This window comes from Pimephales promelas, chromosome 22 (assembly GCF_988280905.1).
Source record: "Pimephales promelas chromosome 22, fPimPro1.hap1.1, whole genome shotgun sequence".
NCBI classification, from domain to species: domain Eukaryota; kingdom Metazoa; phylum Chordata; class Actinopteri; order Cypriniformes; family Leuciscidae; genus Pimephales; species Pimephales promelas.
In genome coordinates, this window is record NC_142790.1 from 8,386,556 (window position 1) to 8,458,644 (window position 72,089).

At 40.5% G+C, this 72,089-nt stretch overlaps 3 protein-coding genes and 1 long non-coding RNA gene across 5 annotated transcripts; 2 read left to right on the top strand and 2 right to left on the bottom strand.

The window, feature by feature from the left end:
* Window positions 1-6,924: 6,924 nt before the first annotated feature.
* Window positions 6,925-8,294, bottom strand: LOC120476122 (uncharacterized). Its single transcript, XM_039667081.2, has 5 exons — window positions 8,258-8,294; window positions 7,674-8,158; window positions 7,466-7,542; window positions 7,102-7,279; window positions 6,925-7,005 (listed from the first exon to the last, which is right to left on the bottom strand). The coding sequence occupies exons 2-5, from the start codon at window positions 8,079-8,081 to the stop codon at window positions 6,925-6,927; spliced, it is 744 nt and encodes a 247-aa protein (XP_039523015.2). The 5' UTR covers window positions 8,082-8,158; window positions 8,258-8,294.
* Window positions 8,295-9,805: 1,511 nt separating this feature from the next.
* LOC148969526 (uncharacterized) lies at window positions 9,806-11,236 on the top strand. Of its 2 annotated transcripts, XR_016149329.1 has the most exons (4): window positions 9,806-9,985; window positions 10,586-10,656; window positions 10,891-10,942; window positions 11,185-11,236. It is a non-coding gene; the product is annotated as an uncharacterized LOC148969526 (long non-coding RNA). The 2 variants fall into 2 exon arrangements; XR_016149328.1 differs by lacking the exon at window positions 10,891-10,942 and having other exon boundaries at window positions 11,185-11,227.
* Window positions 11,237-15,623: 4,387 nt separating this feature from the next.
* Window positions 15,624-18,167, bottom strand: LOC148969527 (uncharacterized). The gene is made up of 2 exons (XM_089125414.1): window positions 18,069-18,167; window positions 15,624-16,373 (listed from the first exon to the last, which is right to left on the bottom strand). Exons 1-2 carry the CDS (start codon window positions 18,165-18,167, stop codon window positions 15,624-15,626), a joined length of 849 nt encoding a protein of 282 aa, XP_088981540.1.
* A 2,984-nt stretch (window positions 18,168-21,151) lies between these two features.
* On the top strand, window positions 21,152-36,576 carry LOC120486138 (uncharacterized). Its single transcript, XM_089125450.1, is given in 15 exon segments — window positions 21,152-21,311; window positions 23,190-23,305; window positions 23,812-23,968; window positions 24,154-24,346; window positions 24,521-24,622; window positions 25,745-25,846; window positions 26,356-26,457; window positions 26,950-27,216; window positions 28,033-28,155; window positions 29,000-31,208; window positions 31,403-31,444; window positions 31,529-31,568; window positions 31,570-31,633; window positions 33,022-33,135; window positions 36,360-36,576. Coding segments are annotated over 14 exon segments (3,690 nt in total). The 5' UTR covers window positions 21,152-21,311; window positions 23,190-23,196; the 3' UTR covers window positions 36,426-36,576.
* Window positions 36,577-72,089: the final 35,513 nt, after the last annotated feature.

A 72,089-nucleotide genomic window follows, 5' to 3' on the forward strand; every position in this document is an offset into this window, starting at 1 on the left:
GATTTATCTCCCTAGAGAAAGGAAGTGTCCTGTATTTCGCGGTAGGGTGGGTATTGACATTGTTGAGTGGGTGGAAGAGGTGGAGGTTTGTGCACGTACTAGACATTTGGGTGCACTTGACAAAGCTTACTTTATGTTTGATCATCTGGATGGGGAGGCTAAAGATGAGATTCGCTATAGACCAAAGGCAGATCGGGAAAACCCGGAAAGGATTGCAGATATTCTCAAAGAACTTTATGGGTGTTCCCAGTCTTATGTTGCCTTACAAGAAAGTTTCTTTTCTAGAAAACAATTAGATGGTGAATCCTTGCAAGAATACTCTCATGCTCTCTTTTCTCTGATGGAAAAAGTTAAACAGGTCTCCCTTGACTCAGTACCCCAGTTTGACATGCTGCTCCGTGACCAGTTTGCAGAGCACGTTATTGACTCGGACCTTCGCAGGGAATTGAAGAGACTTGTCCGTCAGACCCCAGGGATGTCCATGCTGGAAGTGCATGCTGCTGCCATCCGGTGGGAGTGTGAGGGCAGGCCCAGTGACTTCAATAGGGGTAGGAGTCATTCAGTTCCCTCTCTTTGCGCTATGCAGTACTCCAAAACTCAGCCAGGCCGAGCCCCATCGCCCGTCAGTATAGCAAGTTCAGAAATGGCAGAGCTGCGGTCCATGCTGCTGAAGCAAAAGGAACAGATCAATCACTTAACTAGTGCCTTAACTACTTTACAGGGAGTAGCTCGCCCAGTCTATCCCAGTCGCCCCTCTCAAGTTAGTCGGCCTTCAACTGTCATTTGTAGGCGATGCTTAAATCCTGGTCACTATGCCCGAGAGTGTAATAATGAGAGAGTAGTAGCTCCTAATGACACCCCCAGGCCCAAGCTCAGGCGAATGCTTCAGTTTCTCAGTCGGAAAACTAGCTCCCTTCAGCGTGCAGAGCCACACGCTGGGAGGAGATGGTAGCGGCTCTCAGAATCAGGACACTTTTATTCACCCTGTAACCTCCCTGGTCAGCTGTCTTTTAGACACAGGGTCCATGGTATCTACCTTAGTGGAGAGTTTCTTTGTGCAACATTTCAAGGATAAACTTCAAACAGTGTAAATGGTTGCAGCTTCGGGCTGCAAATGGTCTAGACATACCCAATGTTGGGTATGCTGAGTTAACAGTTGAAGTATTAGGGAAGGTAATCCCCCAAAGAGGTTGGCTAGTGGTCAAAGATCCCCCAGGTCAGCTCTCCCCTCCTCTTGTGCCGGGCGTCCTCGGGATTAATGTTATTCGGGAATGTTATACTGAACTGTTTGGCCAACATGGTTCTTCTTTGTTTGATCTCCCACCGGTAGTTCATGCTTCCCTCCCATGGCGGCACGCCTTGCAGCATTGTCATCGGGTCCAGCTCAACTCTCGCCCACCCAAAACGGGTGTAGCCAAAGTTAGAGGTAGAAGACCCATCCATATACCAGGGGGCACTGTAAAATTGGTGGCAGCCACCTGCTCCCCTCAATTTTGTGATGCTCCTGCTGTCCTTTTGGAATCGGCTAGCGGCTCTTTACCAAGTGGGCTCCTAGTTTTGCCTGCGCTAGTGCAAGTAGAACAAGGTACAGCCTTTATCCCGGTAGTTAATGTAGGGTTTACACGTGCTACAATATACTCCCGCCAGTCGCTAGGGTTGCTTGTTCACGCTACCATTGAGGGCCTTCCTGTGGGCATTTCTGAAGACCAACCAGAGACGGAGGCTGTTGTGGCTGGCATGCAGGTTCCCAATGGGGAAGTCAGGCCTAAGTCAGTGAGGGAGCAGATCAGGCCCTGGATTTATCAGGGCTAGTGGAGGCTGAGCAAGAACAGATAAGGGCATTCTTGTTAAAACATGAGTCAGTGTTTTCAGCTTTTGAGGGGCACCTTGGTTGTACTAACCTTATCTCTCATGATATTCCTCTGCTAGACGACCAACCAGTTAGGCAACGTTACAGGCGTCTCCCCCCTTTTGATTATGACGCTGTTAAGGCTAGGGCTGCAACTAACGACTATTTTAATAGTCGACTAGTCACCGACTATTGAAACGATTAGTCGACTAATCGGATAATTATTACATTTTTCTAAAATTTAGCATGAATTGCTTTAATTCTGTGGGAAATGATAGTAAACACAAGAAAGAAGGGGGTACTTCAATGAAAAATGCATATTTTATTGAACTTTGCTGCTTATAGGCCGATTCATACTAAAAGTAAATAAAAAATGCCCTGTCTAAAACCCATTAGGCAGAGTGCTTGGTCAGTATAGACTTTAAATATATAAATAGAGAAACTCTATCATTTTTATAAAGGCCAGGCACATTTGTTTTACAAGAAAAAATAAATTAATATCAAGTAAAAATTTTCTTCCTGTAGCTAAACCAGGGGCAGGCACTTCAGCAGCAATATAAAACAGTAAACAAAAATATTAAGTGCATTTTGTGAGATACATTCAGTGGTCAATCTGTTGCAAAATAACTTTACTACTCGTGATCCAAAACAAAACGTATTGACTTCCATGTTATTTGCCCTATTTTCCGCACTTTAAGGCGCACCTTCAATGAATGACCTATTTTAGAACATTTTTCATATATAGGGTGCACCGGATTAGCCTGGCTGCGCCCGCCTACGCACTTCCGCTCAATTTCATTTTCCTTAAGTACTGCGTCTGGTACTGCTCCATATCCTTAGGTTTCCAGAAACCATTTTTTTGTAGGACCAATCAGCGAATAGCGGGAGTGGCTTAGAACGATGACGTTGATGTTGCGCGTGAGTTTGAGTTAAGTATCAGTAATGGCAGCAGAGGAAGAAGTGAGGAAAGCTATTCGGTCTGTTGTTGTAAAACTGCCGAATATACAAAATTTAAAGCCGGAGCAAGAACAATGTTTGGTACATTTTGTTGGTGGCCATGATGTTGTGGCCCTCCTCCCCACGGGATTTGGGAAAAGTTTGATTTTCCAGCTCACTCCGCTTGTGGTGGGTGAACTAGCTAAGGCTAAAGATAGGGATGCAAAGCCGATAGTTGTTATCGTATCCCCTCTCCTTGCACTAATGGAAGACCAAGTTAAGGAATCTGAAAAATTAGGACTTCGTGCTGCGCAGCTAGGCGTGCACGATGAGCGTGACATTTTGGACGGACGCTTTAGCCTGGTTTTCGGAAGCCCCGAGTCCTGGCTGCTAAACAACAAATGGCGTCAAATGCTAGCCTCGACAATATACCAGGACAACCTCGTTGGCCTCGTTATGGATGAGGTTCACGTTACATACAAATGGTAAGTTAACACTTAATATGTTTAAAAAACTTAAGGGCTGTTTTTGCTTAATCGATAGTTTAGCTAATGTTGTTGTTTGTATTTCTTGAATATGATACAAGATTCATGATAAATATTGTACTCTCTATTACGTTAACCTCAGGGGCGAGGCTTCCAAAGGCGAATCGGCATTTAGAGAAAGTTTTGCCAAGCTCGGAGAGCTGAGATCTGTCATCAAGGAGGGTGAGTTAAATGCACTCTATTATGTTTTGCTTCTACCTATGTTATTGTTGAAATATATCTTTTGTAGGCTATTATAACGTTAATATTCAGTGTATGTATAATATCTCATTTCAAGCATTATTTGATTTCCCAGTGATGAAACAGGACTGAGTGATTACATTGATTTATTGCATTACTGTACGAATTAATGTTCATTAAGTCTTCCCTGCAATAGCCTTTAACACAAACACTATAAACATTATTTGTTACCTTATACAATTGACCAAGTGGGTTTATCTAGTATCTTTTTACATTATCCCAGGTACACCTGTTTTGGCTCTGACTGCCTCTGCTGACATCAAGTCCAGAAACAGAGTCATCCGATTACTCCATATGGACAATGCCGTACAAATCATTGCTAGTCCTAACAAGAAAAACATCCGTCTTGGATTGTGTAAGGTGCCCAGCCATAACTTGAACTGCATAGACTGGATAGTTAAACATGTAAAAAACAATGGCTCAAACATGCAACCTTTATTAATTTACTGTCAAACACTTAAATCAGTGGGAAGAGTATTCTCATACTTAAAGGCTGAACTGCAAGAACATGCCTGGGAAGACTGTGATCCATCCTGTAGAAGTGAAAACCTCCTCATTGGCATGTTCCACAGCAAAACACTACCCCAAAACAAGGAGAGAGTGTTGGCTTCACTGAGGGGAGAAGGGAAGTGCCGGGTAGTTGTTGCAACTACAGCTTTGGGGATGGGTTTGAATTTTCCTAATGTTTCACATGTGGTGATGTATGGCTCCAGGGGACCTTGAGGCAATTATACAACAGGTTGGAAGGGCTGGAAGAAATGGCCAGCTATCACATGCCATCCTCTACAACACCGGACAGTATTTCAAGGTGGATGAAGAGGTAAAACAACTGCTTAGTCTTGGAAAAGACACATGTTTTAGGAAATGTCTCTATGCACATTTTGAAGCAGAACCCAGCCATGTTGAGCCGCGCCATCTCTGTTGTACAAACTGTCAGAATGTTTGCTCTTGTTTGTCTGGAACATGTACAGAACCAACTCCTAATTATGAACTGACTGAAGATGAACCAATCATTCCGAGATGTAGGCATGTAGATGCAAAAGAAAAATCTTTGATTGAAGAATTGCTCAAGGAATACAGTGGTAGTTTAATTAATTCCTCTAATTGACTGTACACCTCACATGAAGCATGCACTGGATTCAGTCAACAACTGGTGGATGCAGTTTTGGACCATTGTCAACACATATTTGATCTGACATACATTACTGCTAACCTTCCCGTGTTTAGATTAGACCATGCAAGAGAGATTTTAATTATCATTAATGATGTTTTTGGTGATATGTGGATCTGCAAGGTGATTCAGGGAGATACTTAACTGATCCAGACCTTTATTTCAGTAACTACTTTGATGATGATGCTGTTGTTGAAGATGTACACAGGAGTCATGTCAGTAGCTCGGATTCTGAACAGTAAATTTGATTCTTGTGATGAGAAAGATCATGGTTGTGTTGGTGTAACATGTTTTAATAATTATCTTTTGTATTAAGTTTTTGTAGATAAATTTAAAAAATAAAAATCTTGAAATTCATACTTTGAAGTCCATCATTTTAGGGTTTTTTAATGTCTCATGTCTTACTATTCCAAAAAAAGGTCAATGTAATAAGTAAAATTTTACTATTTTGAAATACACAATTAACTACAGTAATTAAGAAGCAAGACATAATTTAAAAAATATGTTGTTTATTTAACATCTGCCAAAAAAAAATAATATTGAATTTAAAGTATTTACACTACAATTAAACAACGTCAATATAAATAGGGAGACTTAATGTATAGATGTTATTTACATATTTACTCCCTTTCTGTACCTAACACAAACTAAACACGTACATCAAATTTCAAAATAAACATTCTATGACAGCTTCAAAGCTGGACCATTATAAACCACTCAAGTAACTGTTTAAAGTGGCACAGACCTCCAGTCTTTCAGCCTGGCACGCATCCATTGCCATAAGTCCTTGTAATTGAGTTTGGACAGAATGTTTCTGTTAAAGTTAGGGAATGCAGAGAAATGTCTTCCCGGTTGGTGTTTGAAAACTTTGGTCTTCTTCAATACTTCTAGTACAGTTAGAATGTAGCTTTTGAGATCAGCTGCATGGTGGATGCCACTTGGCTGGGTTAGCTGGAGCTCTCTGTCTGCTGTGTCCATTAGGTTTTTTAATACACCAGCAGATCTGCTGACCCTATCAGCTGTTTGCTCTGTAAGGTTAGTGCCTTTGTTCCTCAAAAAAGATTTAAGAAAGTTGTTGAGGTGCTCGAGGTGCAGATCAAGTGGTATATTTTTTCCTTTACCACCGCTGTTGTTCCAGAATCGGTTCCAGGTTAGATCATGTGCAACCCGAGGGGACAGTGTTGCATTGACTTGTACTGTTAGAAGAAAAGTGCTGTATGCATATTGAGTGTGCCCGTAAGCCTTGTAAATCAGTAGTGCCACCTTGTACAGCCTCAACATGCGCTCCCCATCTCCCTCTTTCACTGCATCCAACATATCAAAAAGCAGAAATCCAAAGCTAAGCCTAGCCTCAGTATGCTCTTTTTTGTAGTCCCTCAAACAAAAAGACGCAGGGTCAACAACTGGCGTAGAAGCCACCACAAGACTGTGGACTTTCTTCTCGTGGGTCTCTCTGGCTTTTTTATAAATGAACACTTTGGTGCAACCAGGCTCACGACAATTGAGCATCTCCTTCTCAGCGTGTTGTGCTCTAGCCGCTTCAGTAATGGATGTAGCCTTGATGGATGTGGTCTGGTGGTATTATCCCTTCAGGGGTGGCTGTGCCAAAAAAACAAACAAACAAACAATTAAATTATATCTGCACAAAAAAAAAATAATATAATTTGACTCCTTAATTTTATTCTTTTTAACGCAATACAGTAAACAAACCTGTGACATCATCCAAATGGAAATGTTCCATTGCTGCCGCAAGGAAAAGTGCTGTTGTGTCAATTTGCACAAACTGTTTATATGCGTTGTATGCAGAATGTGGTCCTTTTTTCGCATTGCTGCATCTGTAAATCACATAGAAATTATTGATATGGCGAATGAAACATGTCCTCAAAAGAGAAAATTCATGGTTCCTAAATTGCTAACAGCGTGTTTTATTATTAGGAATAATAAACCCATTTTCCCTTAAACGACCATCGGAAAGCAGCCGAATTCATGGTGGCTGTCCTTTTCCAGAAAATAGAACACAGTTCATACATCGCCGCCAAATTCATGGTTGGCAAAGATCATCTTTATGGTAGAGGTCCTTTGGAAACATGTAGAGAGAAATGAATTTTTGAATAAGATACACAGTAATGACTGAAAATATTACCATAATATGAAGACACTTCTTTTTCTTTTTTTGCTAAATTTTACCTCAAGAGATTCATGTTTGCTAGTATTGTGCCATGGTCTTTCGCAGATGCTTCGTTAAAGAAGATCTGATGATATATCTGTAATGCATAACATAATTCAACTATGAACCAGTCCTTATACAAATCACAATACTGTATGAGGGTGCATATAGTCAATTATTAAAGTATACTGACCTCAAACAGATTTCTAATCGCATGCCAGTCTTCAAATTTGAAAACGAGGCCTTCCAGGCGGTCCTCCTCTGTCTCCCCATCAGCAAACGCCAGCTGGATATTACGGCAATTGCCCTCCGTGAGCCTGTCACCACCGACCAAAATCTTCTCAAAGCCATCAGGACATCTTGGCACATACCTAAAAAGAAGTTACATTAGAATAACAATTTTAAACACTAACATCAAATACTCTTATATGGATTTTGACTAGTTACAAACGAAAAGGATATTTTTCACTAATGCTTTACGTCAATGGACAAGTCCAATACATGTATAGATAACTATCCTAGGACACCAAAAGAAATTATTAATCTTGCATATTTACTCCCTTTGAAGGTGCTGGAGCACATCCACCAAGTCTGAAGTTTTTGTTTCATCCTTGAATAGAAGTCCAAGGGGGTACTACAAAGAGTAATATGAAAAATAATTGTTTATGTGTGAGAAGTTAATTTTTTTTTTTAATTTTTACTTTTTTTGTAATGTGAAATTATAACAAAAATAAATTATTTCATATCTAAGGACAATAAACCTACATGAGTGGATGGCTGGGCCATTTCTTCGGAGAACTGGTGGAGGATGTAGTGAACAACCACACTGGAAAGGGTCTTGAATGAATCCAAATAAGTTGTCAGGATTCGGCTACCCAAAACAACGAATTCCCGACGCATACTGGCTTGTGTGTTTGGTCCAGGAAGTGAATTTCCGAGATCATATTCCATCAAAGAATTAGCTGGTTTCAGCTTGTCGAGGTGTAGTGAAGTAACTCTGTTGATGACACACATGTGGTTGATCCAGTGTATTGACCTATTGGTTTGGCTGGTAGACTGATGATGTGTCTGAATGAAAAAGTCAAGGTTATCAAATATGATTGAGTAGGTTTGAGGTGCTGATGACGTTGTAAGTGCTGAGGCAGACAATGGAGTAACACCCAAATCTGCCATGTCTTGGTCTGACAGTCTACTGAATGTGAAGACATCAACAGCTTCCCCCTCATTGGTTGGTTGATCACCGGTCTCTGCTGTGTTGAAAAAATGAATCAAGTTAGTTATAATATTAGCAATTAAAAATGCATATTTTACAGAAAAAAATAACTAAAGGTTACATTAAATAGACTCACCTGATAAGGACAGTTCTTCAAGGCTTCGTTGAATTGTCTTATCCCAGCAAACATGCCAATGCGGGCCCACTGTGGGTAAGTGTGGGTTTTCTGTGGGACAGTGTGGGCAAGGGCAAACCCTTTGGGGCCCCATCTGGGCTTGCTGAGGGCAAGCCCACAGTGGGCTTTCCCACAGAAACCCCTCAAGGGCCCCTAGTGGGTTAGCCCATGTGGGGCCCATAGCAGTTTTGCCCATTTGGGCCCCCATGAGGGTTTACTGTGGGCAACCCACTGTGGGTTTGCCCAAAGAAAACCCACAAGGGCCCCCAGTGGGTTGGCCCATGCGGGGCCCATAGCAGATTTGTCCATTTGGGCCCCCATGAGGGTTTACTGTGGGCAACCCACTGTGGGTTTGCCCACAGAAAACCCACAAGGGCCCCCAGTGGGTTAGCCCATGCGGGGCCCATATCAGATTTGTCCATTTGGGCCCCCATGAGGGTTTACTGTGGGCAACCCACTGTGGGCTTGCCCACAGAAAACCCACAAGGGCCCCCAGTGGGTTAGCCCATGCGGGGCCCATAGCAGATTTGTCCATTTGGGCCCCCATGAGGGTTTACTGTGGGCAACCCACTGTGGGCTTGCCCACAGAAAACCCACAAGGGCCCCCAGTGGGTTAGCCCATGCGGGGCCCATAGCAGATTTGTCCATTTGCGCCCCCATGAGGGTTTTCTGTGGGCAACCCACTGTGGGTTTGCCCACAGAAAACCCACACAGGCCCCCAGTGGGTTAGCCCATACGGGGCCCATAGCTGTTTTTCACTATGGGGCCCCCATGAGGGTTTACTGTGGGCAACCCACTGTGGGTTTGCCCACAGAAAACCCACATGGGGCCCCAGGCAGTTAGCCCATGCAAAGTTAAGTTGTTTAACAGTCAAAAGTTTTAACATTAGAAGGTTTAATATTAGAAGCTTAATCAAACTATTTAACGATCCTGTGAAATGTCAGTCCATAATTAACTAAAACTGCATATAATGGATTATGAGCATGTGCATTTAAAAACAAATTTTTGACTTATAAAAAATTATAAAAAAATATAGATGTAACTATATATTGTAATGCGGTAGGTCTTAATGAGTCTTTATAAATATATTTATAGAATTGTAATATTGCTCATAAATAAGTAGAAATGGTGCTATAATTCATTATAAGTATGGACTGCACAGAAAGTGTTACCACATTTATTAAATAAAATTAACTTATTTGTCACAATAAAAACAATACAATGGTTTACATATATGTTTTGGTATTCATCAGTGATGGATATTTATCATAATATTATATTATTTATACTATTGATATATAACATATATTATTGATACTAATAAATAGGCCTACATCACTGATGTAACGACTGAGCCCAATCAGACACAAACGAAACTGCGACGTCACTGGACGTAATTTCATTACCAACTTTCATTTATATAAAGCATTTTAGTGCTTTCATATTCTAATGAAAAAAATAATATTACATTGGTCATAGAAATACATGTTATAATTCTAGATGTTTAAATGCTGCGTGCCTTTTGAATTGATATGATTTCAACGCGCGTGCGCGTGCCAGTCGCATTCAAAGTTGTCCGATTCAAAGACAGGAGCGCACGCGAGCAGATGGGAACCATGGAAACGAGGAAACCTCTTCAACTGACAAACAGCAAAAAATAGCGTCTCTCTGTTTTTCCACTGCTTTCAGGTAAGTTTAGTTAACAAAATCACACAAATAATACATACAAACGTTCCTGACACCTTTCTTACGTATAATTGATACGCTTCTGTTGAATATTTTACTTTGTAGAAAAGGTTTTGAGTATTCGAAAAAGTCCGTTAGCATCTCAACTGTTTTCAGAATAGGTAACGTTAAAGTTAAGTTAACGTTAGCTCTTGTTTTGCATAAGTTTGGGGTTTTAACCACATCTTTGTGTTGATAACAGTTTTTGATAGTTTTGTTTTGCTGGTAATTTGTCAATGGGTTATTGGAAATTAGCTAATTGCTAGCTAGCCTGAAAGAATTCACACTGTAACGTACTGTTGATCAGTGACGTCACTTACAAAGATTGATAATAAAAGTGATTTCAGAAGGGACAGAAAAAAACCTCCACAACAAAGGAGGAATTATTGTTTCATGATAATAATTTCATATGCATTTCTTGCACAATATATTACGTTAAGATTTTATATATATTCTTTTTCTCTTTTCTGCATTGCATCTCTAGCTTGATTCCTTGTAATAAACCCTTTCTATTGCAAATCCTATGTATGTTGGCTCTGTGACACATTGCATGTTATTTTCTAGTCTAGAAAATCATCATGATGTCCTGCTACAGCCCTGTCCCAAGACAACCTCCACGGCTATGAACTCGACTAGTAAGCAAAACTTCAATCATACTGTTCAAAAGTTTGGGGTCTGTAGGATTTATGCTTTTTAATGAAGTCTCACGCTCATTAACCCCAGTTTTTTTTTTCCAGTGATATTGTCCTTGAGAAGCCTGTAGGCTAAATAATAGCTGGCAAAATAATATGTTATAATGGTCATAAGTTATAATAATTAATTTAACTATTATGATAACAGGATATCATGGTCATTGGTATATTCTCTAGGTGTGTTTTTAATTATGTTGGCCAATGAGACACCATACTGTCCAGCGCTAAGGTATTTATTTATTTTCATGTATTTTTGTTTAATGATAAATACTAAAGTTCTTTTAACTTTTAAATGCTGAATTCAGGGGGTCAACAACTTTAGGCACGCAAGTTATTTTTCACTGATATCTGGCCAGTTTACTCATGGCTCATATTCTTAGCCTTTAAATGTTTGAATTTAAATCCACAATGCAATATCAGGGGGTAAAGATATCATTAGAGTTTCTAAAGTTACTATGCTCTTGTTACCAGATGAGATATCATTTGACCCTGTGATTCTTCAGGACCAGATCTTCTTGATGCCATCCACACCCAGTACATGACAAAGGTGAGTTTCACAATAGCTGCCACTACCACAAACCAAGAGACCGAACACAACAGGCCTTCATCCATAAGAACTCACCCATACGTTGGGATAGTAACCAAAACCCGGTATTAAACATTAAACGGCCCCTGGGGCCAAATTAAAGGACAACTCCAGTCAATTTTAACATTGAGCTAATTTTTTTTTGTACATTTGGAGTGCTGTCAGTACAGACAAAAATCGGTGTTGCCTACACTGTGTTATCATCTTTTTAAAATTCGCACCCTGCTGACTACAATGGGGCATGGTCTAAACCTGCTTTTAGCCTCTTAACATCCTTGATTTGTCATTACGAGTGTACAGCCATGTGAGTGGTGTTATTAAGAGTGACCACGGTCAATCTGACTGCAGTAGATATGAAAGATATTAATAAAAATGATGTTAATTCAGCCAGCGCACATACCTCTATTTGCTTCCTGTTTTCTGTCGATGCCCACAGTAGTCGATTGTCGATCTCACACGCGAGTTCATTTATATCGTCTCAAACCTACCACTGTGTGGTGTTCTGAGAATATCAGCTCAAATGGATAGTTCATCCGAATCAGATGTTGAACACAGAGAGGTTTGAGATGATATTCACTTATGATCGCGCGCGTGAACTCGACAATCGACTACTGTGGGCTTCGCCCGAAAACAGGAAACAAATAGAGGTATGTGCGCTGGCTGAATTAACATCATTTTTATTAATATCTTTCATATCTGGGTGATTCTTCAATTGGGGGCTATTTTGCCATCTTAGATTTTGATTAATGAAATTTGGTTAAATTTTGTTAGAATTATGTCAAGACAATGTTTACATGTTTTGATGTAAAGATATAATAATGGCCGCAACTGAGCTTAAATATTATTTGAGTATTTTATATCTATTTGTCAACTGGCACTTCAAAATGTCATTCCCATCACAACATCAAAAAGTCTTATAACGCACAGAATGTATCAAGGAGATCATTTAAACTCATTTATCTTGCAAATAGTTTTAACCTTTAACAATGCGTATAAAAAACAAAATGTTTCCACTCAGCGAATTACGGATATTTTCTTGTTCTTACCATAAAAAAGTATTTTTCTGTGTTCGTCAAAGCACACTTTTGTTTAATTTCTGGAAAATTAATTTTAGATGTTTTTTCTTTGAATAGGTGAATGAGTATTTTATTAGGCTTTTCATGTAGCACCTCAGGATTGAACATAAAACATTTTTAAAGGTACATTTGCTGTAAATTAAGCAATGTGGCGGTAATGACATACTGTTCTGGTAATGACATAGTGTTTTGGTAATGACATAAATGAAAAGTGCACTGATACGTAAAGCAAATTTAAAGGCTTAAAATAATGACTTTTGGTGAGTGTTGTTAAAAGAAATCACCCTGGTTGCGTATGCAACCCACCGTTCCCTGAAGGAGGGAACGGAGGACGTTGTCGACTGTTGACTGAATGGGGATCGCGCCAGAGAGCCTATGTTCTTCGAGTACTATTGAACGAGCCAATGTAATTGGCGTGCGTGATTTGCATCACACACTCCCGTCACTGTAGGGACCGCAACGTATGGACCCAGCCTAACACAGGTTCCACACTGCTTATGAGTGGTAGGCCTAACACCGTCGAGCTGGTACTGTGTAGTGGAAAAATGCCTTAAAGTGTGAGATTACTTTAAGCTTTCCTGTTTCTTTTCTTCTTTTGTATCTTTCTTTTTCTCTGTAAACATACTGCTGATATTTTACAGGATCTCCCTTCAATTTTTTTCTATAATCTCTAGACCTTTCTGTTGATTTCTTGGAAGCCATTCTGGTTAAAAAAATTAGAAAAAATTGTTTTATGAAGTAAGACCTATCACTTAAGTTTCACTGTAAAACCACAGTATTATGCTTCTTTAACTTAATTAATAAACACACAATATGATATAGATAGTGACACGGAACATGTCATTACCACCATCACTTGTCATTACCATCACAACAAGTTGTGTGTTGGTAATGACGTGTTGCGGTAATGATATTTTTAATTTGTTTCAGGAAAAAAAGATGCTAGGTCATGGTTTTGCTAACATTACTCAACAGCTAGTACAAAAAACTTTAAATACACATAAATCACGTGAATGTATATATAAATGTATCAAAATATTGCTGCTACAACATTTATGGTAATGACGCTGAATAAGTCTACTCCATGATCAGAAAGAATTCAAGATTAAATAACTTACTTTTTCAGACATCAAATTTCACTGTTCTTTCATGGCTGACATGTGCTCCACTTCTAGTCTTCATTTCCATGGTTACGGCATAAACAAGTCTCACCCTCAGAAATATCCTTGTTGTAATTATAGACTGTTGCGGTAATGACAGTATTGTTGTGGACAATACTAAATTGTTAAAAATATTCACAAATTGCACAGATATTAACCCGAATTATGCATCAAGTGCCTTTTAAAGTTACTGTTTAAACATATATTGTAATTGTTTAATGAACTGATTACATTTTATCACATTTTCAGAGCAGACAAGTTTTGAAGTCTGGGTTGGGGACAAGGCCTGAATAGCCAAATATTAGTGATGAAAATAATTTTAAAAATGGAAATCATACTGATTTTTGTGTATAACATTTTTTCGTGGTACAACAAATATAATTTTAAATAACTAAACTGTTTATTTTATAATATTGTATTTTTAACATGAATGTATAACCTGGGGACATAAAAGTTCCCCTAATTGAAGAATCACCCATCTATTAACCGTGGTCACTCTTAATAACACCACTCACATAGCTGTGCACTTGTAATGACAAATCATTACGAGTACAAAAAAAATAATTACAAGCTTTTTTTAAGGAACACCGCAGTATCGATAAGCCCAGGTGTTATCAGTTCTGTCTTGCAAATTCTGTGAGGATTAGGAGGGGTATTTTAAACAGTCTTCATACAACATGTTTTTCAGGCTGGTGGTTGTTTGTAATTTTAAATTTAAATTTTAATAAGTAGGGAGAAAATAAAAACCTTTATTAAACATTTATTAAACGCATGTTAATGTTTTCTAAATGATTAGTTAATCATTAACTAAACAATTGTAAATTATTTATAACTGAATCTACAAAACATACAATAATTAACATCACTTATAAACATTTATGAAACGCATAATCATGTTTCATAAAAAATAAGTTAATCATTTACTAATCACTTGTAAATGACTTGTAACAGAATTAACAAAACATACATAAAATGTTAGTATATCAATTGCTAATCATTTATGAATGTTTTGTAAAAGCTTAGTTCATCATTAACCAACCAAAATGACTTACAACTAAATGTTATTATAAACCGCAGCTCTCTCATTGACCTATTCAGTCATTCTCTTAGTTGAGCATTTATAAATAGCACCTGGAACAATCAGAAGATGTTTCCTCATTCAAAGTGCAGGTTGAAAACTTTCTTAGGTTGAAATGGCTCAACAGTACAACCCTTATTTTGTTTTTAACATTTGTATTTCAATTGATCCTTTCTCACTTAGATGCTGTGACAAAAAGCAGTCAAGCCACTGCATGTGATGTGGAAGCCTCTATGAAGACATGGCTCCGTAATCCCTGGGACAGAGATGGGGACGGCAAGGAAGGGCCAGAACTGCAGAAATACCTACTGTTGCCCCTGAGGGTGTAATATGGGTGTACCTACTCTGTGTGCTCAAACTTTGCAACTGCACCCACAGTGTGCCCACATCCAGCCTGCTATAATTTGTGTGGGCCAGCCCAAAGTCAGCCCACACTTTGGGCTGGCCCACGGTAAGTAGAGTGGGCCCCGATTGGAGCCAGTTGTGGGCCCACAGCAAACCCTTATAGGGGCCCATTTAGGGCCATTGCAGGCAGCCCACTGTGGGCCCACAACTGGCCCCAATGGGGGCCCACTCTACTTACCGTGGGCCTGCCCATAGTCAGCCCACACTTTTGGGCTGTCCCACTGGGGCCCCACCTGGGTCCCGAAGTGTGGGGCCCACACGTGCCCCGCATTTCACGCCGGTCTCTGGGCCCACAGTGGGCTGCCCACAATGGCTCCACATGGGCCCCTATAAGGGTTTGTCGTGGGCCCACAACTGGCCCCAATGGGGTCCACTCTACTTACTGTGGGCCTGCCCACAGTCAGCCCACACTTGTGGGCTGTCCCACTAGGGCCCCACCTGGGTCCCGAAGTGTGGGGCCCACACGTGCCCCGCATTTCACGCCGGTATCTGGGCCCACAGTGGGCTGCCCGCAATGGCCCCACATCGGCCCCTATAAGGGTTGACCATGGGCCCACAACTGGCCCCAATGGGGTCCACTCTACTTACTGTGGGCCTGCCCACAGTCAGCCCACATTTGTGGGCTGTCCCACTGGGGCCCCACCTGGGTCCCGAAGTGTGGGGCCCACACGTGCCCCGCATTTCACGCCGGTATCTGGGCCCACAGTGGGCTGCCCGCAAGGGCCCCATTCGGGCCCCAAAGAAGCTTGTTTGCTGGGATCTTGCTCATCTGTGCTTTTTTGATTCAGAAATGATTCCAAGTCCCCTTTTAAGGACATCAATGGAAGATTACAGTACTGGGCCATTTCTTTTTGTTTGCCAACTGCATTTAAATGTGTTGTGGAGATGCCCATTTTTGCAAGTCTTTGAAAAACTGCCTTTTTGGCCCCTCCATACAATAAAACTGAATTAATGTAATATGACAGAGCTGACAAATTGGGTTGTCTTCCTCTCAAAGCTATTGAGGCTGCAGCACAAGTGTGTGGGAGAGAGTTTTTGGTGATTTTAGAAATAATGCTGAACAGGAAAGGGGTCAGCCGCTTCAGGTCAGCATGTAACTCCATAAATGAAAATGATTGTAGGTCTTGAGCACTTGATCTCCACAGCATAAATTGGTTGTGTTGGTTACAAAGGGTCACACAGTCAGACTCCACTATATCCAACACACTGGCTTGTAAATGGTTCATCACCTCACTATTTTTTGACATAAGATTGGCAGCTCTAGCAAAATTTCTTTTTGCCAAATTCTCAACAATGCCAGCTATGTCAGATTGGCATGTCAGTGTTTTTTTCTCGAACTCGTATTTGATCACAACCTGAAATAACAACAAAAGGGTAATCAAACATTAATATTTAATCTGAAAATCTTACTTTCAACTTATGATTATACATATAGTATTAGGTCTATGGATATGCTAATTGGAGGGGGATGGGTTATACAACAGTTAGCTTTACAGGCTCTTTCCCCTCTAATACCAAAATAATAAACAAGGGCATAGGCACGCAAAGTCACACGTAAATAAGACATTAAACATGCGTGTGTCTAAAGGATAGCCTATCTTACAGAGTATAGTAGGACCAGGCAATCTCATAGTGACACTACAGACAGATACGATAGTAATGCAACATTCATTTGCTTAAATTAACGCTAGCTGTCTTTTACTGAGGGTGCAGTTCGCAGACTCCTAGTTAGACGACGTTTTGACATATACTAACTTCAATAATTATAAAAAAAAATCACATATATGCTTATATCAGTTAATATCACAAAAGACAAAACAGCATAACATAGACTTCCATATAAACAACATCGGGTTTAGTTTCCCTACCTCGGTCACACTGTTTCTCAATGGCATTTCAGTAGATTTTCTGGACTTTTTCACGGCCCTTGGAGTTTTAGAGGGTGTGGGCTCCCTATCTCTCTTGTCAGAGGAACTTGCATCTCCCCCCTGGCATGTCTCCGTCGTCTCCTCGTTCTTCCACCGTTTAAATGTTTCAGTATCGCGCAGTAGCCTGGTGATCAATGTACTACATTTGCGGCAGATCCGAAACGACCGCAGCGGCGTATTTTGAATGGTTAGACTCAGCTTCGACAATTGAATTAAGACATCCCTGTCCTTAGAGTCAAATAGACATTTAGAATGAATAATAGTTCCTTGAACTCTTAAATTAGAGTGACAAAACCTGCAGCACTCATTGACAGACATCTTTTTCTAAACATTATCCTCTGATCATTCCGAGTCTGACTTGTGATTTCCGGCCGGTTTCGGCGCATAACATACGTCACGACCAGACGTTAGCGATTGGCTATGGCAGATCCTGAGTGACTTTGGGCAGATCCAATAATTTTGAACTTTAACAGAGAACCCGCCTACAAGGAAGTAAACGATTCTCTATTGAGAGATGCCAGACTCTCTGTACAAATGAAATGTATGTACGAGAGTCTGGTAGAACCAGGCTAGCACCGGATTATGAGGCGCATAAGATACTGCAGTCACACGTTTGACTGGGTTTGCGACTTTGCGTTATGCATCAACTAGATGTGCTAAAGGGAATGTAGTGCGCGGCGCCGGAGCTGGTGAGGCGTTTATTAGCTAGTGTGAGCGCGCTGGGGCGTGCACGTAACTTTCGCAGCCTGGTCTCATAGCGGCGGCTCGTCAGCAACAGCTGGCTGTTATGAATGAGAGTGAGACGACCCGGTTACTATGAACGGGGAGCGCTTTATGAACGTTCTATGACACGCAAGTAGCGCCGGGGGCAGTGTGTCTGTTAAGAGTGAGCGCTTGTGAGCGGGAGACACACATAACCTGATTTATACGAGGTTGAACTGGCCGTGTGACAAAGCAGACATAAGATGGACACGAGCGCGAGTTCGCGAGCGAATTTAATAACGCGGGGCGTTGTTAACTAATTGTTCCACATATAAGGATTATAAGGCACATTGTCGTTTTTTAAAGAGATTGAAGGCTTTTAAATTCGCCTTATATTGCGGAAAATACAGTAAATCTTACCGAGTCAAACTCCGTTTTATTCAACTGTCCGACGTGCTTTCCTTTTAAATGTTCGCGCATCACCGAGGTGCTGCCGTGATAGCAAGGACTGCTTTTCATGATACAGGCAACCTTTTTATTCACCGTATCCAGGCTAAAATGCTCTCAAACTTTAGATGTTTTGGTATGTGCAGCTGCTGCGTTGGACACTGCCATTTCTGTATGTTATCGCTCAGCAGAGAAGTGAGTGTGCTCGGTCGAAAAAAAAAACTTGTCTGGCGACAATTCGACAATGAAATTCATTGTCGACAATTTCTATTATCGATTTTTGTCGACAACGTCGACGAATCGTTGCAGCCCTAGTTAAGGCCCACCTGCGACTGTTACTTGCCAGGTCGAGAAAGTAGTAGCCCCTTCCATTGTGATTGTGCGGAAGAAATGTGGTGGCCTACGTATGTGTGTGGTATACAGACAGCTCAAAAGTAGGACCAGAAAGGATGCCTTCCCTCTCCCCCACATCGAGGAGTCTTTGGATGCTTTATCAGGGGCTCAGTGGTTCTCCACGCTGGACTTGGCTAGCGGTTATAACCAGGTACCTGTGACCGAACAAGATTGTCCAAAGACTGCCTTTTGCACGCCTTTTGGGTTATTTGAATTTAACCGTATGGCCTTTGGACTGTGTAACGCCCCAAGCACTTTTCAACGACTGATGGAGAGAATGTTTGGAGCGCAGCATTGCCAGTCCCTTTTACTTTACTGGCGCCGTTTGATTCATAAACAATATTTATATTTAATATTTATATTTAAACAATATGAATGTAAGCCAGAGGAGAACTGGCCCCCGACTGAGCCTGGGTTCTCCCAAGGTTTTTTCTCCATCCAATCTGATGGAGTTTGGTTCCTTGCCACTGTCGCCTTGCTTTTGGCTTGCTTTGAGCTTGCTCAGTTGGGGTTATTTAGTGTTTAGCAATGTTGTTGATCTGTGTTGTGCTACTTTCATGTTATCACTGTGAAGCTGCTTTGATACAATCTGTATTGTGAAAAGCGCTATATAAATAAATGTGACTTGACTTGACTTGACTTTATCTGGACGACATAATTGTTTTTTCTTCTAGTGTTGAAGATCATATAAACCGTCTGGATCTAGTGTTGAGCCGTTTAAGGAAAAAAGGTCTGAAAGCAAAGCTGGAGAAGTGCTGTTTTTTCAAGAAAGAAGTCCAATATCTGGGCCATCTTGTCTCCCGTGAAGGTGTATCCACTGACCCAGCCAAGGTGTCCGCAGTGGCTAAGTGGCCTCGTCCCACCACCATGTCTGAATTGAGATCTTTCCTTGGTTTCGCGGGTTATTACAGGCGATTTGTGGAGGGCTTTTCTAAGCTGGCAGCTCCTTTAAACCGCCTGGGGGCAGAGCTTGATGGAGTGTGGACAGACGTCTGCGAGAACAGCTTCCAGGCCTTGAAGCAGAGGTTGGTGAGTGCCCCCACTTTGGCGTTTGCTGATTTTAACTTACCATTTATTCTAGAGGTGGATGCCAGTCACATTGGTCTCGGAGCAGTGCTCTCGCAGGAGCAGCAAGGAAGGATCGCCAATCGCCTATGCTAGTCGTAGCCTCAGTCCGGCAGAAAAGAAGTAGAGTGTAACCGCCAGAGTAGTCACTGTCTGGTTGAAGTTTGTCCCTCTGCAGCTACGGTAGCCCCCTGACGTCACACAGCTAGCTGTGAGTGGCTAAACAAATCATTTGCGTCTAAGCCACTTCCTATAAAACAGTCTGCACTGTTGTGCTTAGGAATTCGCTGGTGTTTGGATACATTTTTCTGTCTGTTACTTTGGTATGTGGTTCTCCTGTGCAACGAAGGTATGTTAAATGTTTATATGTTGTAGTAAACTTGCTATTCATTGTATCTAAAACTGGGCTATTGGACAATAGGTGTTTTACTGATTGCCAGACGCTTCCGGGTAATCGTGCTGTGTATTACGGAAGGTATTTGTACATTTTACTGTTAATCATAATGTGAGTGTCATTGTTAGGACGTATTTTAATGAGCACATTTGCGCACAGGTCTTGGGCAAAGCACCTGCTGGGTAGCTGTACCGCATTTAAGCACAACATCAAGAAGGTATAATTTATTGCGTTGCAAGAAGATCTAGTGTGAAAAGCTTTTAAAATGAGTCTGATTGTGTTACCCTGACATATTTTTCGTGGCTGTGTTTTCTTGTTAAGTTTTAATATAAATGTATTTAATGAATATGCTGTGTGTAACAACTGTCCTGTAGGATTGTGAAGATTGGCGCAAAGGGCTGTTTTCCCACTGTGTCAATTAATTTGTCAACGTTGAGGTAAAAGAAAATTATATTGTTTGCAATGTTACATGACTATTTGTGCATGTGTGAATTGAGCATTAAATTTAATGATTTTGTGTCTGCAGGCAGATTGCTCCTGCTGCTTTGCCTTGCCTAAATTACGTTAGATCTTTTTTTTTTTTTTTTATTGTGTTTCTTTCGTAGCCTCCGTCTAACGAACTGTCCGACTGATGTGGTATTGGCTGTTTTGATAGTGATAGTTTTACATTCTCTATGTACTCTGCTAGTGATAACTTATTCATTCTTTTATTTCTTCTTTTCCAGAGTTTTAGAATAACTGCTCACGAGAGAGGTTCCTGGTTCCGTCCTCACGTATTGTAGTGGTAAATTGCACTTCACAATATTGATTTGATCATTGGCTTGTAGTGGTTGTGCCTGTGTGTGTGTGTGTGTGTGTGTGTGTGTGTGTGTGTGTGTGTGTGTGTGTACTTACAAATACGTCGGTGTGGGTCCCCATCGGTGGGAGCACACCCACCTAAGGAGTCCCAAAATCGGAGTGGGGCCCAAAATGGTGGGCCCCACTCCGATTTCAATTTAAATAAGCTCAGCAGCTTCCCCTGATGCTCCCATTGCTTTTTTTTCCATCTCTAAAAAGTGGCCCATAAGGTAGCAAAAAGTGGGTAATTGTGTGTAGGTGTGTATCGTCGAGCTTTTTTTTCACCGGAAGTCAGGTTTACACTTCCCGCGAAATCGAATACACACCGCGGGAATCTGAAACCTTTAGCCAATGAAATTACAGCACTGTACAATCAGCTGCGATTCCCGCGAAAGTAAGGAAAACTGCGGAAATTGCACAAGTAACGTAGAAGAAGAAGACGACTTCAAGGATAGAAGATTGAAGACAGAAGAAGACGGGTTGGAAATCATAACATTTTTACAAACACCGACCTCTGCATCCATCAGGTAAGCTAGGCATGGTTTTCATGGTGAGTTTATTTCGGCGTTATAGTTTATCGTGATGTTTGTGGCTGCAATTTAGCTAATGTTAGCGGCATAATATTACTATTAGCAGTTAGCTTAACCTAATAACATGTCACCACGGACATTACAGCGGGGCAGAGACGGGGTGGAGTGAAGTGTCGTTAAAAGTAGAGTTGGTTGTGAATTGTGAGGTTTTTATGGTGAGTTCATATTTTGGCGTTACATCGTGATGTTTGCTACCTCGTTTAGCTGCCATGTAGCTAACTTTAGCGACATAATATTAGCTGTTGGCATAATCTAATAACGTCACCACGGACATGACAGCGGGACAGAGACGGGGTGCAGTGAAATCGTGTCGTTAAAGGTAGAATCGGTTGTGAATTGTAAACAAGACAGGGCAGGACTCGCTAATGGAGGTTAAGCTAACGCAGGACTGAAGCTAATGTACGGTGCCGTTTTGGAATAACATCCTACCCGCAGGTGGTTCGTTAGAGCAGGACAGTTGAGAGAAAATAATATAATTTTTTTTCCAAATTTACTTTGCAAAAGTTTTAGATTGGTAAGATTTTTTATGTTTTTTAAAAGAAGTCTCTTCTGCTCACCAAGGCTGCTATTATTTGATAAAAAATAGTAATATTGTGAAATATTACAATTTAAAACAGCAGTTTTCTATGTGAATATATAGTCAAGTGTAATTTATTCCTGTGATCAAAGCTGAATTTACAGCATCATCAGCAACAGTTTTTTTTTTTTTTACATTTTTATTTCAGGATTCTTTGATGAATAGAAAGTGTAAATAAACAGAATTTATCTGAAATGGAAAGCTTTTGTAACATTAATCACTACCATTCAAAAGTTTGGGGTCAGTAAGAATTTATTTTTTTATTTTTGGGGGAAAGAAATGAGAAAATACTTGTGTTCATCAAGCATGAGTTAAATTGATCAAATGTTACAGTAAAGACATTTATAGTGTTAGAAAAGATTATATTTTAAATAAATGCTGTTCTTTTGAACGTTCTGTTCATCATAGAATTTTGGGGTGAAATGGTACACGACTGTTTTCAACGTTGAAAATAATAATTTGTTTTTTGAGCATAAAATCAGCATATTAGAATGATTTCTGAAGGATCATGTGACACTGAAAACTGATGTGTAATCAGCAACAGTAATGATGTTGAAAATTCAGCTTTCAAATTACATTTTAAAATGTATAAAAATAGAAAACAGTCATTTTAAATTGTCATAATATTTCACAATATTACCGTTTGTTTTTTTAATTTTCATCAAATAAAGCAGCCTTGGTGAGCAGAAGAGACTTCATTTAAAAACATAAAAAATCTTACTGATCTAAAACTTTTGACTGGTAGACAGTGTATATATATATATATATATATATATATATATATATATATTTCACCAAGCTTTTTGTCTGGGTGGTACCGGCCTACCCTGGACCCCGTCCCCCCCATAACCATCCATGCGCGTATGTATGAGGAAGGATGTGATGCTGTCAGTCAATGGTCATGTGGCAACGCCGCCATGCTGCTGTACCAGAAGTTAAGTTTGACAGCCCTAGTTTAAATTGATTACTGAGTGTCTGTGCAGCATAACATGGTTATCATCTAACAAGTTAACTTCTCAGTTTCAACAGGCTCGGTCAGCTTTCATTGTGCATATTTCAGAATTTGCATATTTCATTAGCCCGTGTTTGATGTTAAACAATATGCATCCTGCAATAGCAAAGCTACACAGCTGTTGCAATGTTTGTATGAATGTCTGTTTATTTATTTATTTTTCACAATAGAATACCTTTTTGTGAGATTTGCCTTAACTAACTACGAATTACAATTATTTTCACAGAGCCATTATGTCCATAAGGAGGAGGAGGAAAAAGCCTATAGACGATGCAAAGACATACATTCTGTCTTGCACTGACAAGGATGGGTTTATGCCGAGATTCATTGACCATTACAAAGGTAAGTTGCAGAAGATTCATTGACACAACTTGTGCATTTCAGAAGCAAAAAAAGTATTGTTGTTGATGTAATGACCAGGTACAGTTTTTGCCTTTGTCAAAGACAGACAGTGATCGAAGTGAGTGTGATAATTTACAGCCCAGGCAAGATTGTCAGAGTGCTTTGTCAGAATATTCTACTGAAGTGTCAGGATGATGCCTATTGCTGTGGTAGACTAGCTGCAGTTTAGAGTTTAAGGCAAATTTTCATCTTGATTGATCCCAAATGATAAAATGATTAGCACAGACACCTAATGTTAAGCCAGTGGGAAAGGTTGTAGGAACTGCGTCATTAAAAATGAATTTAATCGACTGGTCCCTGACAGTTTGGTCCGTTCTTAATCTGTGATCATTGTCTGCAGGTAATACACTGACTAGACGCAAGAACCTCATCCTCACTTTGAAAATACTGTAGTATCTCTTTTTGAGTCCCAGAATGAAATGTTTAATTATTATATATTATTGTAGGAAGAGGAGTGTTTGCCACACAACCCATTGAACCCGGGGACTTCGTGTTGGAGTACAGGGGTAAACTCCTCACACAGGAGGAAAGCAAGTCAAGAAAATACTCAGAGATTGAAAGCACATTTCTCTTTGACTTTCAGTGGCAGAATCATCACTTATGGTAAACATTGAAAGATGGATGTTTTTTTATTGATTTATAGAAATTACGAGTTAACTCTGAAACAAGGGTTTAATACTTGATGAATGAATTAAGCACAAATACTCTTAAATTCTTTTAAAAATAACTCTTTCAATAAAACTTTTAAAAAGATGTAAAACTGTTACCATTTTTCTGATACTTTTCAGCCTGGATGCATCGCAAGACGATTTTTCTCTAGGACGTTTGGTCAACGACAACCACCAAAATCCGAATTGCGTTATGAAAAAAATCATAGTTGACAACAAACCACATTTGTGCCTATTTTCTCTGAAGAAAATAGAAATAGAAGATGAAATTGATTACAACTATGGTGATTCAAAATGGCCTTGGCGCAGTACGGTGAGTTGGTTAGATTAAGTTTAGAGTTTTCTTTTTTTTTTTGCAAAAGCAAATTTTGTATTTCTCCAATATTAACCATGTGTCCAATATTACTCTTGACTGTCTATGGAAATGCATTTAATATTTGGTCTTTGATGTGTTTTTAAAATGAGTTCTTCTTTATCTGCAATCCAGTTGAAAAAAACCCAAGCTACTGCTGCCGCAGTAGAGAATGAGACCAGCCCTGTTCTTCAGATGCTAAATGATGGACCAAACCCAGATCAGACCTGCTCAGAGGTAAAAGTACTTTCAAACACTTCATCTATGCTGACATGTATGTGGCGTTCTATTACTAAAGTGGACCAATGCTTATGTGGCTTTATATTGGCTGTTAAAGGCCAGGTAATGTCACACACACCGTCATGTTTCCAGTCATGTCCTTATGGGGTCCTTCCTTCCATCATACACTTGTTTCTCTAGTCTCTCCTTTACACACTCACATGTCTGTAGTCAGACCCTTGTGGGGCCCTTCCGTCCAGTTCTTACTGTAAGTGCTTTTAATGCACTATAGCAACACCTGACAAGACCTCAACTATGATTTTAACATTCATAATTGTATACTGTATCTGAGCTGTTAGATGTTTTAAAGAAATATTTTCATTTCATCCCCTGCAAATTCCTTGAATAGACGTGAGCTGCTTTTTAGTCCACAAAGTTCAGTGCTGTTTCACCATTAGATGACTGTATTAGCCTGTGAATGTCTCTTCATACAGTTCTGAGTCTCTTCTTGTCTGTCTATTTCAGGTGAAAGGCCTTCAGACTCCTGATGCAGCTTAAGAGAATGAGACCAGCCCTGTTCCTCAGATGCTAAATGATGGCCCAAACCCAAATCAGACCTGCTCAGAGGTAAAAGTACTTTCAAACACTTCATCTATGCTGACATGTATGTGGCGTTCTATTACTAAAGTGGACCAATGCTTATGTGGCTTTATATTGGCTGTTAAAGGCCAGGTAACGTCACACACACCGTCATGTTTCCAGTCATGTCCTTATGGGGTCCTTCCTTCCATCTTCCAAATACACTTGTTTCTCTAGTCTCTCCTTTACACACTCGTATGTCTTTAGTCAGACCCTTGTGGGGCCCTTCCGTCCAGTTCTTACTGTAAGTGTTTTTAATGCACTATAGCAACACCTGACAAGACCTCAACTATGATTTTAACATTCATAATTGCATACTGTATCTGAGCTGTTAGATGTTTTAAAGAAATATTTTCATTTGATCCACTCTAAACTCCTGGAATAGACGTGAGCTGCTTTTTAGTCCACAAAGTTCAGTGCTGTTTCACCATTAGATGACTGTATTAGCCTGTGAATGTCTCTTCATAGAGTTCTGAGTCTCTTCTTGTCTGTCTATTTCAGGTGAAAGGCCTTCAGAATCCTGCTGCCGCAGTAGAGAATGAGACCAGCCCTGTTCCTCAGATGCTAAATGATGGCCCAAACCCAGATCAGACCTGCTCAGAGGTAAAAGTACTTTCAAACACTTCATCTATGCTGACATGTATGTGGCGTTCTATTACTAAAGTGGACCAATGCTTATGTGGCTTTATATTGGCTGTTAAAGGCCAGGTAACGTCACACACACCGTCATGTTTCCAGTCATGTCCTTATGGGGTCCTTCCTTCCATCTTCCAAATACACTTGTTTCTCTAGTCTCTCCTTTACACACTCGTATGTCTTTAGTCAGACCCTTGTGGGGCCCTTCCGTCCAGTTCTTACTGTAAGTGTTTTTAATGCACTATAGCAACACCTGACAAGACCTCAACTATGATTTTAACATTCATAATTGCATACTGTATCTGAGCTGTTAGATGTTTTAAGGAAATATTTTCATTTGATCCACTCTAAACTCCTGGAATAGACGTGAGCTGCTTTTTAGTCCACAAAGTTCAGTGCTGTTTCACCATTAGATGACTGTATTAGCCTGTGAATGTCTCTTCATACAGTTCTGAGTCTCTGTCTGTCTATTTCAGGTGAAAGGCCTTCAGACTCCTGCTGCCGCAGTAGAGAATGAGACCAGCCCTGTTCCTCAGATGCTAAATGATGGACCAAACCCAGATCAGACCTGCTCAGAGGTAAAAGTACTTTCAAACACTTCATCTATGCTGACATGTATGTGGTTGTGTTCTATTACTAAAGTGGACCAATGCTTATGTGGCTTTATATTGGCTGTTAAAGGCCAGGTAACGTCACACACTTTGCATTAAAAGTGTCATAATTTACCGAATGACACTTAATGACAAAAGTCATAAACATTCATAAAGACTGCTTCATGTTCATGACAGGTGTTATGTCAAGTTTATGACAGTGTTATGTCAGTATTATGCACACCATTTCAAATAAAGTGTTACCAACGTGGGGATCCAAATGGTCTTCCTCAGGCAACTATATGATAGTATTGTAATACTTCAGTATAACTGTACTCTGATTTTAACATTTATAATTCTACACTGTCTAAAAGGGCTGGTGTTCACATTTCTGGATTTAGATTTTTAGTCAGACCATGCCATGTTTCTTTGGCCAACCTTTCTAATTCCATACTTAATACATTTTTGTTTATTTTTTAGGTATTTACTGTCCAAGGATTTTCACTGGTTGATTATCCAGATAGTGATGAAACTGATGAGGATGGTATGGAAAACGAACCTCCCACCCCACACCTGGATGTTATTATAGGGCAGAATGATATTGGCCCAGATGTTTCAGATCATTTGTACAATTCAGATGAAACTGTTGTGAAAGAAACTTGTGATGAGGCTTCTTCAAGCAACCATTCCAACAATGAATCGGATGATGAACTTGTTCCACGGCTGAGACGCACAAAAAGCATTCTGGTATGCCCCGAAACACATTTTAACAATATAATTAACTTGCTTATGTGATAATTTTTGTGCCACTAGTAAGTGAATTTGAATTATTTTATATTTGAATGGGAATCATTTACTTTGAACCTGAATCGATTGTTTTGAACAATTGCTTTTAAAATCTGAATTTAAATGGACTCATTTGAAATTGAATCTATTGGACTGGCATAAACACCTGCAGGAGTGATGTCCAGTGATCAGCGCTCAGGTGTGTTTAAAAAAAAAAAAAAAAGATACAACGTGCCTAGTGGCCGGTCTCTGTTGCCAAAATCTGGTTGAGTCCTCCGCCTCACCTGGTGCATTAAATTATCAATTAAATAGAGTTCACCAACAATCGATCAGTAATCATTTATTAGAGAAGCTCAACTCTTCTTTTCTTTTCTGACTAATTGCTGATTTTTAATTGATAGGGAGACAATTGTGAGGTGAGGAAGACACTTTGGAAAATTATTGACTAATCTCTCCCTCTCTCTGGAGTAGTTCCATGTCTACAGGAATGACACTATATTATTATGATGAATCATTCTTGTGCAGTCATTAATTTTAACAATTAAATGGATGAAAACTGAAATGTTACTCTTTTTTTTTTTTTTAAATAATTTTGTCAACGTTTACTTCACCTGGAAGGCAGTTTGGACATGGGCCTCAGCAGGTTGATGGAGGGGTAATATTGGTCAATAATTTTCATAGGTGTCTAGCTCACCTGACAACCCCTGAATGGTCTCCCTATCAATTAAAAATACAGCAATCATACAACAAAACATCTCCATGTCTCCCTTTTTGCAGATGGATAGAGTACAAGATTTTACACACGGTCTCCATGATTCAAGTAGTGACAGTGCAGAGGAGACTCCTTTTTTTAATCCTGAAAGGGTTTCACAGAAGCTGAGAAGAAGGTCTTGCCGTCCCGTAAGTCTTTTTTTTTTTTTTTTTTGGCTGGGGCTGGGGCTAGGGCTGGGGCTAGGGCTGGGGCTAGGGCTGGGGCTAGGGCTGGTCTAGGGCTGGGGCTAGGGATGGGGCTAGGGCTGGAGCTAGGGCTGGGGCTGGTCTAGGGCTGGGGCTAGGGATGGAGCTAGGGCTGGGGCTGGAGCTAGGGCTGGTCTAGGGCTGGGGCTAGGGATGGGGCTAGGGCTGGTCTAGGGCTGGGGCTAGGGATGGGGCTAGGGCTGGTCTAGGGCTGGGGCTAGGGCTGGGGCTAGGGCTGGTCTAGGGCTGGGGCTAGGGCTGGTCTAGGGCTGGGGCTAGGGATGGGGCTAGGGCTGGTCTAGGGCTGGAGCTAGGGCTGGGGCTGGTCTAGGGCTGGGGCTAGGGATGGAGCTAGGGCTGGGGCTGGAGCTAGGGCTGGTCTAGGGCTGGGGCTAGGGATGGGGCTAGGGCTGGTCTAGGGCTGGAGCTAGGGCTGGTCTAGGGCTGGAGCTAGGGCTGGTCTAGGGCTGGTCTAGGGCTGGGGCTGGAGCTAGGGCTGGTCTAGGGCTGGTCTAGGGCTGGGGCTAGGGCTGGTCTAGGGCTGGTCTAGGGCTGGGTTGGGCTGGGGCTAGGGCTGGTCTAGGGCTGGGTTGGGCTGGGGCTGGGCAGTTGCTCTTGCTAGTGAGTCTAATGGGGATTCTTCTAATTTAAAAATGTACTTGTATTGAAAATGGTCCATACAGATTTTTCTTCATTTAGTATCCTGACCCTGTTCAATCAGTATACTCAGATTTTATATGTAATTTTGAAAAAATAGGTATTAACAGATTTGTGTTTGTTTTTAAAGATTCAGATGAATCTCGTGGAATCAGATGACTCAAACTTAGGTAGCGAAGAGGAGTATATTCCAAATCCCAGGGATGACAGCACAGAAAGTGATAGCAGTATGGAATTAACCCTGGAAAAGGAAAAAAAGAAGAAAGGTGCATCATCCGGTAAGAGCAAGTTTAAGCCCAGAGAAAGAAGTAGATCCTCCCGAGAGAGTGGAAGCGAGTCCTCCAGACAGAGCAAGTCTAAGTCCATGGAGAGTGGAAGTAGATCCTCACGAAAGAGTGGAAGCGAGTCCTCCAGACAGAGCAAGTCTAAGTCCATGGAGAGTGGAAGTAGATCCTCCCGAGAGAGTGGAAGCGAGTCCTCTAGTCATAGCCAATTTGACTTTAGCCAGAGAAGACTTTTGGAAAGATGTCATGATCCCACACAAAGATTTCCAAATAGCAGAGTTGATGGGAATGAAAAGGAAATCGCAACATTTTCTGAAAACAGTGTTTCAGTGCCCCTGGAAGAAGAGCAGTACATGATTGTCAGTCCAACTTTAAAGAAAGATGACGGATCCAGAAGCTATAACAAGAAACATTTCTGCTTTTATTGCAAGAAGTTTGTCCAGAAAATGTCAAGACACTTATGGCGTAAACACCAAGATGAATCGGATGTTGCGAAAGCATTCAGTTTACCAAAAAACTCAAAGGAAAGAAAACTACAATTGGACTACATACGAAATAAGGGAAACTTCGAGCACAACAGTCATGTTTTGGAAAAAAAAAAAGGAAAACTAATCCCATGTAAACAACCAGTAAAAAAGTCAGACGGACATAAATTTGCACATTGCATTCATTGCTATGGGCTGTTCTCAAGAAGAGCGATGTGGCGGCATTTCAAGGTCTGCAGCTTCAAACCCAAAAATGCTAAACCTGGTAAAAATAGAGTTCAGGCATTATGTGCTTTCGCTGAACCTTCTCCATCAGAATATACAGATGCGTATTGGAAGTTCTTGAGTGTAATGATTCAGGACGAGATCACAGTTGCAATTAAAGGAGACAACTGCATCCTCAATTATGGGTTCAGGTTGTTCAAAAAGAATGAGAAGATAGTCAGTCAACACCAGTATATACGCCAAAAACTGCGAGAACTTGGCAGGCTTTTATTGGAAGCTAAAAAAATCACACGTGTGAGGACCATTCAAGAACTCATCAAACCTGAACAGTACTCACAGGTTGTCAGAGCTGCAAAGAACCTATCTGGATTCAGTGAGGAAACTGGGATATACCAATGTCCATCTCTTGCACGCAAGGTAGGACACAGCCTGCATTCGTTGGCTATGTTTATCAAGTCCGAAGGACTGAAAAAGAGAGATAAGGAAACCATTAAAGATGCTGAGGAGTTCGCACAGTTGTATTTAGAGAGTTGGAGGTTTGATATTGCAGGCCAGGCATTAACCCAGCTTAACCGGGCCAAATGGAATGCACCGCAACTTTTACCTCTTACACAAGATATCCAAAAGCTACATTGCTATCTAGAAGAAAAACAGCAGCAACATCTCAAAGATTTAAAAGAACATCGTTCATCCACAAATTGGAAGGAACTTGCAAAAGTAACGTTGACTCAAGTTATGCTTTTTAATCGGCGGAGAGCAGGTGAAGTGTCCCGAATGCACCTGTCTGCATACTTATCGAAAGACACATCAGAGGAACAGGGAGATGTAAATTTGGCCCTCACACCGCTTGAGCAGAAGCTCTGCAGGCATTTCGTGCGAATAGCAATTGTTGGAAAAAGAGGAAGGAAGGTTCCAGTTCTTCTAACCCCATTAATGAGAGAATCACTTGATGCTCTTACTGAGTGCAGAGAAGTATGTGGGGTGCTGAAGGACAATGAATATCTGTTTGCATTGCCACAATCTGCCCATTACCTCAGGGCTTGTGACTGCATGAGGCAATTTGTCAGTGAATGCGGTGACATAAAAAATCCTCAAGCGCTAAAATCAATTCAACTGAGGAAACATATTGCTACCCTGTCTACTGTTTTGAACCTCAAAACCACCGAGCTCGACCAGTTGGCAGACTTCCTCGGTCATAATATCGCTGTTCACAGGAAACACTACAGGCTCCCAGAAAGCACCCTCCAATTAGCCAAAGTGAGTAAAGTCCTCCTCGCAATGGAACAAGGACGCCTAGGAGATTACAAAGGAAAGAGCCTCGATGAAATACAAGTCGATGTGAATGGTAATTAACTTTATATTCCTGAAGGCACAATATATGACATTTAGTCTTCCGCATTCAGAAAACAACTATTTGCAATGTAAAGCATAGGGCAGTAATAGTGACGGGATGAGAGATAATACTACTGTTGTATACTCTTGCAGATTGCCCATAGTTTCAGCTTTCCAATCTCAATTTTTTATCAATTATCATTTTAGAGACCATTGACATGGAGGGACCTTTAGCTGAGGATATTGAAGGTATGTGTATACGATGTTCCTAAATTGATTCTAAATGATCCGTTTTAGATATTTTGTGTATTCATGAGTTATTTCCCTCTCCAGATGTCGGTATGCTAAGAGATGATGGGTCAGACGATGAGCTCATATCATCCACGCAAGAATGTACCTCCACATCACAAAGTCAAAACCAGAGAGTGTCTTCAACCGGTGAGCTTGAACGCAATTCTTACCTTTCCTTTCGTGCATTTCACATGGCACTTGGCAAAAAATTGAACATCAACAACTCCATCTCCCTTCTTTGTCCTACCCACCTCTTTCTCCTGCAACTCTGTCAGGAGACCTGTCTGATGCAGAGGCTGCACAATCAGTCAAACACAACCCCAGTTTTAAAACTGAACACTGCTTCAGTACTGCCTGAAATTACAAGTAGCATTCATTTTGTGGTTAGCGTGAACCCACCTATTGCTTATAGGTTGCTCTAATCTCTCGGCACGGACTTCATACAGGGATAGCACAGCTACTCCAACACATCCCTGTCACTACAGAACATCTGGAATGAGCTCGATAAGGTGATGCAGGACAATTCCCTGAGCACATTATCCAAGTCTGGTTCATGGCAGCAAACAGACTCCACGGTTGATCGCAGTGACTGCACTTGCACTGCAAAGGATTGCCGACCCTCTCCTCCGGAGCCACTGCAGCTCCCTCAACTTCTGCAAAAACGGGTCTCTCAACTCTCCTCCTCATCACTGGCTCAAACGCACATGCCATCGGGTTAGATGACATCAAATAAACTCGTACAGCCGTGTCGTCTTGACATGTTACCTCCTCATCTGCGTACTCGTACTCGACTCGCTGTAACCGTGTACTCGTACACAGTTGAGGAGGACAAATGTTTGAGTAGCCGTGCAATCCCTGCGTGAAGTCTGCGCCGTGAGATTGGAGCAACCTATAAACAGTAGGTGAGGGCACACTAACCTAAACGTTAATGCTACTTGTGATGGTAACTACAGTCGCTCTCTGTCTGATGAGATCAGTTCATCTTTTATTGTCCAACATACAATCTTTACAGCGCGCAGCTACTTCAGCACTAGTGGACTGCGTGGGAACGGTCTGTCGTCCGTATACTATATGAGGAAATGTACTGCTTGAGGGCCGCTATCCTTTAGGTCTTAGATGTTTCCCTGCTGCAACACACCTGATTCATTTTGCAGAGCTTGGCAACAAGCTGTTTGATCTATTTAATTTGAATCAGGTGTGTTGAAGCAGGGAAACACCTCAGACCTGCAGAATAGTGGCCCTTGAGGACTGGAGTTGCTCATCCCTGGGCTAACATGAAAACTAATATTTTCACGTCACTAGTCACTTGAGAAGAATTTAGGACGATAGGAGATGGGATGAAATAAACAGTGTCTCTGTAAGGGACACAAATCCCATATACTGACTTCTTGTTAAGTGCCTCGAGACGACATCTGTTGTGAATCGGGGCTATATAAATAAACTGAATTATTTTATAAAATAACACAACCACTGTACTGACGGCTATTACGTATTTCATGTTGTGTATACTACAATAAAGTTATTTCTTTGTCCAGATGTCAGTATGCCAAGAGAAGAGGGGTCAGAAGATGAGGTCAGCGTGTCATCCCTGCAAGAATGTCCCTCCACATCACAAGTCCAAAACCGGAGTGTGTCTGCAAAAAAGAGAGGTAAGCTTTGGGGCTTGCTCTCTCTTTTGGGCCAGAGTTGCTCATTTATTTTTTAAGGTCTTTTACTTTGCTTCCTTGACTCAACACTTTAAATATGTCTGTCCCTCCTTACTGTCCGGTGCCAGGGTTGGGGAAAGACTGCCATTATCACCTTTATATCAATAAGAAGTCTGTTCCATTAAATAAAAAAAAAACTTTAACACTTTATGGAGTTATTCAGGAAAAATGCTTGTATTTCCTCCAACGACAGAGGTGTACAGTGACCAGTTGAAAAACTCCAACAACCTCCCATCACCTTAAATACCTCCTAACTGCTAGTGTTCCTTCATCCAAGTCTCAAACCAGTGTATAAAATGAATAATAATCTCAGTCATGTTATTATGAAGAGTTGTTTATTCCAACAAATAAGAACTTTATTTATTTACATTGTTAACAGTGCAACGTCTGCAGTGTTCTCTCTTCTCTATAGTGGTAATCCCAGAAACGGTTCCTGTCCTCTGAAAAACAGAGGCGGACATCACACTTGCTGCTTTGGGTATTGGTGTACCCTTTACTGCAACATCTGCAGAGCCCTCTCTTTGTCTTCAGGGGGAAATGTCCAGTTTGGTCCATGCGCACGTCCATGGGCGGTGGTTTGCGTGACTTTTTAGAAGAGGGAGCCTTTGGACTTCCATCATCCATGTGTGGTCTCTTTCCACCATTCAGAGGGCTCCTGTCTCTGGGCTCTTGTTGGCTGAAAATGGCCGTCCTCTCTTTGGCGTTTTCAGTGTTCTGTCCACCAGATTAGAATCTAAAGAACAAATGTCTCAATTTATGTACATCTCAAATACCAGTCTGATTTTTCACGAACAAGGTAAATAGCACAAATAGATCATTACCGGAATGAGAGAGGAAGCCAGCTGTGCTTGGAACTTTCTCATGTTCAGTATCTCCTTCTTTGGCATCCTGAGAGCATAGGCTGTGCTGCTTGTAGAGGAGCCAGGCGTTGACCACAGTAAGGGTGATTGTATGCCAGAAGATGCACATGTACCACCACCAGGATTTCAGTGCATACTTGTGATTTGCTGTAAATGAGTCCAACAGATCCACACCTCCCATGTATTTATTGTAGATGCCCACAATGGAAGCCTTTCTAACGTCAATGTAGGTTTTGGCGGCTTTGTCCCAGTCTTGAATCTCCTGAACAGGCTCTGGTCCAGCGAAGGATGACACAAGTGTCACCGCCCTGTTGTCGTACCATTTGACAGCACAGATGTTGTTTCCCCACCACTCTGTGGTCAAAGCTTCCTCTGCCCTTCTTCTTCAAGCTCTTCGCATGTAAAGATTACTGTTCGGTAGATGCATTTGCCTGGCTGTTCACACATAATGCATTCCTTCCTCAAGGAGCTTCACTACCAGTGGAATGGAGGTGAAGTGGTTGTCTGCCTAGATCTTGTTGTGTTGACCCTTTGGAAATGTGGAGGCAAGCTTCATTACAACACCACCTGACAATCCAAGTTTAGATTTGACTCGTACTTCATTGTTGCTCCCTTGGTAAACATCAAAGTCAAGCATCATGCTAGAGATTTCAGCTTTCACCCATACTTCAAAGCCCCATGAGCGTAGATTACCTTGCATATACTTCTTGATGCCGCTGAACTTCCTGTTGAAGGGGATCATCATCTTGTCCATGGAATGTGCTTTTCTGGTACCATCTGCAGGCAGTTTTGAATCAAGCTGTGGTCTGAGTTTCCAGAGTTTGTCCCTCTTGTCAGTCTCTGGCAAGGTTAAATTGTTTACAAAATGTAATGTTCCATCCTCAGGTACATGCCCAATGCTGCCTGTATTTCTTTTGTATTAGTGTTGACTGATCTTTCGTCATTTTGAAAGCTGTACTCATTCGTATTTGTTGCCAGAGCTTGAACCAATTCTTCTGACACAAACTTTTGGATTACATTGTGCACATTGTACCGAGGATTTCTCCTTTGCTGGTGGCATTCTGAAAAGAAATAGATAAAATTGAAACAAATGTACATTTGTATATACAAATAGCACACATGCCTCATTATGACGTGTTCACACTTTGGACTGAAGCAGCCTATTCACACATCTCACCGGTCACATTATACCTAATGGCTCACCTATAGTAGACTGTGATTGTAATCCTTACAGGAATGCATTCACCGTCCAGTTTACAACAAAATCTAACAGTGATGAACATTTACACCTGTGTCAGAACAAAGCACCGCTTGGAGGATTGGCCAGGTGTCTCTTACATAAGAGGACATCTTGGGTCTCAATGGGTCAGACCTGGTTAAATAAAGGTTATTGGCCTAATGATAATAAGCACTTTGACTATAAATTGATGAGAACATTTTGTGCAAACAGAATTTCTTTGTTAGAAAGTCCTGCAGAATGTGATAGCAAATTCTAATGTTTAGATATTGCAATATATCTTTCAACTGTAGTCTCTAATACAGTAAAGAATATGTAATCTGACAAAAAGCTAAAGGGTATAATGTTTAAATCATGTATAATTTGTTGTGAACATTTTCATTTAAGTTCCCCTCAAGATGTTCACCTTAAAGGAGTCATAACCTCGTATTACCTTGGATACCCACGCTCTATTATAGTCTTTCAGGCCCTTCTAAAAAAGAAAAGTGAAAAAAAAAAAATAAACACAGAGCTCATATGACCCTTATTTCTGAATGCATTGTTGTCTCGCGAGATCTGATGCGATATTTTGGCTGTCGTGGGCGGTAATTTTAATAATGCAAATGAGGGGCGCGTTGATTGGTGGCAGGAAGGAGAGGGCTTGACAACGGCTCTGGACACCGCAGATAACTTCTGCATATCATTCCAAAATAACATCATGGCGCAAGTTGCTCTAGACACTGTAATAAACACAGAAAAACATATTCCAAGCATTTTACTTACTTGAAGATGAATCCAGTCCAGTAAATCAAAGGGATGTTGCTTGATCAGAAAGTTGTTGGATGTGTCATTTCTTGACTTAAGGGTGGGCTTTGTACACAAATCCTGGATTCAATTACGTGGTGGGAATAAAATGTAGGACCCACAGATCATATTGATGTGGAAAACAAACAATTAAAAAAGACAAAGGGGGTTTTGGGGAATAACCACAATTGATGTAATTCTGAAACAGTGGGTCTTACAGGGTTAAGTAAGATAAAAATTTATTTATAAAAGAAAACCTACAATGTTTTGTGTTTTTGCCTACATAGGAAAACAAACGGCCGTCAAAAGAAGCTGGACCCCAGACGAGTGTGCTGCCGTGGACACACATTTGAGGAGATTTATTGTAATGAATCAAGTTCCTGGGAAAGAAGAATGTCAGCGCTGCATTACTGCAGAACCTCAAGCTCTCAGAAATAGAGACTGGAAAGCAGTTAAATATTATGTCAAAAATCGCATTACAGCCCTGAGAAGAAAAGTCTAGTGTGAAAAGCAATGGAACTGAGGTAAAACCAAAAGATTTGAGGTAGGATCTTAAAATTTTAGTCTTTGGTTGTGTTCTGTTGTAACCTTGTTGTAGGGGTTTGCTCAGGTTTTATGGGTGTCCAGTGGCCTTCAAATTTTCTTTTTCTTTTTTTTTTACACATTTCACAGTTCTTCACAGCACTTATTTAATTTTATTTTTGAATAGATGGGTGGATGGATGTTGGATGGATTTTTAAGAGATGGGTGGATGTAGGATAGATGATGCCTGGATGAATGTTGGATGGATGTAGAGAAGATGTTGGATGGATGAATGTTGGATGGATGTAGAGAAGATGTTGGATGGATGAATGTTGGATGGATGTAGAGTAGATGATGGCTGGATGAATGTTGGATGGATGTAGGGTAGATGTTGGATGGATGAATGTTGGATGGATGTAGAGTAGATGATGGCTGGATGAATGTTGGATGGATGTAGGGTAGATGTTGGATGGATGAATGTTGGATGGATGTAGGGTGGATATTAGATGGATGGATGAATTTTTGGGGATTGAATCAAGAATCAATGAATCAAGTTCCTGGGAAAGAAGAATGTCAGCGCTGCATTACTGCAGAACCTCAAGCTCTCAGAAATAGAGACTGGAAAGCAGTTAAATATATGTTAAAAATCACATTACAGCCCTGAGAAGAAAAGTCTACTGTGAAAAGCACTGGAACTGAGGTAATGAATGTTGGATGGATGTAGGATAGATGTTGGAAGGATGGATGTAGGGTAGATGTTGGAAGGATGGATGTAGGGTAGATGTTGGAAGGATGGATGTAGGATAGATGTTGGAAGGATGGATGTAGGGTAGATGTTGGAAGGATGGATGTAGGGTAGATGTTGGAAGGATGGATGTAGGGTAGATGTTGGAAGGATGGATGTAGGGTAGATGTTGGAAGGATGGATGTAGGATAGATGTTGGAAGGATGGATGTAGGGTAGATGTTGGAAGGATGGATGTAGGGTAGATGTTGGAAGGATGGATGTAGGCTAGATGTTGGAAGGATGGATGTAGGGTAGATGTTGGAAGGATGGATGTAGGATAGATGTTGGAAGGATGGATGTAGGGTAGATGTTGGAAGGATGGATGTAGGATAGATGTTGGAAGGATGGATGTAGGATAGATGTTGGAAGGATGGATGTAGGCTAGATGTTGGATGGATGAATAAAGGGTAGATGTTGGATGGATGGATGTAGGGTAGATGTTGGATATATGGATGGATGTTGGATGGATATTGATTTATTCTTGTTTATTTTAATATCTTTTTTTATTTATTTTAGGGCCTGAACACTGAAAGTGTGTTGGGAATATGTTAAATATTTCACATTTCAAGGATTTTTCATTTCTTTAAATATCTGTGTATCATGATTTCAAAATTTGTTAACTTTCTAAAATGTAATTTGTTTGTTGTTTAAAAACAAAAATTTGTTTTAATCATTTCATAAAAAGTTTGACTGACAACTGTGTGGCATAAACTGTCATTAAAATAAAACTGGTCATTTATGTTGTCATAAAACTGTCTTTAAAGTCGTATGTCTTGTTATCTGTAAAGGCAGATGGAAAGTTTCACATATACATAATTACTATAATTACTCATTTTAATTATTATAATTACTCATTACAAAACTATTTTAGTCCAAAATAAGGAAACTGGGAGTAATAATAAAGGCTGGTGTCAGCAGCTGCAGATAGTGACCTTGGGCCCCATTAACATATAAAAACTTGGTATGTATGTGTGTATGTGGGCAGACCCCACAAGTCGGCAATCCTAGAAACGGGGCCCACAAGGGGCCAAATACCTTTTTTGACAAAACTTTAGAAATTTGTCAAATTGAAGTGATATTAATGATTTAGATTTTTTTTTAGATCTAATGTTATTTTTTACAGCAGTGTAGGACCACTGCAAAGGGTGGATCCCACAACGCATAAAAAAACTTGTGGGCCCCATTAGGGGGCCTCCGTCAGAATGTGTGTGTGTGTGTGTGTGTGTGTGTGTGTGTGTGTGTGTGTTTGTAGGGGGAGGGGTCTTAACCATTTCACTGCTGTGTGTATGGCCTGCATAAAAAATAAATGCCTTAAGCCTGGAATTTTTTTAAATAAGTTTTATATTTTTTATAAGTAAAGGCATATAACCAGTTTAATTGTAGTGCATTGACAATAGTTTTATATAATTAGTTTATTAATTAAATTAACTTGGTCCATACACTTCATCTGAAAATTTGGTCCATAAATCAAACACACTTGCATGTAATAATATGAAACTTGGTACACATATAGATCTCATCGTTTCATATATACTTCACACTCTTACTTTTTACCCCAACCCAACAGGAAGTCGGCTATTTAGGGTTGTGTTTAAAACACATGCAATGGAATTTAAAGTAATGCTCCTAGAGCACTGAACCAAATTCGACGAAACTCGATCAGCGTGAAGCCAAGACATTAAGGATGAAAAAGTGGGATTTTTGATATCTCGAACGGTTTCGCCTTGGCGAGGAAACGAAATTATGGCGAGAAACATGAAACAGGATGTGTGTTATAACTTCAGCATACATTAACTGATCTTGATGAAACTTCAGCAGTGTCTTTGCTGCAAGAGGACGATCACATGGATGTGACTATTGTGAGTCAAAGTTATAGCGCCACCAACTGGCAGCAGGAAGTGTGTCACTTTCAAAATGCTTTGAAATCACCATTTTATTTTTACCCGATTTGCTTCAAACTTCATCTGTATAATGTAAACATACGGCAGATGTAGACCCGTGAACGGATTCTTGATATCTTTGATACTGTTTCTGTGGCAACGCATCAAACTTTAACATTCTTTTAGGATGCTTTTGGGACTATTAGCATGCTTGAAATTGCTTGAAACAGATAGATAGATATAGCTCGACAGATACATCACATTTATTAGCCAGTAGACATGTGCAACTATGGCAAAAGATTAAAGTAATGTCAAAAAAGTAAACACTAAAAGCCTCATATCTTCTAAAAATGTAATTATACATCATTTGTTATCAGATAGCCTGTGACCTATGACTTTTATTTTGAAAGGACTGCTGAAGTACATGTACACCAATTAACAGTTTACATCATTATACAACCACACACAATCCAGATGCCGGCAAAATAACATCCTATATATATTTATTGATGTGTGGTTATTTCTCTGTTTAGTTGGTGTAATAACCTCTGCTTTGTCCTACAGTTTTGTTTAAATAATTTTCTTTCTTTTTTGGGTTGTTGTGTTACAATGCTTAATGTTTTCTCTTGTTTTGTTGTATGATTTAACATTCAAAGAAACCACACCAAATTCTTACAAATGTTAACAGTTTATTATAACAAACTAACATATACACATAAAATACCGTAGTACTCACATGGTGGGTCAATTCTCAACTGGCAAACCCATGTGCAGCGATGGCTGCCATTTTAAAGTCTTCATCTGCCCAGTAGGAAGGGAAATTCCATTGTCAGTGACATCACAGGGGGAAATCTGGGAAACTATCATGTCTCTGGCATTTTTCTTCTCAATGTGTAAGCAACACTTTGTAATTACTAATGTGATGCTTAGATTGTGTATTAATATCATTTGTTTGAAGTATTTGTATAGTTTTATCTTACTTTGAAATTGTCATTTACTTCTACATGGGATGTTCCAGAAGTGGGAGGAGCCTAACTATATAAAAGGGCTTCTGGTAGCCATTTTGTGGAGTGGTTTTTGGAGTGTGGCATTACTCCTTGTATTTTGGGCCTTGATATTGGCATAGCTGGAATACAGACTGCTAGATTTGTATATTTATTTTTGCCTTAGTTTGTTTTGTTTTGTTTTTCATTGTATATATTTTTGCTGGGAATCACGATTTTTGCACCAAAATAAACACCCTGGACTGAATTATTCTACATCGTCATTGATTATACACCTTCACCGCCGGTACACCCTAACAGTAATTATACATAATTTGTTTCTAAATTATATTATACAAATATTATAACTAAACCAATTTTTCCCTTTTTTCATTTAAGAATTATGTTTACGTTCAAAAACAGCCAGAATGGTTGTAAAATTTAGAAAAAAAATAATAATCTGAGTCATACGTAGTGCTATACTGCCCTCTTGTGTTCAATATCAGGTAGGCCTATTGTGTATATTCCCACCGGTTAATAAACGTGTGACTCCGCTGGGACTTTTAGAGTTTTTAAATCGCTTACTTAAAACCGAAAGTCAAAATACGGATGTCCGCACAAGGTAATGGTGTGGAGTAGAGCGAGCGTTTTAAATAAATTCCTATTAAGTAGGATTGAACTAAACAGAATGAATGTTCACTCTGTTCTGCTGGTTCCTCGCTGGTGGATCATATGATTACTTTGTCATAATCTATGACAAAAATGCTATTATAAACCATATTAATAATAGATAATACACATTGCTCTTATTTTTGAAAAATACATTCATGAAAAACAAGATAACAAAAATCATAAAAAAATATAGCCATGGCTGCTATAAATGTTTGAAATGCATAGGACAGATGTTTAATGACGCAGCAACATATAATTGAAAGGCAATTAATAATCTGTCATTATGTCACTGCATTATGATGTTACGGCTCCAATACGGTGCAGCACAAAGCACTTATGTGCATCCCGAGCGGAGAATGATGTGCTTGAAGCCACATGAAGTTACAGCGCAGTGAGTCCGTATTGAAAAGTTCAAAGCACAAAGGAAATACATATTTATGAACAGTGTATTATACATTATCTATCTATGCAATAGTTTATTGAGCCTTTTCTTTTAAAGGTTTTAAATTTCAGTTACTGTGTGCGTGAAGAACAATTATAGTGCTCTGACTCTAGTGTTGTGATCTAACCGACAGCGTCCGACACCCGGTAGAAAGTAACACGGTTAAGTTACAGCAATAAAGTCCAGCAAGAAAAAGTTTCTTCATTCGAAAATATAGACCTTTAGACCTTTATCTTAAAGATCCAGTATAATAGGATTAACATTCAATCATCTTGAAGATCGTTTCATCATTGACTGTAACCGAATGTGACGTGCTGTTTGAATGCTGAATGGAGAATGACTGACAGGCGCAGAGAGGGAAAAGTTTGTGTTCTTGAATTTAATGACTTAAATATTAATTTCTATATCACATAATAGCTTCAGAACACTAATAATACAGTACACAAAAACTTTATGGTACTTTAGAAAGTTTTTGTGCCTTTGTGCCTAACATAGAATAGTATATATGCACAATATAGAATTTGAATCAGCCTCGTCAAAGATGGCAGTGTCAGAGCCGATACCGATCCTGAGTATCTAATCGGCGCACTTCTTTCAACAGTCAAATTGAAATTGAAATTGAAATTGCTTGAAACTCAACAGATACTTCACATTTATTAGCCAGTAGACATGTGCAAAGTTTCAGAAACGGGCATAGTGCAAGGACTAAATAGCGCCACCTTTTGACAAAAGTGGGGTTGTTAGTTTTATCTACAGTTACAAAAATCGCTATATACATTGTACTCCTCAAGCTGGACAACTTTCTAATACATAGTCATTAGCTCGGACCAAGAGGAAGTCAGATATTTTGGTTTGAATATGGTGAGCCTCTCTCTGAGCCTACGTCCCTGTATGGCAAGCCCTTTTAACATTTAAAAGCTAAGTTTGCCTGTCCGGAATTAACATTGTAGATATCAACAACGTCTTTCTGTCTATTCGTAATTACATTTTGGATAGTTTGTATTATCATTTAAGATATCTGTAACATAATTGTGACTAGTCGAAATGACAGAGTATGGCAAGCCGTTTTAACATTTAATCATAAAAGGGCCAAAGCCTTCGGCACCGCCAACCGGGTGCATTTAGGTAACTAAAGGAACCGGGGTGGCGGTGCCACCGGCTTGGGCCCGCCATCGCTGCTCGCAGCTATATTTAGGGCCCAAGCCCTGAAAGGGCGAAGGCCCTATTGTTTTCCTTAGGATTATTCTTTTCTATTATTAGGGCCCAAGCCCTGAAAGGGCGAAGGCCCTATTGTTTTCCTTAGGATTATTCTTTTCTATTATTATTAGGGCCCAAGCCCTGAAAGGGCGAAGGCCCTATTGTTTTCCTTAGGATTATTATTATTATTATTATTATTATTATTATTTATACGACTATTCGGGCACTTTTGGGGCCCTTAACATGCTCAAAAACTCTTGAAACTTAGCACACGGGTCAGAACCCGCGGCCATCAGGGCCGGGCTGAAGATGGTACCCGGGCGTGGCAGGGGGACTAGACAGCGCCCCCTGGAACGGGGTCCGAAAACTTGGTCCATAAATCAAACACGCTTGCATGTAATAATATGAAACTCGGTGCACATATAGATCTCATCGTACATATATACCTCATACTATTACTTTTTACCCCAGCCCAACAGGAAGTCGGTTATTTAGGGTTGTTCATAAAACACTCGCAATGGAATTTGAAGTACTACTCCTAGAGAATTCAAACACACGGCACGAAACTCGGTCAGCATGAAGTCAAGGCATTGAGGATGAAAGTTTGCGAGGGGATTTTTGATATCTCGAACGGTTTGGCCATGGCGAGGAAACGAAATTATGGCGAGAAACGTGAAACAGGAAGTGTGTTATAACTTCAGCATACATTAACTGATCTTGATGAAACTTCAGCAGTGTGTTTGCTGTAAGAGGACGATCACATGGATGTGACTATTGTGAGTCAAAGTTATAGTGCCACCAACTGGTAGCAGGAAGTGTGTCACTTTCAAAATGCTTTGAACTCACCCTTTTATTTTTACCCGATGTGCTTCAAACTTAATCTGTATAATGTAAATACATAGCAGATGAAGACCTGTGAATGGATTCTTGATATCTTTGATACTGTTGCGGTGGCAACGCATCAAACTTTAAAATTCTTTTTTTTTATGATTTTGAGACTCTTAGCGGCTTTTGGGGCCCTTAACGGGTTTGAAAACTCTTGAAACTTTGCACACAGGTCAGATCCCACAGCCATCAGAGCCGGGCTGAAGATGGTACCTGGGTGTGGCAGGGGGGCTAGACAGCGCCCCCTGGAACGGGGTCCGAACACTTGGTCCATAAATCAAACACGCTTGCATGTAATAATATGAAACTCGGTACACATGTTGATCTCATCGTTTCATCTATACCTCGTGCTTTTACTTTTTACCCCAGCCCAACAGGAAGTCGGCTATTGAGGTTTGTTTGTAAAACGCTCGCAATGGAATGTGCAATACTCCTCCTAGAGAATTCAAACACACGGTACGAAACTCGGTCAGCATGAAGTCAAGGCATTGAGGATGAAAGTTTGCGAGGGGATTTTTGATATCTCGAACGGTTTGGCCGTGGCGAGGAAACAAAATTATGGCGAGAAACGTGAAACAGGAAGTGTGTTATAACTTCAGCATACATTAACTGATCTTGATGAAACTTCAGCAGTGTGTTCACTGTAAGAGGCTGATTACATGGATGTGACTATTGTGAGTCAAAGTTATAGCGCCACCAACTGGCAGCAGGAAGTGTGTCACTTTCAAAATGCTTTGATATCACCCTCTTATTTTTAACCGATTTGCTTCAAACTTCATCTGTATAATGTAAAAATACAGCAGATGTAGACCTGTGAATGGATTCTTGATATCTTTGATACTGTTGCTGTGGCAACAAACAAACTTTAACATTCTTTTTTGATACTTTTGGGACTCTTAGCATGCTTGAAATTGCTTGAAACAGATAGATACAGATAGCTCGACAGATACATCACATTTATTAGCCAGTAGGCATGTGCAACTTTGGCAAAAGATTAAAGTAATGTCAAAAAAGTAAACACTAAAAGCCTCATATCTTCTAAAAATGTAATTATACATCATTTGTTTCTAAATTAAATTATACAAATATTATAATTAAAGCAGTTTTTCCCTTTTTACATTTAAGAATTATGTTTACGTTCAAAAACAGCCAGGTTGTAAAATTCAGAAGAAGAAAAAATAATCTGAGTCATACGTAGTGCTATACTGCCCTCTTGTGTTCAATATCAGTTAGGCCTATTGTGTATATTCCCACCGGTTAATCAACGTGTGACTCCGCTGGGACTCGGGAACTTTTAAATCGCTTACTTAAAACCGAAAGTCAAAATACAGATATCCGCACAAGACATTAATGTTGTGGTGTAGAGCAAGCATTTTAAATAAATTCCTATTAAGTAGGATTGAACTAAACAGAATGAACGTTCACTCTGTTCTGCTGGTTCCTCGCTGTTGGCGCGCACAGTTATTAATGCTTGTGCAGCCATGAGTTTTAGTTTAATTTTAAAATTAGCGCAATTTCGGGATTTGTATTATTTGAATTTATTTTTAAAAAACACAATGTTGAGTTTTATTGTAACACTGTTTAATCGCGCCCACGGTTATATTTTGTATATTATATATAATTATAATGTATTTCTGTATAAAATAATACTACAATAAAAAACACATTTGTGACCGACCTGATCCAGCAAAATTAGTCACAGTGACCCAAATTTAAAAATTGAGATTTTGATATTAATGGAAAGAGGACACTGTAAGCTTTCAAATGATACCTTGGTCATACCTTAAATGGTTGTAAAGATATACAGATTTGAATTCTGGTCGTCTGCCCTTTTTTTCCAATTGAAAACCTAAGAAAATCGCTTTTAAAGTTTTTTTGCCCGCTTTTTTTTAATTTATTTTATTTTTTTTATATCTTTCAAAATCCATAGCATTTTAAGGGATAAACTATTTATTTTATATAGCTTAATTTGACCAAATAGATTAACATATATAAATGCAATTTAACGAGGCTGAAACTCAACTTATTTTTAATTTTTTTGAAATAAATAATTAAAAGTCACTTTTACAAAAATGTTCTAAAATCAGAAAGATTGAAGAGGAGTCAGAGAGAAATTCAGTTTTCATACGGATTAGCCCACATAAGCAGAGAGCAGTCTGTTTTCTTTCATTTTGAATGGTTGTCTTTAAAAGTAGACATTTCAATATATATGTCTGTGAGGATACCTTATACGCTGACTTTCGGTTCATGAGACAAGCTTCAGTTCACGTGCCGCGCGTCTCCGCGTCGTGATTAGGCCTAGCCTATTGTCTGCAATTTATTTCTTATTATTAAATCCTAGTAATTGGTTGATGAAACATTGATTTAAATTAAGATAATTATTTTAAAACGAAATTTACTTTAAAGAAAGGCTTTGTGCTTGCATGTTTAAGCTATGTGAAAGTTTTAGTGCTGCTTCCAGAGAACGGTCACGTTCGGATTGTTTTTCCTCATAAATGCGAACACGGAAAATAAAATAAAGATTTTATGTTCTGGAGAGAGTCAACCCTTCTTCATCCGGTGAGTATTACTTTTGGTTTGTGCAGTGTGGTTCACATAGGCCAATTTATTAAAATATTAAATTATCTGGGAATTGGATCTCCTCCATAATGCTGAAATTGCCCAATTTTAAAAAATTTAGTAATAATTTAAGTTTTGTGGTGTAAGTCTACGTATTTTATAATGTTAACTTCAAATAATACTAATAGTAATTTAAAGATGTTGTAGCATTGGGTCTGGACGTGAAGGATAACTTCGGGAGTTGAAGGGACGTGTCGGTGTCGTGATTCTGTCTTCTCACACCGCGACACAGGTTCGTGGATCTGAGTGTCGCGATCGTTACAGCCTTACATAGGCTATATTCTTCTTGCAGATAAATATACTCACGCAGTTTAGGTTAGAAGCCTCCAGTGAATTCAACGTTTCAGGGGATACCCGGGAAATGCTCAGAGGTGACGAGGGGAGTTGAGAAGAGCAATGTTTATTTCAGCGAATTTAAAGCTTTGACAACTTTAATCGTTATTTAAATACCTTTACTCAATTATCTCGACTACGAAACCCTGTGAGATTATTTTTGAATGTCTGTTCTTTGAAATTAGCAAAAATATATATATATATATATATATTTTGTTATTTCATGGTTTTTCCACATAATCGGCCCATATCTTAAAATGGAAGGTTGCAACTTCCGACTCATTTCGCCAGAGCGGGTCACATTTGATTTTTATTTTTTAAACAATGTAATGTGTAACCTAAAAATAAACAGATTATTTGATAAATGGTATATTTAAATCTGCATATTGTAGCCTAATATCTGCAGGGCAGCCTAGTCTTAATAAATGTATGCTTCATTTTTCATTAGTAAATTTGATCAATAAATTCAATAATTTTGAATAATAAGACACTATAGGGCTGTTACCCTAGGTAAGGCTGATCAAATTAAATCGGTTACACAATAATGTTACGAGATTGGTTTAACAGGAGTCAATTAAAAATCGCTGTAAAGAACGATACTTTTAAACATAACCCTAAATCACCATAAGGTGTCACCAGATGACCGTCTTAATGAACGAGTCATGGATTCAAAATGCTGAATCATTCAGTAATGAGAAAACACATTGCTTTGAGATGCGCGATGGGTCGCTGTGATCTTTGTTTAACTATTTTCTCTGCTGAAACAGAAAAAAGTCAATATTGCATCTAAAAAGTCAATATTGCATCTAAAATGTAAGTGACTTGACTTGTGTGTGTGACTATGTTTGTTGTGATAAGAGTTGCACCCTTGTTAAAGTTTAAGGCCTTGTGTTTTTGGATATATATATATCTTTCTTTCTTTTTTTTTTCTTTTTTTACAAAATATGCATATAACCCATATATTTTAGATTTATTATTTGCTTTAAATTAAATTAAGATTGTATTTTTGGTAATTGAACCTGAATGAATTTAAAAATGAATGTGCTATATTTCAGATCATATATTTGTTTTTCTTAAAATTTGAACTAACTTTATTCTCAGCTGAATTATAAATATTTTATTTCTGTATGAATTAAAAACACATTTGATTTTTCTTTTTTAATCAATGTAGAATGTGTAACTGAAATATAAACAGATTAGGGCTCTGTTCGAGGACAAGTAACTAAAACCAATGCGACATGATGAATGTTTGTTTCCCAAACCATCTCAGAGTAACAGCTTACTTTTCTTTCTTACTATATTCTTTCTTACTATAAACTGTGCTGTAGAGCTTGCATCAGTCAAAGCAGGGTTACATTTTGCATGTCGTGCACAATAAACCTAAAGGCACCAGGGTGGCGGTGCCACCGGCTTCATATATATATGTATATATACAGTATATATATATATATATATATAGCTGTGATCCGCGATGAAGGGCCAAAGCCAGTGGCATGGCCACCCTGGTGCTTTTAGGTAACTAAGGAACCGGGGTTGCGGTGCCACCGGCTTGGGCCCTTCATCGCTGCTCGCAGCTATATTTATTATTATTATTATTTTTCTTACGACTATTCGGGCACTTTTGGGGCCCTTAACATGCTCGAAAACTCTTGAAACTTTGCACACGGGTCAGAACCCGCGGCCATCAGAGCCGGGCTGAAGATGGTACCTGGGCGTGGCAGGGGGGCTCGTCAGCGCCCCCTGGAATGGGGTCCGAACACTTGGTCCATAACTCAAACACGCTTGCATGTAATAATATGAAACTCGGTAGGCATGTTGATCTCATCGTTTCATCTATACCTCGCGCTCTTACTTTTTACCCCAGCCCAACAGGAAGTCGGCTATTGAGGTTTGTTTGTAAAACGCTCGCAATAGTATTTGAAATACTCCTCCTAGAGCTTTGATCCAAATTCGACGATACTCGGTCAGCGTGAAGTCAAGACATTGAGGATGAAAGCTTGTGTGGGGATTTTTGATATCTCGAACGGTTTGGCCGTGGCGAGGAAACGAAATCATGGCGAGAAACGTGAAACAGGAAGTTTGTTATAACTTCAGCATACATTAACTGATCTTGATGAAACTTCAGCAGTATGTTCGCTGTAAGAGGACGATCACATGGATGTGACTATTGTGAGTCAAAGTTATAGCGCCACCAACTGGCAGCAGGAAGTTTGTCACTTTCAAAATGCTTTGATATCACCCTTTTATTTTACCCGATTTGCTTCAAACTTCATATGTATAATGTAAACATACGGCAGATGTAGACCTGTGAATGGATTCTTGATATCTTTGAAACTGTTGCCGTGGCGACGCATCAAACTTTACCCTTCTTTTAGGATGCTTTTAGGATGCTTTTGAGACCCTTAGCATGCTTTAAATTGCATGAAACTCGACAGACACATCACATTTATTAGCCAGTAGACATGTGCAACGTTTCAGAAACGGGTGTGGTGAGGGCTCAGTAGCGCCACCTTTTGACAAAAGTGGGGTTGTTAGTTTTATCTACAGTTACAAAAATCGGTATGTATATTGTACTCCTCGAGCCGGACAACTTTCTAATTGACACTCATTAGCTAGGACCCACAGAAAGTCAGATATGTTTGTTTGAATGTAGAGAAAATCTCAGAATTTTGCCAGTCTCTCAGTGTCCCTCTGTGTGAGTGAGAGGAGGGGGGCTTGTCAGGTTAATTTTAACCCTTTATTTGCTGTGTGCGACTTCTCTGGCATTTTCGGGGGCCTTAACATCCTCGAAAACTCGTGAAACTTTGCACACGGGTCAGAACCCATGGCCATCATGGCCGGGCTGAAGCTGGTAACCGGGCGTGGCAGGGCGGCTCGACAGCGCCCCCTGGACTGGGATTCGAACATTTGTCCATAAATCAAACACACTTGCATGAATTAATATGAAACTCGGTACAATTATAGATCACATCAGGCCAAACAACTTTCGTGCTCTAAGTTTTATGACAGTTCAAATGGAAGTTATTTATGAATTATGAATTATGGGTTGTTTGAATAATTGTCCTAGGAGAAATACATAAAATCACAATGCATGTGTTTACCAATCACAACCAAACTCGGTGTGCATAAAGTCAAGACATTGAGGATGCTCAATTCCGGACGGATTTTTGATATCTAGAACGGTCTGGCCGTGGCGAGGAAATGAATTTTATGACTAAAAAAGGACACATAAAGTGTGTTATAACTTTGCTCAATTTACCTACAGTTACAAAACTTACCACGTATATTGTTCTCGTCAAGCCGATCAACTTTCCAATTTAAAGTCATTCGCTCTGAGCAACAGAAAGTCAGATATTGTAGTTTGAATGGATTTATTTCCCCTGCGATTCTCTCTCTCTCTCTCTCTCTCTCTCTCTCTCTCTCTCTGTGTGTGTGGGTGTGTGTGTCTGTGTGGGGAGGGGAGGGCTGTTGTCTGTGTTTATGTGTGTGTGTGTGGCTGGCTGTGATTTTTCCTACAAGTCCTTGTCTCTAAGTCCTTGTCTTTTTGCATAACAATTTTGCATAACAATATTTTTAAATGACAAAATAGGCATATAACCCCCATCTTTTAAATGTATAGATTGCTTTAAATAAAAGTAAGATTGTATTTGTAATTGAAGTTAAATGAATTTAAAATTCATGTGCTATATTTCAATATATTTGTTTTCCTTAAGATTTTAGAACACTAACTTCATTCTTATCTGAATTACAAATATTTGTTTCTGTATAAAATAATACTCTGACTAAAAACACATTTGATGTTTTTTTTTTGTATTTTTATTTACATGTATTTATGTGTGTGTGTGTGTGTGTGTGTGTGTGTGTGTGTGTGTGTGTGTGTGTGTGTGTGTATAAAGTGCAGGTTTTTTTTAGATAAAGTAGAATTTCTATAACTATGTGTTGAACTAATAAATCACTCTTGTGTGTGTTAAACACAATCTACTTAATACAGACAACTTCATTATAAAGATAAATAACAAATCCAAAAAATATATGATTATAATCTATGACAAAAAAGCCATTACAAACTATATTATTGGAAAATACACATTGCTCTTTGTATTGTTGTAAAATATTCATGAAAAACAAGATAACAAAAATCAAAAAGATAAATTATTTTAGATATAGCCATGTTTTAAATGTATAGCAGAGATGTTAATTGAGGCAGCAACATACAAACTTTCTAGAACAACATGGACCTGAATAGCTGGTTTTTATGGAGGACAGTGAAGAGGAAGAGGGTGCAAATCAAACAGCTCATTCTCAGACTACACAGCAAACAGCTTAAGTTTTTAGTGCTTTGTTTGAGGTTTTTAGTGCTCTGTCCTATCTATTATCAACATATAATAGATGGAACAGAACAAGAAAGGCAATTAATAATCTGTCATTGCGTCACTGCATTATGATATGAAAGGCTCAGTACAGTGTGGCACAAATCGCTTATGCGCATCCCGAGTGGAGAATGATGCGCTTAAAGCCACATGGAGTTACAGCGCACGGCGCATCGAGTCCGCATTGATGCAAGCTCTACAATACACTTCTTTTTGATAGTCAAAGCGGGGGTTACGTTTTTACACGTCATACAGAATAACCCTAAAGGCACCAAGGTGGCGGTGCCACCGGCTTTATATTAAATATAAATATAGCTGTGAGCAGCGATAAAGGGCCAAAGCCGGCGGTACCACCATCCCGGTGCCTTTGGGTAACTAAAGGCATCGGGGTTGCGGTGCCACCGGCTTGGGCCCGCAATCGCTGCTCGCAGCTATATTTATTATTATTATTATTATTATTATTTTTCTTACGACTATTCGGGCACTTTTGGGGCCCTTAACATGCTCGAAAACTCTTGAAACTTTGCACACGGGTCAGAACCCGCGGCCATCAGAGCCGGGCTGAAGATGGTACCCGGGCGTGGCAGGGGGGCTCGTCAGCGCCCCCTGGAATGGGGTCCGAACACTTGGTCCATAACTCAAACACGCTTGCATGTAATAATATGAAACTCGGTACGCATGTTGATCTCATCGTTTCATCTATACCTCCCGCTTTTACTTTTTACCCCAGCCCAACAGGAAGTCGGCTATTGAGGTTTGTTTGTAAAACGCTCGCAATGGTATTTGAAATACTCCTCCTAGAGCTTTGATCCAAATTCGACGATACTCGGTCAGCGTGAAGTCAAGACATTGAGGATGAAAGCTTGTGTGGGGATTTTTGATATCTCGAACGGTTTGGCCGTGGCGAGGAAACAAAATCATGGCGAGAAACGTGAAACAGGAAGTTTGTTATAACTTCAGCATACATTAACTGATCTTGATGAAACTTCAGCAGTATGTTCGCTGTAAGAGGACGATCACATGGATGTGACTATTGTGAGTCAAAGTTATAGCGCCACCAACTGGAAGCAGGAAGTGTGTCACTTTCAAAATGCTTTGATATCACCCTTTTATTTTTACCCGATTTGCTTCAAAATTCATATGTATAATGTAAACATACGGCAGATGTAGACCTGTGAATGGATTCTTGATATCTTTGAAACTGTTGCCGTGGCGACACATCAAACTTTACCCTTCTTTTAGGATGCTTTTAGGATGCTTTTGAGACCCTTAGCATGCTTCAAAATGCATGAAACTCGACAGACACATCACATTTATTAGCCAGTAGACATGTGCAAAGTTTCAGAAACGGGCGTGGTGAGGGCTCAGTAGCGCCACCTTTTGACAAAAGTGGGGTTGTTAGTTTTAACTAGAGTTACAAAAATTGGTATGTATATTGTACTCCTCGAGCCGGACAACTTTCTAATTTACACTTATTAGCTAGGACCCACAGAAAGTCAGATATGTTTGTTTGAATGTGGTCTTGCTCAATCTGAGCCTACATCTCTGTCTTTGCCTGTCTGTGTGTGTGTGAGTGTGCAGGGGGAGGGGGCTTAACCATTTCACTGCTGTGTGTATGGCCTGCATAAAGAAAATACATTTCTCAAGCCTGGTATTTTTTAAATAAGTTTTTATTTTTATTTTTTATAAGTAAAGACATATAACTAGTTTAATTGAAGTGCATTGACAATAGTTTTATATAATTAGTTTATTAATCAGATTAACTTGGTCAATAAACTTGGTCTGAAAATTTGGTCCATAAATCAAACACACTTGCATGTAATAATATGAAACTTGGTACACATATAGATCTCATCGTTTCATATATAGCCTACTTCACACTCTTACTTTTTACCCCAGCCCAACAGGAAGACGGCTATTTAGGGTTGTGTTTAAAACACATGCAATGGAATTTAAAGTATTGCTCCTAGAGCACTGAACCAAATTCGACAAAACTCGATCAGCGTGAAGTCAAGACATTAAGGATGAAAAGGTGCCAAGGGATTTTTTATATCTCGAACGGTTTGGCCGTGGCGAGGAAACGAAATTATGGCGAAAAACATGAAACAGGATGTGTGTTATAACTTCAGCATACATTAACTGATCTAGATGAAACTTCAGCAGTGTTTTCGCTGTAAGAGACCGATCACATGGATGTGACTATTGTGAGTCAAAATTATAGCGCCACCAACTGGCAGCAGGAAGTGTGTCACTTTCAAAATGCTTTGAAACCATTCTCTTATTTTTAACCGATTTGCTTCAAACTTCATCTGTATAATGTAAATACACGGCAGATGTAGACCTGTGAATGAATTTTTGATATCTTTGATACTGTTGCCGTGGCAACGAATCAAACTTTAACATTCTTTTTTGATGCTTTTGGGACTCTTAGCATGCTTGAAATTGCTTGAAACTCAACAGATACATCACATTTATTAGCCAGTAGACATGTGCAACTATGGCAAAAGATTAAAGTAATGTCAAAAAAGTAAACACTAAAAGCCTCATATCTTCTAAAAATGTAATTATACATCATTTGTTTCTAAATTAAATTATACAAATATTATAACTTCCCCAATTTTTCCTTTTTTTCATTTAAGAATTATGTTTACGTTCAAAAACAGCCAGAATTGTTGTAAAATTCATAAAAAATAATAATCTGAGTCATACGTAGTGCTATACTGCCCTCTTGTGTTCAATATCAGGTAGGCCTATTGTGTATATTCCCACCGGTTAATCAACGTGTGACTCCACTGGGACTTGGGAGCTTTTAAATCGCTTACTTAAAACCGAAAGTCAAAATACGGATGTCCGCACAATACATTAATGGTGTGGAGTAGAGCGAGCATTTTAAATAAATTCCTATTAAGTAGGATTGAACTAAACAGAATGAATGTTCACTCTGTTCTGCTGGTTCCTCGCTGGTGGATCATATGATTACTTTGTCATAATCTATGACAAAAATGCTATTATAAACCATATTAATAATAGATAATACACATTGCTCTTATTTTTGAAAAATACATTCATGAAAAACAAGATAACAAAAATCATAAAAAAATATAGCCATGGCTGCTATAAATGTTTGAAATGCATAGGACAGATGTTTAATGACGCAGCAACATATAATTGAAAGGCAATTAATAATCTGTCATTACGTCACTGCATTATGATATTACGGCTCCAATACGGTGCAGCACAAAGCACTTATGTGCATCCCGAGCGGAGAATGATGTGCTTGAAGCCACATGAAGTTACAGCGCAGTGAGTCCGTATTGAAAAGTTCAAAGCACAAAGGAAATACATATTTATGAACAGTGTATTATACATTATCTATCTATGCAATAGTTTATTGAGCCTTTTCTTTTAAAGGTTTTAAATTTCAGTTACTGTGTGCGTGAAGAACAATTATAGTGCTCTGACTCTAGTGTTGTGATCTAACCGACAGCGTCCGACACCCGGTAGAAAGTAACACGGTTAAGTTACAGCAATAAAGTCCAGCAAGAAAAAGTTTCTTCATTCGAAAATATAGACCTTTAGACCTTTATCTTAAAGATCCAGTATAATAGGATTAACATTCAATCATCTTGAAGATCGTTTCATCATTGACTGTAACCGAATGTGACGTGCTGTTTGAATGCTGAATGGAGAATGACTGACAGGCGCAGAGAAGGAAAAGTTTGTGTTCTTGAATTTAATGACTTAAATATTAATTTCTATATCACATAATAGCTTCAGAACACTAATAATACAGTACACAAAAACTTTATGGTACTTTAGAAAGTTTTTGTGCCTAACATAGAATAGTATATATGCACAATATAGAATTTGAATCAGCCTCGTCAAAGATGGCAGTGTCAGAGCCGATACCGATCCTGAGTATCTAATCGGCGCACTTCTTTTCAACAGTCAAATTGAAATTGAAATTGAAATTGCTTGAAACTCAACAGATACATCACATTTATTAGCCAGTAGACATGTGCAAAGTTTCAGAAACGGGCATAGTGCAAGGACTAAATAGCGCCACCTTTTGACAGAAGTGGGGTTGTTAGTTTTATCTACAGTTACAAAAATCGGTATATACATTGTACTCCTCAAGCCGGACAACTTTCTAATACATAGTCATTAGCTCGGACCAAGAGGAAGTCAGATATTTTGGTTTGAATATGGTGAGTCTCTCTCTGAGCCTACGTCCCTGTATGGCAAGCCCTTTTAACATTTAAAAGCTAAGTTTGCCTGTCCGGAATTAACATTGTAGATATCAACAACGTCTTTCTGTCTATTCGTAATTACATTTTGGATAGTTTGTATTATCATTTAAGATATCTGTAACATAATTGTGACTAGTCGAAATGACAGAGTATGGCAAGCCGTTTTAACATTTAATCATAAAAGGGCCAAAGCCTTCGGCACCGCCACCCGGGTGCATTTAGGTAACTAAAGGAACCGGGGTTGCGGTGCCACCGGCTTGGGCCCGACATCGCTGCTCGCAGCTATATTTATTATTATTTTTCTTACGACTATTCGGGCACTTTTGGGGCCCTTAACATGCTCGAAAACTCTTGAAACTTTGCACACGGGTCAGAACCCGCGGCCATCAGAGCCGGGCTGAAGATGGTACCCGGGCGTGGCAGGGGGGCTCGTCAGTGCCCCCTGGAACGGGGTCCGAACACTTGGTCCATAACTCAAACACGCTTGCATGTAATAATATGAAACTCGGTACGCATGTTGATCTCATCGTTTCATCTATACCTCCCGCTTTTACTTTTTACCCCAGCCCAACAGGAAGTCGGCTATTAAGGTTTGTTTGTAAAACGCTCGCAATGGTATTTGAAATACTCCTCCTAGAGCTTTGATCCAAATTCGATGATACTCGGTCAGCGTGAAGTCAAGACAGTGAGGATGAAAGTTTGTGTGGGGATTTTTGATATCTCGAATGGTTTGGCCGTGGCGAGGAAACGAAATCATGGCGAGAAACGTGAAACAGGAAGTTTGTTATAACTTCAGCATACATTAACTGATCTTGATGAAACTTCAGCAGTATGTTCACTGTAAGAGGACGATCACATGGATGTGACTATTGTGAGTCAAAGTTATAGCGCCACCAACTGGCAGCAGGAAGTGTGTCACTTTCAAAATGCTTTGATATCACCCTTTTATTTTTACCCGATTTGCTTCAAACTTCATATGTATAATGTAAACATACGGCAGATGTAGACCTGTGAATGGATTCTTGATATCTTTGAAACTGTTGCCGTGGCGACGCATCAAACTTTACCCTTCTTTTAGGATGCTTTTGAGACCCTTAGCATGCTTCAAAATGCATGAAACTCGACAGACACATCACATTTATTAGCCAGTAGACATGTGCAAAGTTTCAGAAACGGGCGTGGTGAGGGCTCAGTAGTGCCACCTTTTGACAAAAGTGGGGTTGTTAGTTTTAACTAGAGTTACAAAAATTGGTATGTATATTGTACTCCTCGAGCCGGACAACTTTCTAATTTACACTTATTAGCTAGGACCCACAGAAAGTCAGATATTTTTGTTTGAATATGGTCACTCTGAGCCTACATGTCTCTGTGTCTCTGTGTCTTTGGCTGTCTGTGTGTGTGTGTGTGTGTGTGTGTGTGCAGGGGGAGGGGGCTTAACCATTTCACTGCTGTGTGTATGACCTGCATAAAGAAAATACATTTCTCAAGCCTGGTATTTTTTAAATAAGTTTTTATTTTTATTTTTTATAAGTAAAGGCATATAACTAGTTTAATTGTAGTGCATTGACAATAGTTTTATATAATTAGTTTATTAATCAGATTAACTTGGTCAATAAACTTGGTCTGAAAATTTGGTCCATAAATCAAACACACTTGCATGTAATAATATGAAACTCGGTAAACATATGGATCTCATCGGTTCATGTATACTTCACACTCTTACTTTTTACCCCAGCCCAACAGGAAGTTGGCTATTTAGGGTTGTTTGTAAAATAAAAACATAAAATGGAATATTTTAAAGTACTTCTCTAGAGAATTCAAAGAAATGCCACAAAACTCGATCAGCGTGAAGTCAAGACATTGAGGATAAAAAATTGCCAGGGGATTTTTGATACCTCGAACGGTTTGGCCGTGGCGAGGAAACAAAATTATGGCGAGAAACATGAAACAGGATGTGTGTTATAATAACTTCAGCATATATTAACTGATCTTGATGAAACTTCAGCAGTGTGTTCGCTGTAAGAGACCGATCACATGGATGTGACTATTGTGAGTCAAAGTTATAGCACCACCAACTGGCAGCAGGAAGTGTGTCACTTTCAAAATGCTTTGAAACCACTCTCTTATTTTTAACCGATTTGCTTCAAACTTCATCTGTATAATGTAAATACACTGCAGATGTAGACCTGTGAATGAATTTTTGATATCTTTGATACTGTTGCCGTGGCAACGAATCAAACTTTAACATTCTTTTTTGATGCTTTTGGGACTCTTAGCATGCTTGAAATTGCTTGAAACTCAACAGATACATCACATTTATTAGCCAATAGACATGTGCAACTATGGCAAAAGATTAAAGTAATGTCAAAAAAGTAAACACTAAAAGCCTCATATCTTCTAAAAATGTAATTATACATCATTTGTTTCTAAATTAAATTATACAAATATTATAACTTCCCCAATTTTTCCTTTTTTTCATTTAAGAATTGTGTTTACGTTCAAAAACAGCCAGAATTATTGTAAAATTCATAAAAAAATAATAATCTGAGTCATACGTAGTGCTATACTGCCCTCTTGTGTTCAATATCAGGTAGGCCTATAGTGTATATTCCCACCGGTTAATCAACGTGTGACTCCGCTGGGACTTGGGAGCTTTTAAATCGCTTACTTAAAACCGAAAGTCAAAATACGGATGTCCGTACAAGACATTAATGGTGTGGAGTAGAGCGAGCATTTTAAATAAATTCCTATTAAGTAGGATTGAACTAAACAGAAAGAATGTTCACTCTGTTCTGCTGGTTCCTCGCTGGTGGATCATATGATTACTTTGTCATAATCTATGACAAAAATGCTATTATAAACCATATTAATAATAGATAATACACATTGCTCTTATTTTTGAAAAATACATTCATGAAAAACAAGATAACAAAAATCATAAAAAAATATGGCCATGGCTGCTATAAATGTTTGAAATGTATAGGACAGATGTTTAATGACGCAGCAACATATAATTGAAAGGCAATTAATAATCTGTCATTACGTCACTGCATTATGATATTACGGCTCCAATACGGTGCAGCACAAAGCACTTATGTGCATCCCGAGCGGAGAATGATGTGCTTGAAGCCACATGAAGTTACAGCGCATTGAGTCCGTATTGAAAAGTTCAAAGCACAAAGGAAATACATATTTATGAACAGTGTATTATACATTATCTATCTATGCAATAGTTTATTGAGCCTTTTCTTTTAAAGGTTTTAAATTTCAGTTACTGTGTGCGTGAAGAACAATTATAGTGCTCTGACTCTAGTGTTGTGATCTAACCGACAGCGTCCGACACCCGGTAGAAAGTAACACGATTAAGTTACAGCAATAAAGTCCAGCAAGAAAAAGTTTCTTCATTCGAAAATATAGACCTTTAGACCTTTATCTTAAAGATCCAGTATAATAGAATTAACATTCAATCATCTTGAAGATCATTTCATCATTGAATGTAACCGAATGTGACGTGCTGTTTGAATGCTGAATGGAGAATGACTGACAGGCGCAGAGAGGGAAAAGTTTGTGTTCTTGAATTTAATGACTTAAATATTAATTTCTATATCACATAATAGCTTCAGAACACTAATAATACAGTACACAAAAACTTTATGGTACTTTAGAAAGTTTTTGTGCCTTTGTGCCTAACATAGAATAGTATATGCACAATATAGAATTTGAATCAGCCTCGTCAAAGATGGCAGTGTCAGAGCCGATACCGATCCTGAGTATCTAATCGGCGCACTTCTTTTCAACAGTCAAATTGAAATTGAAATTGAAATTGCTTGAAACTCAACAGATACATCACATTTATTAGCCAGTAGACATGTGCAAAGTTTCAGAAACGGGCATTGTGCAAGGACTAAATAGCGCCACCTTTTGACAAAAGTGGGGTTTTTAGTTTTATCTACAGTTACAAAAATCGGTATATACATTGTACTCCTCAAGCCGGACAACTTTCTAATACATAGTCATTAGCTCGGACCAAGAGGAAGTCAGATATTTTGGTTTGAATATGGTGAGCCTCTCTCTGAGCCTACGTCCCTGTATGGCAAGCCCTTTTAACATTTAAAAGCTAAGTTTGCCTGTCCGGAATTAACATTGTAGATATCAACAACGTCTTTCTGTCTATTCGTAATTACATTTTGGATAGTTTGTATTATCATTTAAGACATCTGTAACATAATTGTGACTAGTCGAAATGACAGAGTATGGCAAGCCGTTTTAACATTTAATCATAAAAGGGCCAAAGCCTTCGGCACCGCTACCCGGGTGCCTTTAGGTAACTAAAGGAACCGGGGTTGCGGTGCCACCGGCTTGGGCCCGCCATCGCTGCTCGCAGCTATATTTATTATTATTATTATTTTTCTTACGACTAATCAGGCACTTTTAGGGCCCTTAACGTGCTCGAAAACTCTTGAAACTTTGCACACAGGTCAGAACCCGCGGCCATCAGAGCCAGGCTGAAGATGGTACCCGGGCGTGGCAGGGGGGCTCGACAGCGCCCCCTGGAACAGGGTCCAAAAACTTGGTCCATAAATCAAACACGCTTGCCTGTAATAATATGAAACTCCGTACACATATGGATCTCATCGTTTCATATATACTTCACACTTTTACTTTTTACCCCAGCCCAACAGGAAGTCGGCTATTGAGGTTTCTTTGTAAAACACACGCTATGCAAATTAAAGTACTCCTCCTAGAGCACTGATCCAAATTTGACGATACTCGGTCAGCGTGAAGTCAAGACATTGAGGATGAAAGGTTGTGTGGGGATTTTTGATATCTCAAACGTTTTGGCCGTGGCGAGGAAACGAAATTATGGCGAGAAACGTAAAACAGGAAGTGTGTTATAACTTCTTTATACATTAACTGTTCTTCATAAAACTTCAGCAGTGTATTCGTTGTAAGGGGCCGATCACATGGATGTGACTATTGTGAGTCAAAATTATAGCGCCACCAACTGGCAGCAGGAAGTGTGTCACTTTCAAAATGCTTTGAAATCAACCTCTTATTTTTACCCGATTTGCTTCAAACTTCTTCTGTATAATGTAAGCAGACGCCAGATAAAGACCTGTGAATGGATTCTTGATATCTTTGATACTGTTGCTGTGGCAACGCATCAAACTTTGAAATTCTTTTAGGATGCTTTTGATACTCTTAGCATGCTTGAAATTGCATGAAACTCAACAGACACATCACATTTATTAGCCAGTAGACATGTGCAAAGTTTCAGAAACAGGCATGGTGAGGGCTCAGTAGCGCCACCTTTTGACAAAAGTGGGGTGGTTAGTTTTATCTACAGTTACAAAAATCAGTATGTATATTGTACTCCTCATGCCGGACAGCTTTCTAATTGACACTCATTAGCTAGGACCCACAGAAAGTCAGATATTTTGGTTTGAATATGGTAAGCCTCTCTCTGAGCTTACGTCCCTCTATGACAAGCCCTTTTAACATTTAAAGGCACTGAAAAGACTCTTGCCCTTCTATTCCCTTTCAACTCCATTTTGCTCTTTCCATGATACTTTGCCACCTGTCACCTGACCACGCCCACCTCACCTGTTGTCTATAAGTTGATTCTGAACCCTTTGGTTCATTCTTTGCACTTTCTCCTGGCACCATGGATGCATAGCTGTGTGCGTCTTTATGAATTACCACACAGACAATGCATTGACCTCAAGTGAATAAGCATGAGGCAATAATAAATACTACTGGTGTTGAAAACAAAAGCCTTTGCCTTCTCTCTACCTCATTCACCGTCCCATACCATTCGATGTCTTTTGACTGAGACTCTGTTTGCTCACCCAACCTTACTCTACCTGAACCATTCCCATAAACCTACAGTTCTTACAATGGTCCTTCGAGCCGGAGACTGAGTGAGGGTTGCCATGGCAGGCATTGGTATGGATGAAAAAGATGAAAGAGAGTTGGAGAGGGCTCTTCCAGTTACAACCCGTAGCACCTTATCCAGGCGGGAGAGGCGCCAACCTGACCGCTATGGCTTCCCGGTTCCAGTTGGGAAAGCTTCCAGTAAGCCAAAGAGCCTCCCTCATGACAGCCAAGAAACTAAACCATCTAACACAACAGCTGTCGAGGATAGAGACGTGGAGGACAAAAAGGAGACTGAATCCAATGAGGTAGGAGTGGAGGAAGAAGAAATCAGCCACTGTTATGTCCAGCCCAAATCACCAGAGGAGTATGCAGTTCCACAACTAGCCTCACAACCAGCTCCACCCTCACAGAGAGAAGGGAGACCTAAACTATCTAGAGGAAAGAGGGATGAGGGGGAGTCATTATCCAGGTCGAAGAAAGCCACCTCTTATACGTACACTTATAGCAGTGGAACTTCACGAAGCTCATGTAAGAGGAGACAGGTGGAGCTCACCCCTCTACAGGCAGCCATGATTGAGGAGAGGAGGAAACGTGGAGAATTGCAAGAGATCCAAATTCAAATCCAGGAGGAACAAGCCTTAGATGGTCAGACTCTGGAACTGGACAGGCAAGCACAAGCAGCTTTGAAGGAGAGAGAGGATCTCCCGCTCTCTGACTCTACAGCGACGGCTGCGGAGAGTTCAACGAGAATGGGAAGAGGCTCGGCTAATAACCTCATTCACCGGAGAAGTGACCATGGAACATCCAACTGCTCTGCCACCACCTCAAGAGTTGGCTCCTTTTTCAATGTGCTCTAGAGTTTTGGAGTCAGGTGAACCTGTAGACCTGGTTTCAGAGCAGCAAGCTCCCGGAGTTAGTCCTCAAATATCTGTCCCTGATTCCGTTCCAGTGAATCAGCCAACCACTTCGTTCCAATCTTTACCTCAGCATGTAAATCCGGTGAGTCAGGCTGAGACTCTACCTCCTGTTCAAAAGATACATCAAGCAGTTCGGACGTCTAGTCCAGGACAGACAACTCCTTCACCTCCTTCGTTCCTACATTTAGCGCGGACTGTACCTCGTCCTGCCCAAATTCAAAGACCCTCAGATCCAGTTCCTAAATTGCCTGCACCTCTTTCCTTGCATATGCCCATTGACAGGACCTCAGAAGGAGCTAGTATCATGGAGCTGTTAGTAGCCACTGCTTTTGGCATTCCCAAGCCAAAACTGCCTTATTTTGAGAGTGGAAGAGAAAGTGACTTTGTTTTGCTTAAAATGGCATTGGAGAATCTGTTAGATATTCATGCTCACCTATCTGAACAATATAAGTTCCAGGTTCTGATGGACCACTTGAGACTGCCTACTGCGTACAAGCTAGCAAAGTCTTATATGCACGCCTCAACTCCCTATACATCTGCTCTTGCTGCCCTTAAGGCAAAGTATGGCCAGCCACGGCAGTTGGTCCAAAGTGAACTAGCCGACATCCTTCATTCACCACCTGTCAGATTCGGAGATAGCCATACATTCCAAGATTTTGCTCTTTCTGTACAGTCATTGATCGGCATGCTGCAGTCGGTGGACGGTGCAGGTGGAAGTGAGTTGCGTGTGGCTCTCATGTTGACAGGCTACTGACCAAGCTTCCTCCTCACTACCGGGACAGTTTTGTTGAGCACTGTTTGAATCGTGGCATCCTGAAAGATGGCGCAGAACAAACATATACCTTAGAAGACTTCTCTGCCTGGCTCCAAGTGAAAGCCAGAGCAAAGAGTATTGCCCAACAAGTTTCAGTCCCTGCTTCAGTGGAGAGACGAGAGCCAGTCCAGAAAAGTCAAGGGAGAAGGGTGACGCCTACCGCTATGTACCTAAGCAACACAGCCACTGTGGAAAGCCAGTCAAGTGTTCAAGGAGGCCGTGGAAAAGGGATGACCTTCTATGGTAAACCCAAGTTCCAACCTTTCTGTCCATACTGTAACAACAATGACCATTTTCTGGGAACTTGTCCAAAAGTGAAAGAGTTTAGCCCATTGGAACTGAGAACTTGGATAGAGAAGAATGATCGTTGCTACAGATGTGCCCGCTGCCATAAGATGGAGAAATGCACCCTAAAAAAGCCCTGCAACACCTGCAGCGAACTACATCTTACCATCCTGCATAGCATTGCACGTCAACTGGCCACACACTCACAACGCCCAGAGACCTTAGCTACACCAGACATTCTCAATGTACTCGTACGGGAACCCTGTACTAAGGACACACTGTACATTGATCAGCCAAATCGATCTCCTCGGGTGATGTTGAAGGTAGTTCCGGTCTTACTGATCAATGGCCGGCAGAGGCTGAAGACGTATGCCGTACTTGATGATGGCTCAGAGCGAACAATCATCCTGACTTCGGCAGCATCCCAGCTACAGCTTAGAGGACCAACAGAGAGCCTTAATCTCAGGACTGTGCGGCACGAAGTAATTCCCATGAGTGGTGAGACCATCTCCTGTTATATCTCCCCAGTAAGCCAGAGGAAGAAGAAGATTAGGTTTCCTATAACCAATGCCTTTACTGCTCCATTTCTCAACCTGGCTGAGCATTCTTGTCGTGCCTCTGACCTGCAGAGGGAACATTCCCATCTGCGAGGCTTACCTCTACCGGACTTTGTCCATGCTCAGCCATTAATCTTAATAGGCTCAGATCATTCACACTTGCTGGTGCCTTACGAGCCTGTCCGTATTGGATCTTATGGAGGACCTATCGCCGTTCATACTGCACTAGGATGGGCTGTTCAAGGCCCATCCAATGCTGTACCTCGATCTCCTCCTTCAACTGCACAAGCCTTGTTCACTCCTTGTGATCGTGTATCCTGCCCAGCTACTGTGGAGTTGATTGAGAATGTGGAGAGACTGTGGAGAATGGATTCCTTCCCACAACGCAAAGAGAAGGAAGTAACCCGATCTAAACAAGACAATTTTTGTCTGGAACTGCTTGAGACTGAGACTGCTATAAAAGAAGTAGGCAAGGTATTGCGGTATGCTACCCCACTGCTTAGAGCACCCAACAGTCCGAAGTTATTCTCCACAGTTCATACCTTGTTGCCATGGCTCCGGGGAACAGAGCGTAGGCTGAAGAAGAACCGAGAGTTAATTGAGATCTACAACCAGGAGATCCAGAAGCTTATTGATATGGAGTATGTGAAAGAGGTGGATCCCAAAAACGACCAGTCAGGTTCGGAATCTTGGCTAGTCCCACATCATGTTATTAAACAAGCCAGTGGGAAACATCGACTGGTCTTCAACTGCTCTTTTCAGCTTCATAGTCTCAGCCTGAATAGTAGCCTTCTTCCTGGTCCAACTCTCGGTCCCTCCCTTCTTGGCGTGCTCCTCCGTTTTCGGGAACATAGTGTGGCTATTAGCGGCGACATAAAATCTATGTTCCACCAAGTTCACCTACTCCCTGCTGACCGGCCATTACTCCGGTTTCTCTGGCGGTCTATGGCTACAGCAACTCACCCGAAGACCTATGAGTGGCAAGTGTTACCTTTTGGCACAACTTGTAGTCCTTGTTGTGCCATTTACGCCCTGCAGCGTCACGCAAAGGAGCACCCTGAGGGGGCTCATGAAGTGTTAAACTCAGTGCTCAGAGCTTTCTATGTTGACAATTGCCTGCAGAGTTTTAACACATCAGCTACCGCCAAAGCCATGTTGGACAAACTTCGTGCCACACTGTCCCAAGGAGGATTTGAGATCCGTCAGTGGGCCAGTAATGACTCCAGTGTGGTAGAACATCTTCCCCCTGAGGCGAGATCTGTGAGCACTGACTTGTGGCTCTCTCAAGCGGGTGTTGATTCAGAAGAATCCACTTTGGGCTTGCGTTGGAGCTGCCTTTCCGATAGCCTGGGATACAAACACCGGGTGACTCCCCTTAGTATTCCCACACTCCGCCTCATATACCATACTCTTGCCAGTCAATATGACCCATTAGGGTACCTCTTACCTTATACCACCCGGGCCAAAGTGCTGGTGCAGGACTTGTGGAAAATAAAACAAGGCTGGGATGACCCCATCACTCCATCTGAACTGGCAGATCAGTGGCTGAGGTGGGAACATGAACTGTCTGAGCTTTCCAGCATCAGAATGCCCCGCTGTTATGTGCCCCCTTGTGCGGATCAGTCGGGTATACACCGAGAGCTCCATGTCTTCTGCGATGCCGCGGAGCGGGCCTATGGCGCGGTGGCTTATTTGCGTGTCCATGACAATCAAAATCATCTGCATGTGGCTTTCATCATGGCCCGTTCCAGAGTGTCACCAAAGAGACAGTTGTCAATACCCCGACTCGAACTGAGTGCTGCCTTATTAGGGGCGCAGTTAGCCACCACCTTGAGGTCTGAACTCACCTTGTCCTTGGCTCGAACTATCCTTTGGAGTGACTCCACAACGGTGCTGACCTGGTTGAAATCTGATTCATGCCACTATAAGGTCTTCGTGGGCAACCGGATCGCAGAAATCCAGGAACTCACAGACAGCGATGACTGGAGATATGTAGACAGTTTAAATAACCCAGCGAACGTCCTGACCCGAGGCAAGAAGCTATGTGACTTGGCTCGACCCAACTGCTGGATGACCGGTCCGCTCTTCCTACAGAAGCCTGAAAATTGCTGGCCTGTTGCCCCTGATGTTGTCCACCCATCACCACTCTCAGACCGCAATGAAGTGAAGAAAGCTGCTTTGTGTCTGAATGTTTCTGCTGCTACCAGTACATTGCCAGACGTCTCTCAGTATCAAAACTGGAGTGACTTCATCATCGCCACTGAGAAGGCACAAACTCAGGCCGACAAAGTCTCCACAGGGGCAGCAACCGAAACTTTTGTTTTACAACAAGCCCAGGCGTCATGTTTCCCAGAAGAACTCGATGCTCTCCAGAAAGGGAAACCTCTACATAGGCAAAGTCGTCTCCTCTCATTGTCTCCTGAACTTGATCCAGATGTGGGGTTGATTAGAGTGGGAGGAAGACTACGTCGGTCCCAGGACCTGGACCCCGACATCATTCACCCAATTATTCTAGACCCGAAGCATCCTATTACACAGCTCATCATTAAGGACTATGATGAGTCCCTGCTGCATCCGGGCCCAGAGAGGGTCTTTGGAGAATTGAGACGCAAGTATTGGATTGTAGGAGGAAGACCAGCCATCCGTAAACATCAGCACAGTTGCAGGGAGTGTCAGAGATGGAAATCTTCTCCTGAAGTGCCGAAGATGGCTGATCTGCCCCCGGCAAGGCTGCGTCTTTTCAAACCACCATTCTGGTCCACCGGGGTAGATTGTTTTGGACCCTTCATTATCTACCAGAGCCGTAGAACAGAAAAACGCTGGGGAATTATTTTTAAGTGTTTAACTACTTGTTGCTTACATCTTGACTTGCTGGGAAGTTTAGATGTTGACGCCTTTCTCCTAGCTCTCCGTCGTTTCATATCACGTCGTGGCAAGCCCTTGGAGATCTGGGCAGACAGAGGAACAAACTTCCGTGCTGGGGACAGAGAACTGAATAAATCCTTCCAGGCGATGGAACCCAAGCTCAAGGAACACTTGGCCAATCAGCAGATTTCATTTAACTTCAATCCACCAGGAGCTCCACACTTCGGTGGAGCTTGGGAGCGTGAAATCAGATCAGTTAAGAATGCCCTGTGAGTGATTCTTGGAAAGCAGACCACCTCTGAAGCTGTCCTTCAAACTGTCTTGATAGAGGTAGAAGGCATCATGAATTCAAAGTCTCTAGGTTATCTGTCCTCAAATGCAGCGGATCCTGATCCGATCACTCCCAATTTGCTCTTGATGGGGCGGCGGGATGCCTCTCTGCCACAAGCCATGTTTGTCAGTAGTAAGCTCCTTGGGCGAAGGACGTGGCGTCATAGCCAGATTTTGGCTGACCACTTTTGGACACGGTTCATTCGTGACTATTTGCCTAACCTGCAACCCAGAGGAAAGTGGATGAGGGAAGTCCAGAATCTCGAAGTAGGGAAGACTGTTCTCATCTTCGACCCCCAACTGCCTCGGGCCTCGTGGCCAACAGGGCGTGTCACCAACGTTACGACCGGGAGGGATGGGCGTGTCCGGTCAGTGGACGTCCAAGTTGGCAGTCAGATTTATACAAGACCAGTGTCACGTTTGATGGTGCTTCCGGAGCTGGTCGAGGAATGAGTCTTTTACCCAGGAGGAATTGATCCCAATTCCGGGGCGGCTATGAAAAGACTCCTGCCCTTCTATTCCCTTTCAACTCCATTTTGCTCTTTCCATGATACTTTGCCACCTGTCACCTGACCACGCCCACCTCACCTGTTGTCTATAAGTTGATTCTGAACCCTTTGGTTCATTCTTTGCACTTTCTCCTGGCACCATGGATGCATAGCTGTGTGCGTCTTTATGAATTACCACACAGACAATGCATTGACCTCAAGTGAATAAGCATGAGGCAATAATAAATACTACTGGTGTTGAAAACAAAAGCCTTTGCCTTCTCTCTACCTCATTCACCGTCCCATACCATTTGATGTCTTTTGACTGAGACTCTGTTTGCTCACCCAACCTTACTCTACCTGAACCATTACCATAAACCTACAGTTCTTACAGGCACACTATGCACTCTCTGTTTTTTTTGTAAAACAGTGACCTCTAGAGCCGCTGTGGTGTACTTGCACTGTCGTAAATAACCGTTATTCCCCTGTTACTGCATATCTACTGAACTACTGTCAAGTGCTAGACTGCTTTTTAATAATAAAGTTGCCTATCGCGTTTGCTGGCTTATAGCGTTTTTACATGATTTCTGCAAAATCAGAAGTAAATAGCCTATAGTGTAGGGCTACTGTATAATTTCATTTATGTTTTTTGATTGTAATGTAAACATTACAAAATGTCAGATGACATCAATCAAGTTAAATGTACGTCGCATTATTTCATAACATTGGACGTTATGATTTCATTAGACATGATTATTACAATTTATCATAATAGCAAATTGTGTTCAATTATTTACAACCTCTAGGCTTATATATGTCCTAATAATTATGTGAGATATTGACTATGTCCTCATGGTAATCGCAAGAATCAACATCAACAGCGTCAAGATTTGATTGATTCATAATCAACACAATTTGAAGTTACAGTCGGGAAGTGCACTGTTAGTCAGATAAACTTGATATAACAGTAACTTACGCACGTCATAAGAAATCCGAACCAGACACAGGACTAAAGATACGTGATAAATACACATCACAACACCTGAGTTCAGCTGGCAAACTAGCTCTTGTGGCAAGCTCGGCAATAAAACATAACGAAAAAAACAACAAGACTAAGAGAAACAACTGTTTTTTTAGGAAGTCTGCTTAAAGCTCTGGTAATCGAAAGCTATATACATATGTGAGAATTATTGAACTGATCTAATTATCAACAACGGATGAATGAACAGCACCGTAAAAAATGACATACCACAAGCCAGCGCAGCAACATACAATATAGAAACAAGTATACAAATACAAACAAGTTTATAAATAAGAGATTTACTTACAAGTCCATCAACAAGATCGCCAGGTCACCATCGCAGTTACAATCCAGTGCTGCTTTTAAGAGTTTTTTCAAGAGTGGACTCTTGTCCGGTTTCTAGCACGGTCCGATTCTCTTTCCCTTTTTCGAAAGTAGCTTCATACAGTATGATGTTGTTGATGCGTGTGACGTCGTTGCCGTAAACCATTTCGTGATTCTCACGAGCTGTGTCAGGGGCGCCACTCTCAAACTTGCATGGCTGGTTTTTCCGGCGGCGTCCCCCCCAAGCTTTCCTACCAGGATGATTCGCCCTACTATGACTTTGTTAACCACCAAAACGACTTTGAAGCTGTTATATTAAGGTACAGATCTTGCATAGAGTGCCTTTAAAAGCTAAGTTTGTCTATCTGGAATTAACATTGTAGATATCAACAACGTCTTTCTGTCTAGTCGTAATTACATTTTGGATAGTTTGTAATATCATTTAAGATATCTGTAACATAATTGTGACTAGTCAAAATGACAGAGTATGGCAAGCCGTTTTAACACTTAATGATGAAAAGGCCAAAGCCTTTGGCACCACCACCCCGGTGCCTTTAGGTAACTAAAGGAACCGGGGTTGCAGTGCCACCGGCTTGGGCCCGCCATCGCTGCTCGCAGCTATATTTCTTATTATTATTTTACTACCTTTTTGGCACTTTTGGAGCCCTTAACATGCTCGAAAACCCTTGAAACTTTGCACACGGGTCAGAACCCGCGGCCATCAGGGCCGGGCTGAAGATGGTACCCGGGCGTGGCAGGGGGGCTAGACAGCGCCCCCTGGAACGGGGTCCGAACACTTGGTCCATAACTCAAACACGCTTGTATGCAATAATATGAAACTCGGTGCACATGTAGATCTCATCGTTTCATCTATACCTCACACTCTTACTTTTTACCCCAGCCCAACAGGAAGTCGGCTATTGAGGGTTGTTTGTAAAATACACGCAATGGAATGTGAAATACTCCTCCTAGAGCTCTGATCCAAATTCAATGAAACTCGGTCAGCATGAAGTCAAGACATTGAGGATGAAAGTTTGCAAGGGGATTTTTGATATCTCGATTGGTTTGGCCGTAGCGAGGAAACGAATTTAAGGCGAGAAACGTGAAACAGGAAGTGTGTTATAACTTCAGCATACGTTAACTGATCTTGATGAAACTTCATCAGTGTGTTAGGAGGAGGAGGACTGTAGGAGGACGATCACATGGATGTGACTATTGTGAGTAAAAATTATAGCGCCACCAACTGGCAGCAGGAAGTGTCACTTTAAAAATGCTTTGAAATCACCCTCTTATTTTTACCCGATTTGCTTCAAACTTCATCTGTATAATGGAAACACACGCCAGATAAGGAGATCTGAATGAATTCTTGATATCTTTGATACTGTTGCCGTGGCAACACATCAAACTTTAAAATTCTTTTAGGATGCTTTTGAGAGTCTTAGCATGCTTGAAATTGCATGAAACTCAACAGATTCATCACATTTATTGGCCAGTAGACATGTGCAAAGTTTCAGAAACGGGCATGGTGCAGGGACTAAATAGCGCCACCTTTTGACAAAAGTGGAGTTGTTAGTTTTATCTACAGTTACAAAAATCGGTATATACATTGTACTCCTCCAGCTGGACAACTTTCTAATTCATAGTCATTAGCTCGTACCAAGAGGAAGTCAGATATTTTGGTTTGAATATGGTGAGCCTCTCTCTGAGCCTACGTCCCTGTATGGCAAGCCCTTTTAACATTTAAAAGCTGTTTGCCTATCCGGAATTAACATTGTAGATATCAACAACGTCTTTCTGACTAGTCGTAATTATATTTTGGATAGTTTGTATTATCATTTAAGATATCTGTCAAGTTTCTTTTCGGAATTCACACATCAGTTCTGCTTTAAACTTGAAAAAATGCTTAGTCAACCACGGACACAGGAATCATCTCAAAAATTGCTTTTACTTTCACTCTTCATTAAAGTTGTTACAATCTTGACTTGCAGTCTTTCCATTCATGTCACAATACAAGTCAAGTCAAGTCACATTTATTTGTATAGCGCTTTTCACAATACAGATTGTATCAAAGCAGCTTCACAGTGATAACATGAAAGTAGTACAACACAGATCAATAATATTGCTAAACACTAAATAACCCCAACTGAGCAAGCCCAAAGCAAGCCAAAAGCAATACATTGGAACAGATGAGCTTCATTTGCAGTTAGATTATCTAGATTATCAGTTAGATTATTAGTAAATTCTTTGGTAGAAAGCTTCAAGTTAAACTAGGTTGATAACCTTTTTAAAAGAAAAAACAGGAAGAGAAAAAAGAATACAAGATCTAATTATAATCGGACATTGACATTACATTACAGCAATATACACATTCTACTAGACATTTAAATTCACATAGACTGTATATACTCTTAATCATAATCGTGTAAAATGTCTCATCAGAATATAAATCAATCAAGCGTCAAGCAGTCATCCTACCAGCAGCGTCTCGGGTTGATTAGTCACTGATGCGCATCCGATTTGCGTTGCATTTCTCTCTCATACCTCATAACTTCCAGTTACAAAGTTTTCCCCATTTTCCAAAAGGAGGGAAGCTGGAAAACCCTGCAAGCGACAAGCGTTGTTCTGATCTCTCTTGTTTATGCCTGTGTTTGGTCTCTAATGCGCTCTGAGGAATCCATCTTTATCAGGTGCGCTCGCAATTACAGTTCGGCTTTTCCGACAGATGCCAAATAACGTCACCCGGAAGACGTGCTTCTTCGTGCCTTTCCGTAACACCATCTATAACAGTCAATTCAACAAAACCGAAAGAAAATTCTCTTAATTAATTTCTCAAGTAATAACAAATACATGTTTGACTTCACACCTCCCACTTGACTTTCTTGATTCTTGAATCCAAGAGGTCACACTTAATACTTTCCTTCCAAGTCCTTGTACTGCTTCCAAGTCCTTGTACTGTTCTTCCACTGGGAGCAATACAACTAATCGCCGAACATCCCTAAGAATGATGGTTGATGGAATTTAAGTGCCTTCACATTTGGTCATTTTCCTCGTGCCTGATTTCTCTGGTCCTGAAGAAAAGACTGGGTGACTTGAGGAAGCTCTTACTTCAACATCTCTCACAATACCTGTAGGATTAGCATTTGCCTCGGTGACTCTTACTAATTTGTATTGACTTCTCAGAGCGTTCTGGTCTGCAATCCAGACAATGTCCCCTCGGTAACATTCCTTTCCCTTGTGTGCCATTTACTCCTTACGAACAGGTTTGGTCCTGCCAACTGGCTCCACCTTTCCCAGAACTTGTTAATTTCTCCTTGGATAACCCTTAACCTCCTGTGTGGGTATCATGCAAAATCGAAATCACCTGGATCTCCTCTTGGGCTTGCTCTTCCCAGCAACAGGGAGTTCGGTATGACATATTCCAAACAATACTCACGACTTTGAGTTTGTGCGTCTATAGGCCTCTCATTTGCAAGATTTGCTGCCATATACAGAAAAGTCTGGAATTCCCCCCACGTGAATATGCCATCACCTCCTAGATTGAGAAGAGCTCTTTTCACAACACAAACAGCAGCTTCAGCCGCTCCATTCCTGTGGGGTGAG

Bases quoted from the DNA above. Each gene is read 5' to 3' on its own strand.
- LOC120476122 (XM_039667081.2), bottom strand. From the start codon at position 8,081: ATGGCAGATTTGGGTGTTACTCCATTGTCTGCCTCAGCACTTACAACG. The intron at 7,280-7,465 runs GTAAATATGCAA...ACTTCTTTTTAG, and splicing joins CTCCAGCACCTTCAAAGGGA to GTATGTGCCAAGATGTCCTG. The intron at 7,006-7,101 runs GTCAGTATACTT...TATGCATTACAG, and splicing joins CGATTAGAAATCTGTTTGAG to ATATATCATCAGATCTTCTT.
- LOC148969527 (XM_089125414.1), bottom strand. From the start codon at position 18,167: ATGAAAAGCAGTCCTTGCTATCACGGCAGCACCTCGGTGATGCGCGAA. The intron at 16,374-18,068 runs GTAAGATTTACT...TTGTTATTTCAG, and splicing joins ATAAAACGGAGTTTGACTCG to GTTGTGATCAAATACGAGTT.